The sequence below is a fragment of the Mizuhopecten yessoensis genome, unplaced genomic scaffold (assembly GCF_002113885.1).
Source record: "Mizuhopecten yessoensis strain PY_sf001 unplaced genomic scaffold, ASM211388v2 scaffold1375, whole genome shotgun sequence".
Classification (NCBI taxonomy): domain Eukaryota; kingdom Metazoa; phylum Mollusca; class Bivalvia; order Pectinida; family Pectinidae; genus Mizuhopecten; species Mizuhopecten yessoensis.
The window spans coordinates 370,393-442,481 of record NW_018404015.1 but is presented as its reverse complement, the minus strand read 5'-3'; the positions used below and the strand labels follow the sequence as shown (position 1 = coordinate 442,481).

General features: G+C 37.9%; 1 protein-coding gene across 3 annotated transcripts; it reads right to left on the bottom strand.

The window, feature by feature from the left end:
* Nucleotides 1-14,785: 14,785 nt before the first annotated feature.
* On the bottom strand, nucleotides 14,786-44,186 carry LOC110460425 (monocarboxylate transporter 9-like). Of its 3 annotated transcripts, none has more exons than XM_021513304.1 (7): nucleotides 43,918-44,186; nucleotides 23,800-24,131; nucleotides 22,668-22,811; nucleotides 21,142-21,966; nucleotides 17,373-17,642; nucleotides 16,193-16,318; nucleotides 14,786-15,475 (listed from the first exon to the last, which is right to left on the bottom strand). In XM_021513304.1, exons 2-7 carry the CDS (start codon nucleotides 24,092-24,094, stop codon nucleotides 15,300-15,302), a joined length of 1,836 nt encoding a protein of 611 aa, XP_021368979.1. In that variant the 5' UTR covers nucleotides 24,095-24,131; nucleotides 43,918-44,186; the 3' UTR covers nucleotides 14,786-15,299. The 3 variants fall into 3 exon arrangements, with proteins under 3 accessions (XP_021368979.1, XP_021368994.1, XP_021368989.1); XM_021513319.1 differs by lacking the exon at nucleotides 43,918-44,186 and adding an exon at nucleotides 30,445-30,468; XM_021513314.1 differs by lacking the exon at nucleotides 43,918-44,186 and adding an exon at nucleotides 25,631-25,771.
* Nucleotides 44,187-72,089: the final 27,903 nt, after the last annotated feature.

Here is a 72,089-nt window from a genome sequence, read left to right as displayed (position 1 = left end):
GTTTCTGCACTTAACTAACAACGAGGGGACTACGAAGATCGTAGGTGTTGGTTCATTCGGTATGTTATAAAGTTATAATGTATCTATAAGTGTAAGAGGAAAGAGAGTAGTGTGCTTCCACCGGGGATCAAACGGGTGATCCCTTTCCTCGGGGATGCTCAGATACCACTGAGCTAAAGGGAAATTCCCTCTAGCTCCATTCTACTAGGCGAATGTAAGCCTTACTAAAATTAAAATCTGCCACATAATCATAACTCTGACCATAACCGGCATGTGATATCAAATATAAAAACATGGGTTTTATGTCTGTAAATATAGTGGTGTGTCATTACTTACCTGCTGAAGATTCACTTTACTTACTTCCTTAACCTTAACGCCTTCACTTTCATATAATGCATGGCCTTTAAGCAATACAAATTAAACCATTTCAATGAAATTGTACACATTTATGAAATTCATTAATTCAATTCAAATACATTTATATTTAAAGCTGAAAGAAGTGAGGCTTTCAATTTATTGAAGTTATTGTATGTTTTTATGACTATAATGCTAAAATATTGAAATTGAAAATAACGTAATTTTGGAAGGTGTACTGTTTGGAATATTTTCACTTTTAAACAGATTTCCAACAGAGGCACAAAGTGACTGTTTGTTGCCTATCAACTTTGCCTCTAAGTGACATCTCCTCTGAAACTACTGTGCAGGAGTTATTCCAAATCGTAAGTATATGTGTTGATGTTTTGGCAAAGGCCAGGTATTCATCTGCATGTCCTGAAATAATTGTTTGCTTACCTGGTACAAAATACTATTGTGAGCTATGTAGTATGTAGTGGTGGTTTGTTTGTCATGTGTGAAGTTTGCCACCAAACAACTTCTCCTCCCAAACTAATGAGTAGAATTCAAACAATTATGGATTCTACCATTCTTGGCCGATTGATTATAGAAATTTATACGAATACAAGGGGCTTAATTTCCTGGGCTAAGTAGTGAAGGGAAAGGTTTATAACTTTGTGATTTACATTTGTTATTAATGCATTACTAATTTTATACATGAATGTTTTTTTGACTTTGGTTTACAGGTTAATTAGTGGTAGGTTAATATGTCTACTAATTCACTGCTAAATCAGAGAATAACCAATGGGATGGTTAATTTGATAGTGGCAGATGCACATGGCAATGTCACCAATATCTGGAAGAAACTGTCTGCATTGGCACAAATAGAACAAATTACCATCAACAAATGTTTTTTGGCAATAAAAGCTAAGAAAACAACGAAGGAAATCAAGCGTCTTAAGAATCTGACAGCACTAATTTGAATGAGTTTTTAGAGCAAACGTTTAATTTCTCCAAACCAGTGTCGACATTGAAAACAGTGTCCTCGACATCTTTACAGAAAGCGGTTTGCCATTTCCAAAAAGAGTGCATATATAAGGATATTAAAATAACAAAGCAGCATGCAAAATTATGAGCAATAAACATTGGTCAGAAAAAAAGCAAAAAATCAAAAAGAACCAACAAACAATATGGAAACTAAAAAAACACCTGAAAACTTTGAGGAGGAAACAAACACACAAAACCCCTTTGTGTGATAAGGGCACACAGTGCTCATTCCCAAATTACAATGAACAAGTGCTAAAGGAACAACTCAAAAACTGTGAAGAAGAAGTGTTTCTTCTTCAGGAATCAAAATGTAAGCTTGATAATAAGGACATTCACCAGCAGGGTAACGACATCCAATCAAAAACCTCAACACAAAGGGGAGACCCTTTAATACGAAAACCAGGGCATGCTATTACATTTTCCGTAGCTGCAATGTTGCATGTAATAGTATAGGGAAATTTATAAAGGCAGCTCTTACCATTGCGGACATCCATATTACTGAGATTGAGCTACCCTCTGCATCTCTTGCGAAAACCTTCACATACGAAATGGGATTGGTGAACCATGCACAAATCAGAGGGGAGCTGCATTTCGAAAATTGAAGATGCATCGCGATGCAACAACCAAGAAAGGACGACATTATTATGGTGTTGAATTCTCCACAGGTATGAATTAATGCTATGTATATGTTAAGCACTCCATGGTAGATACTGTATGTACATATGAAATGTCATAAAGATCAACCCAGTATTCCTGCAGATACTGTATAACTACAACAAACTTCAAAGGTCAATATCCAAGATGGTGGCCTGGTGGCCATCTTGTTTAAATGAATACACTGTAATAGTAACAGACACTAATAGACAACTTGATGGAGACTAAATAGGAATGAAATATGATAGAATAATGATTTGAAATGTTTTAGCTCTTTCTCCCCTATTATGGTACCGCTCCTCTAACCCCAGGGGGCCCACACCCACCATTTATAGAAAATGTAATGCCCTTGGCCCAATGATGCTGTCCATGAATAGTAACACTTTTAATAAACAACTTCTTCTTAATAACCAAGAGGCCTACGGTGATGATATTTGGCTAAAAGCAAACTGGATTGAAGGCTTTACTTATATTGAAAGTCACAGGGCGGAAATATATTTAAAACCAATAAACAACTTCTTCTGAATAAACAAGAGGCATATAGTAATGATATTTGGCCACTTACATGCTGGATTGGAACACTATAACACTGTTCAACCTAATGTTGTTGTTCGACATTCAAGGCATCACAGGCGTCATATGTTGAAATGTTTTAATAGGTTCGTATGAATCAAACACTAATATTCTGCCTGTAGCTGTATTTTACTCCACTTTTAAGATTCATGTGTGAAATTAATACCAGGTGAGGGATTCAGCCCCATTGGACCTCTTGTTGTAGTAGATGTAAATTTGCTAAAATTAAAATAAAATAACTATTACTGCCGGAGTAGAAGAAGTCTCTGATGGAAAAGCACAAACATATGTGGAGGCGACTTCAGCAATGTTCAAAACAATTGGTATGCCAAACATTTTGAGTCAAACTACTACCTTTATGACGGACAGAAGTGCCACAGAATCCAAAGAAAACGCATCCTATCCGAACATAACAACAAGGAAATCCAATCATTCAAATGTGCAGTGCATCCTATTATGCAATTTCAGAATGAGTGTGAAAAGGTCATTAAGCCAATGGAGTCGGAATTCAACATTCCTAATTTTATCGGCTTCTGCAACAACTATGAATCGCTTGTTGTTTGTACTTTAAAAGTTGTTTCGAAACTGTTTTTCAAGGATGGTTCAGGGTATCCTCTGCTATCAACAATATTCATGAAAAGTCGGAATATTCCCAAACCTATCATGAACTTTTGGGGAAACCGTTTTAATTTGCTGTTCCACAATGCTCTAGGTTCCTATTTCTTGGCTCCCCTCATTCTTGAATACCTGGAATCTTCAAAAAGCACTTTAAACAGATCTCAACATTTCCTCATACATGCACTCAAAAACAAAGAGCTTTTAAGCATCTGTCATGCATTGGGTGCAATATCCAAAGTTGTCACAGAACCTTACTAGTCTGGTTCAGTTGCTGTTCGCTGCATGTGAAAACCCATCAGCAATGTTTACAAACACTCTGTGGTTACTTCCACAATACCTCTGCCTAAACCTTCTATGCAAGAACAGAGTTTGTTTGGCGAGTGTGATGCAATGTCAGAAAACATTATGCACAGGTTCTCACATGCAATCAAAACAAAGGCAGAACATTTATTTAAGGATTTCCCTGCTGGTGGCAAATTTAACAAAGGCAACACATTCCCACAATATACATGTCCGGCCAACAACATCACAGTAGAAAGACTAATGGCACAAGTAGACAGCACAATCCACAGAGCACCTAGCATAAACACACACAACTTACAACACACCATCATGTTCAACAACAATGACACAGCACAGTGGCTTAGCGACAAGGGGGAGAATAAGTCAGACACTATTATCACACAAGCACAACATGACAAGAAGACATACATGATACAAACAGCACAACACAAAACTGACCTTCAACATAAACATTTGGCCATCATACAGGAACGACAACAAACTATCAAGAAACGCAAAGAGAAGGAAGACGAGACAGCCGTGATAGGAGATTTACAGAACATCGGATTGTGGGACAGCGAGACAGCAATCAATTAAAGTTTAGATAGCATGAAAACAAAGAAAGAGAGGAAACAGGCCATCAGAAAACAATTTGGTATGTTCCGAGAACTGTTTGAAATATTAACAGTCAAGATAAAGGACGTTTAGCATTCAGCAGCAAAGGGAAAACATTCACTGTGGAAACACTAAAGTACAACCTATGTCAAATAATCAACATATACCAAACACCTCATCACAATACCACACACCTCATCACAATATCACACACCTCATCACAATACCGCACACCTCATCACAATACCACACCCCTCATCACAATACCAAACACCTCATCACAATCCCACACACCTCATCACAATCCCACACACCTCATCACAATACCAAACACCTCATCACAATACCACACACACTAAACAGCACATTGGAAAACACATCATTCACACATGGACTGATGGTGGGCAGGATAGCCAGTGGAATGGGAAAGTCCTCAGATATGAGAAGGGACTATTTAAGGTATTCACTCTGGATTCACTCTGCAATTGCACATCCCCTTCCATCACATGATTTGAAGATGGTGGTATTGGATAGGATATAACTACGCATGTGATAGATATCGTCACCACACCCAGGGTCTGGAGGTGATAGGTATGGTCACCACACCCAGCGTCTGGAGGTGATCGGTATGGTCACCACACCCAGGGTCTGGAGGTGATAGGTATCGTCACCACACCCAGGGTCTGGAGGTGATAGGTATGGTCACCACACCCAGGGTCTGGAGGTGATAGGTATGGTCACCACACCAGGGTCTGGAGGTGATAGGTATCGCCTCCACACCCAGGGTCTGGAGGTGATAGATATCGTCCCCACACCCAGGGTCTGGAGGGGATATGTATCGCCACAACACCCAGGATTTATAGGTATGGTTACCACCCCAAGGGTCTGGAGGTGATAGACATCGTCACCACACCCAGGGGCTAAAGGTGATAGGTATGGTCAACATCCAGGGCCTGGAGGGGATAGGTATCGTCACTAAACCCAGGGTCTCGAGGTGACATGCATCGTCACTACACCCAGGGACTCGAGGTGATATGTATCGTCACCACACTCAGGGTCTCGAGGTGATATGTATCGACACTACACCCAGGGTCTTGAGGGGATAGGTATCGTCACCACTCCCAGGGTCTCGAGGTGACATGCATCGTCACTACACCCAGGGACTCGAGGTGATATGTATCGTCACCACACTCAGGGTCTCGAGGTGATAGGTACCGGCTCCACACCCAGGGTCTCGAGGGGATATGCATCGTCACTACACCCAGGGCCTGGAGGTGATATGTATCGCCACAGCACCCAGGATTTGGAGGGGATATGTATCGCCACAACACCCAGGAGTTGGAGGTGATATGTATCGCCACAACACCCCGGATTTGGAGGTGTTATGTATCGCCACAACACCCAGGATTTGGCGGTGATATGTATCGTCACAAACCCAGGGTCTGGAGGTAATAGGTATCGTCACAACACCAGGGTCTGGAGGGGATAGGTATGGTCCCCACACCAGGGTCTGGAGGGGATATGTATCGCCACAACACCCAGGAGTTGGAGGTGATATGTATCGCCACAACACCCCGGATTTGGAGGTGTTATGTATCGCCACAACACCCCGGATTTGGAGGTGTTATGTATCGCCACAACACCCAGGAGTTGGAGGTGATATGTATCGCCACAACACCCAGGATTTGGCGGTGATATGTATCGTCACCACACTCAGGGTCTCGAGGTGATAGGAATCGTCACCACACCCAGCGTCTGGGGGTGATAGGTATGGTTACCACAATAGGTATCGCCTCCACACCCAGAGTCTGGAGGGGATATGTATCGCCACAACCCCCAGGATTTGGAGGTGATATGTATCGCCACAGCACCCAGGATTTGGAGGTGATATGCATCGTCACACACCCAGGGTCAGGAGGTGATAGGTATCGGAGGTGATAGGTATCGTCGCCACACCCAGGGTCTCGAGGCGATAGATATCGTCACCACGCCCAGGGTCTGGAGGTGATTGGTATCGTCACCACACCAAGAGTCTGGAGGTGATATGTATCGCCACAACACCCCGGATTTGGAGGTGTTATGTATCGCCACAACACCCCGGATTTGGAGGTGTTATGTATCGCCACAACACCCAGGATTTATAGGTATGGTTACCACAATAGGTATCGCCTCCACACCCAGGGACTGGAGGTGATATGTATAGTCACCACACCCAGGGTCTCGAGGTGCTATGAATCGTCACTACACCCAGGGCCTGGAGGTGATAGGTATGGTCAACATCCAGGGCCTGGAGGTGATAGGTATGGTCACAACACCCAGGGTCTGGAGGCGATATGTATGGTCACCACACCCAGCGTCTGGGGGTGATAGGTATGGTCAACATCCAGGGCCTGGAGGTGATATGTATCGCCACAGCACCCAGGATTTGGAGGGGATATGTATCGCCACAACACCCAGGATTTATAGGTATGGTTACCACACCAGAGTCTGGAGGTGATATGTATCGCCACAACCCCCAGGATTTGGAGGTGATATGTATCGCCACAACCCCCAGGATTTGGAGGTGATGTGATAGGTATGGTCACTACACCCAGGGTCTGGGGGTGATAGGTATGGTCACTACACCCAGGGTCTCGAGGAGATAGGTATCGTCACCAAACCCAGGGTCTGGAGGTAATAGGTATGGTCACCACACACAGGGTCTGGAGGTGATTGGTATCGCCACACCCAGGGCCTGGAGGTGATAGGGATCGTCACCACACCCAGTGCATGGAGGCGATAGGTATGGTCACCATACCCAGGGTCTCGAGGGGATAGTTATCTTCACCACACCCAGGGTCTCAAGGTGATAGGTATGGTTTCCACACCAGGGTCTGGATGTGATAGGTATGGTCCCCACACCCAGGGTATGAAGGTGATAGGTATGGTTACCACCCCAAGGGTCTGGAGGTGATAAGTATGATCACCACACCAGGGTCTGTAGGTGATAGGTATCGCCTCCACACCCAGAGTCTGGAGGGGATATGTATCGCCACAACACCCCGGATTTGGAGGTGTTATGTATCGCCACAACACCCCGGATTTGGAGGTGTTATGTATCGCCACAACACCCCGGATTTGGAGGTGTTATGTATCGCCACAACACCCAGTATTTGGAGGTGATATGTATCGCCACAGCACCCAGGATTTGGAGGGGATATGTATCGTCACTAAACCCAGGGTCTCGAGGTGATAGGTGCCGTCCCCACACCCAGGGCATGGAGGTGATAGGTATGGTGACCACACCCAGGGTCTGGGGGTGATAGGTATGGTCAACATCCAGGGCCTGGAGGTGATATGTAACGCCACAAAACCCAGGATTTGGAGGTGATGTGATAGGTATGGTCACAACACCCAGGGTCTGGAGGAGATAGGTATGGTCACCATACCCAGGGTCTCGAGGTGACATGCATCGTCACTACACCCACGGTCTCGAGGTGATATGTATCGACACTACACCCAGGGTCTTGAGGTGATAGGTATCGTCCCCACACCCAGGGCATGGAGGTGATAGGTATGGTGACCACACCCAGGGTCTGGGGGTGATAGGTATGGTCAACATCCAGGGCCTGGAGGTGATATGTAACGCCACAAAACCCAGGATTTGGAGGTGATAGGTATGGTCACAACACCCAGGGTCTGGAGATGATAAGTATGGTCACCACACCCAGAGTCTGGAGGGGATATGTATCGCCACAACACCCAGGAGTTGGAGGTGATATGTATCGCCACAGCACCCAGGATTTGGAGGTCATATGTATCGTCACACACCCAGGGTCTGGACGTGATAGGTATCGTCACCACTCCCAGGGTCTCGAGGTGACATGCATCGTCACTACACCCACGGTCTCGAGGTGATATGTATCGTCACTACACCCAGGGTCTGGAGGTGATATGTATCGCCACAACACCCAGGATTTGGAGGTGATATGTATCGTCACACACCCAGGGTCTGGAGGTGATAGGTATCGCCACACCCAGGGTCTGGAGGTGATAGGTATGGTCACCACACCAGGGTCTGGAGGTGTCCTTATTTCTGGTATGCTTCCCACTACGGTGACATCTGGCGCATTTAAGTCGCACAGTAAGAAAATCGGTTTTATTTTCTGATGAAGAGTAAAAATACTGTAAACATACGTAATTAAATTTTAAATAACCAGTTACATTTTGGATGTGATGTGGTAATTTGGATATTTGTATATATCCTTAATTGTATTCACAAATTCACTGGTATCAAATTTCTTGAACAATTATTTTGTAGTGTGTCTACAGTATAACAACAGTCAAACCTTTAAAGGCCAAGCAATGGTTTGTTAATAACCAGATATAAGCCAACAGTAACTGTTAACTGTGGTGACCTTTTCTGGAAACTTAACCGAGGTTTGACTGTATTACATTATTCCAGCACTGGTCTGAAATGAACTATCTTGATATTTCATCAACTTTATGGCATTTGGAAGGTTGACATCAATGCATTGTTATGTAATCCTTTAACTAACATTGTTTTCCCTGAATGTATTGTAAACACTCTTTGTTTACCGATGAATGTGATTGTTGGTATGATCATGGTTTACTTCAATGGAGCTAATTTAAAACCAATGTAAAATACATGAACTACAAAATATATGACTTTACTCAAGTTATTCACTGTCAGCAAGACTGAGGCACTAATTCAATACCCATTCAACATTTATGATTATCACAAGACAAATTGAACATCAATTAAGACTAAGTGTTTTACAGCAGTTCCACAGTTTTAAGGAAAAACATAAATACATGTAATTGCAGCTGAATTTTTATTGTATGATGCAGTTAAATCAATGTGTAGTTTAACTTGTTATTTCTGAATATATTTAATCCTAAATCAGCAGTATGAAGATCAATGTCTGCATGATATATGTTGGTACAAAAAATATGTGATGCAATATCATTTCAGTTAATGTTGTTTGTTATAATGACAGTTTGTCCTCCATGCATATGAGGACCAATGACAACATAACTATAATTAACTAAGAACCACAGGCAGCAGTGACTATCCCTTTATGGTATCTGATACTGTAGGCTCCTTGTTTTATACAGTAAATTTCGGTAATTATAGTATTTCTGAATATGACCTTTGATGATGTCTGTTGGAAATGATGTAACTTGGAGCTGATAAGAACATCTTTGTAACCTCAATCTTTATACTGAACAGGTTCAGTACTGGCCTATTGGTGAACCGTGGAATGGCGATGACAGTGATGACAATGTGTCCCTGGTGACCTTGGAAGAGGTTCTGAGTGACCACAAGGAAGGCACTCTAACAGTTTCATCAAAGGTATAATGGATGCAGCATGAGCCATGGACTATTACATGTGTACAAGTTAATGCGACAATTGTAAAGAGAAAAATGAAACACATTTCATTATTAATACAAAGACTATAAAAAAATAAAGGCTAGAGATATAATTATCTATTTAGTTGTATACCATCAATGACTACATTCAGTCACATAGGCCTAAGTAATACAGTTTTTGTATTTTTATTTACCAAATTGTTTGAATATGAAATGGAGAATTAATAATTATTTCAGATACCTCTAACTACATACATATCATTTAAGGAAGCTAAATCAACATACACAACTGGAAGGTAAGTTATTTATGTTTTTTTTTGTTTTAATTTGAACACTTGTAAATGTTTTATTATCAATTTCCATGTCAATAATATAAATTAAATTTACACTATATTCCATTTAGACAATATATAGTAAAGATATTTACATTATCATTGGTGTTTGATAATTTATAAGATAGTAAACAAATTAGAAATATAATTCGTCAGTAAGTGGCTAATAAATTTAATATGTATCATATAAAGGTTATAATGAGTTTTCAGAAATTAACTATACTTTACTTGAGGATGGCAATATTGTAAGGGTTGTCTCCCTTGCTGTGATTTTACTTCAGTACTAAATATTGATTACTTCCCTTGAGTGTCAATTTCCAGTTGACCACAGAAAATATAAATTATTCATAGCATACAATTATGCAGGGACTAATGCAAACCTAGCTTACTGTTCACTTAAGTGACCCTTGAAGTATTCAAAACACCAGTTTTCATTGGTGAAAGAATTACTTTATATTTTTAGTTGACCTGTCAGGTGACCTGGTAACTAACTCCAACATAATTCTCGAAGGGCAAAATTCATCTAACTGTAGAGTGTCACAGCCTAGTCAAAAGCCAGGATACCAATCACTGCCGACTTGGGCTAATACAATTCTGGATAAACTGAAAGGTCTCGGAGGAAAAATAAACTACATTAACAAGAACATTGAGTGACTACAGATCGTTGAGAATAACTGTGTTGTTTCGGAGTCTGAAACACGTAACATAAGTGGTTATGTTGCTGCTTTAAATGATGAGATCAAGGCCCTGCTCACCAGGATCACTAATGTTGAGTCGTCATATACGAGAGTCGGGGATCGTGTGAGGGTACTGGAGAGGTAGCACATGCAGTATAGGGATGATATAATTGACCTAAAATCAAGGTCAATGCGGGATAACTTAGTTTTGACGGAATACCTGTTGGAGCGAACTAGCGGTGTCGAATCAGCGGTTCGGGAGTTTGTGTTCGCCAAAATCGAAATATCCATTGACCGTGCTCATCGTTTTGGAAAAGAACACAGAGGAAATCCGAGACGTAGTGTGGTGAAATTTACAAGTTACAAGGACAAAGAAGAAGTCCGTTCATGCTCAAAGAATTTGAAAGGCTCAAACTTGTTTGTGTACGAGCAATATCCAAACGAAATATTGGAACAGCGCAGAGTGTTAGTACAGGTTACGGAGAATAAAAGGAGCCAGGATTCGTCAGCGAGAATGAAGTTGGTGTATAACAAACTTTATATCAACGGAGTATTATATAAACCCTTATAGGTGACACACTGGGCAGTGACGTCAGCCATAGTCAAAAGTATAGTGACGCTACTAGGACATCCGCCCGAGCCTCGGCAGCGTCATCTTATCCGACCAATCGACAGTCTCCGACAACGTCATCTGGATCGCCCAATGGACAGCCTCTGCCGACAGCATTTTATGACAAGGAGTGAAATTGTTTTACATTGTTTAGCCTCCGTTATCTTGTGTATAATTAATTTTACTATGTTTAACACATGTATGTTATGACTCCTATAAGCTGTACTGCTTTTGGAATAAACTAAATTGAATTGAATGACATTGCAGACAATTTAATAAGCGTTTCTCGTCTTTTTGCTGATGACACGTCCATGATAAATAGCTCTTTATCGTGTAGATATATTGAATTAATAATGAATAAGGACTTGACTGTTTGCGGGGGTGGGCGCAAAAATAGCTTATCAAATTTAACCCAGAAAAGAATAAAGTGCTATTTTTATCTAACATTGACACTGATTATGTAATTGATCTTGATTTTAATAGTTCCCCTTTGTAATTTGTAGATATGCATAGACATTTAGGCCTTATTTTTTGGCTCTGATGCTAAACAGGGAGATCACACTGAAAGTATTTATAAGTCTGTCTCAAAAAAGGTAAATTCATTAAAACAATTGAAATTTATTTTAAATAAAACAACTTTGTCACAAAAATGCACTAGCTTTATTTTACCCACTTTAGAATACGTATGTGAAGTGTGGAGTGGCTGCTCTACATAGCGACCTTCTTGAAAAACTGCAACAAGAAGCGGCACGCACTGCATCAGGTTTACCTATATATGTAAGTAGAGAACCTTTAAATTTTGAAACGGGTTGGGAAACTCTAAAAGACATAAGAGAACGGAAAAAAACTTGCTGTACAAAATGCACCATAAAATAACGCCTGTGTATCTATACTCATTACTCCCCCCGCTATCTAGAGAACACAACCCGTATGCATTAAGAAATATTGAAAACTATCTAATTCAAAATCACAGACTAGCAGGGTCCCAGTCGTCTTTTAATCCATCTACTATACGTGTATGGAATAATCTTACAGTAGATATAAGAAACCTGCTTTCCGTCTCAAGGTTTAAAAAGCTACCACTTCAGAACATTCTAAACTCCTACATATTCTAACCAAGGAACGAGATACATACATACTACATACAAAGCTGAGACATAATTGTAGTGCGTTAAAAATGATTTATTTAGAGTTAGTCTTGTTTAAAGTCCGGAATGCTTGTGCGGAAACCCATGTGAAAATGCGTTTCACTATTTATTTGACTGTCCTTTATATGTTAATGAAAGAAGCAAAATGTATAATAAACATAGACCTTACACTGTAATTAATTTGGAAGTACATTGTATTACTTTTTGGTAATGAGTCTTCCGAGTTAAATACTAAAACTATAATTGATAAATTGCACCCATAAATATATACCCCCGTAAACGTTTTAAACAATGAATAAAATAAAACACGATTGAATTGACTGAATAGGACCCCCTCTCTATACGTCTGTGTCACTCCCTCTGCCTCTCACATAATCTCTCTCTCTCACTCTTTCTTCACTCTCTCTGTGTCAAGCACTCTTTCAAATATCAAATAACCGAGAGAAATGTATTTTGTTTTTGCAAACCTTTCATCCATTCTTAGTTTAACTTATTCATTTATATATATATATTGATGTATTGTCGCCTTTAAAATGTTTTGTGTAATAACTGTTGAGGAGAGGGCTTTAATAATTTTGTACAAACTTGTGCCCGATCCTATTGCTGTAAAAATAAAAAGCAATAAAATATGTTTAAACTAATCAGCTTCGTATAGCAACTGGGAAAATCGAGTAGAAGGTAAAATGCAATGAACAACTCTAAGAGATATATAGTGTAGTTGACTAGACAATGTTTTATGATTTGAATGGAGATACGTGTTATCTCACTAGAAAATTTAAATCGGCTATACAATAAAAGGGAAGGAACTCGAAAACAGAAAGCAATTAACTTTATCTATTTTACAACAATTATGAAGCAAGTTCTTAAAACTTAAATAAATCACGCCTGTGGGCTAAGTTTATTTTTTCTCGTTTCCCCCCAACAAAAATACTTCCGCTACAGAAACTCGAAAGCTTAACCTCGTGATTATAAAGCTGGGATCTTATCCGCTACACAAACCTGTAATGGTATATGTTGTACTGATGTTTAGAATTTGTAAAATAAAGAGTCATGACGTTCTATAGAAGCCAACAAGCTATGTTTGTATTCATATCAATACATCTAGGAAATTGTTGCCGGAAATCCGTTGTTTAAGTATAATTTAATGGTATTTTTCAGTGATTGGGTAATTGCAGATCATTTTGTAATGAAAAAAAAAGTCTTTATGATTTGTAGAGCCTCGGGAATCCAGCCACCATTAATCCAGCTGTTCCACTAATCCACCTCGTTAATCCGGCTACCATTAGTCCGGCTGTTCCACTATCCCACACCGTTAATCCAGCTTCCACTAATCCAGTTCAACTATTCGACCTTATTAACCTGGCTACCACTAATCCGGTTGTCCCTCTATCCCACCTCGTTAATCCAGGTACCACTAATCCGGCTGTTCTATTATCCTACCTCGTTAATCTAGCTACCACTAATCCGGTTGACCCTCTATCCCACCTCGTTAATCCAGGTACCACTAATCCGGCTGTTCTACTATCCTACCTCGTTAATCTAGCTACCACTAACCCGGTTGTCCATATACTCCATCTCGTTCATCCTCCTACCACTAATTCGATCGTTCCACCATCCAGCCACCACTAATTCGATCGTTCAATTATATAGCATCGTTAATCCCTATAATCTAATAATTTGTAGAGCCTCGTTAATCATCCTACCACTTATTCGGCTGTTCCACTATCCCACCTCCTCGTTAATCCAGCTGCACGTATCCGGTTTTCTCGTTAACCAGACTCGTTCATCATGCCATTACTTATCCGGTTGTTCAATTATCCGGCTGTCCCATTATCTAGTCTTGTTATTCCGTCCAGTACTAATCCGTTTGGCCCTCTAATAAAATATCAATAGTCCGGATATCTCGTACCCCATCAATGTTAAGATGACACATTTAACTTGATACCATTTACCGTCAAAAAAATCACAGATGAACACGGGACCTACCAAATGACGATTCGGCAATTTACCAATGTAAAGCTATCCACGAATTGTAAATGGGAAGAATCAAAATGAGAGATGAATACCATGCAAAATAGAAGTCATCCTTAGCAAGAAAGAAACCTACTTTTCTCTTGTTCTACCTTCTATACAATAGGGAGAATATTCGGTGAAAAAACCCGCAGATAAAATCATGTGGAACTCTTCTTCGCGGACCTTCACTGGTGTAAATTTGTTTAACGCAGATGTACCCTTAAGGTTTGTATAGCTATTAAGTCTCGCTTTTCTATGTAAAAAATAAATTGCATTTGTACAAATAAAGAAATATAGTTTCTATTCACTTGATATCGTTCATTTCGTCAATAGCTAATGGTCATTCTTCTCACATATTTTTCTACACGATGCGATGGCTATTTCACGTTCAGACGTAGTCACGTTCAACCAGACTCTTGTTGTCTGCGCATGCTACGCCGAACAGAGAATTACAAGTGATCAAGCGTCTGGTTGAACGAGACTAGTTCAGACAGAACATACTCTCTGGGAGTATCGCTTCGTCTTGTTTATTGATTCAGCTATTGTGTGAATACTTGTTGAAATTGCATTCACAATACACAAATAATTTAACAAAGATGTTCTGTTAACTAAATAGTTTATTGTTCATAACTGAAGTGTTCGAACAAAGTGTAGTCATAACAAACATATGTCCTCGAGAGGGTATCAATGACCACGTGATAACAAAGGAATACTGATTATCGGTTAAAATTAAAAATTCAACTTTTGTCTTCAAAGTATCAAACTTGTTATTAAAGTCTTATAGACCGGACACTACAATAACGACGTCATGTATTCATTGATGAATAAACTCATAGATGTTCACTCTTATTGAAAGGACACAGAATTTATTCATATAGCACGTGACAAGCGTGAACCAATGGGAATGTGATCAGATTCTACGTGGACTGTGGTTGTGATTTGTGTAATATTATACTATTATGCCATGGACGGTGTCGGTGAATTATCTCCCCTTAGAATTAAAACGGTTCACGTGTAGTCGTTTCAGTCTATCACAGATTCGTTGGAGGATTCCGGCGCTGTCACGTGGATATCAATATTTCGAGAAGTCGTATTGCGCTTGCGCAGTAAAGGCACGCAAGCCCCTCCGGATACTAGGTACATACAACCAGTCAAGGCAAATGGGTAGACGTAAGATTGTGTCTGGTCGAACAGGAAGCCTGCAGATAGAAAACATCAAGGAGCGGTTGTCAGTACATAATCATGTAGTGATACAATGTAAAGTAGCATGCTTCCTCGGGGATTCATGTCCCACAGCACTGTGGCGTATACATTGTCTACAGTAACCTCCCTTTAACTTCCGTTAGGATATACGAAACTGCCAAAGAGTTGGACAATGACACTTCCGATGACCAGGTAGCTCATGATCAGTTCGTTGGAGCGATAGTAACACAGTCTGAAGTCCAGGGTTCGAATCTCCATCTAGCCCCGCTGAATGTTACACTCTAAACACTGTTACTATAGTCATGCCTGGGGGAAGTTTCCAATTCGCAATTACAGATTTTGACAGTGGTACGGGGATCTTCAAGCTCTATAAATCAATGGACATGGATTTCATAATCTACCTCGGCTTAGGATTCTGTATCATCCCGACCTCGGCTTACACCTCGGTTGGGATTTTGTTTCAGAATCTTAGCCCTCGACTGAAATAACCCGATCTCGCTCACTTACAGGTAATATATTTTATTGGCCATTCACTTATTCATAAAATGTTTAAAGGGAAATTTAAAGCAGACGTGAAGCTGGAAGGCAACCGTAATCATATATGCAATAAAAAAAACCTGCCACATCAGGAAATGAAGCGCGTTATTGTTTTACTTAGGTAAGGGAAATAACTCTTGCTTGTCAGGACACACTCTATATATCACGTGACCTACCTGCTAATGGTGGATTGATGATGAAACCGATTCCCTGGAACAAAGCGATCAGTCCAAATGACCGGGTCAGTTTGTCGATCCCCAGATGGTCAGCCAGAACGATTGTCCGGAGAGAGACGGAGGACGCTGAAAGATAGAATGTAAAAAGGATAAATCAGACAAATCAAGAATAATTTGTTGCCACGGAAAAATGCATCAGAACAGGAATATGCCAGTCTGAGATTTCGTATACTTAGTTTTTTTCTGTTTTTGTTTTCCAGTGGTACAGGGATCCTTGAAACCTAACAAACGTAGAATTACTAGAACAGTTAGTGAGGTTATACTTTTAATGCTTTTACACTGAATGGAACAGCGTAAACGTGCACGTGTACGTTTTAATTATATAAACACGTGATGTCGGATACTACAACACAAATATGGTAGATTTGTTCAAATCTTTCTTTTTCAAAAAAAATAACAACCGGTTAAAGTAGTTAATGTATCAATGTGAAAGGTAACGACGGTTTCGTTTCCTAAAAGTATTATAAACTTACATGCAAATCCTTGCTATAACAAAAACTTTCAAACATATTGCTCCCTGCAACCCAACCCTCGATACCCCAGGGGTTACACTTCCTTTAGCTCTCTGCAACCCGACCCTCGATACCCCATGGGTTACGCTTACTTTCGCTCTCTGCAACCAAACCCTCGATACCCCAGGGGTAAAGCTTACTTTCGCTCTCTGCAACCCAACCCTCGATACTCCAGGGGTTACGCTTACTTTCGCTCTCTGCAACCCAATCTTCGATACCCCAGGGGTTACGCTTACTTTCGCTCTCTGCAACCCAACCCTCGATACTCCAGGAGTTACGCTCACTTTCGCTCTCTGCAACCCTGGAATATGTCATAGCAAAATTGAAGGCACGAAGATAGTTGTTTGATTGGTCTCGGGTAAAATAAACCCTAGGCTGATACCTGTCCTTCGAAGAATACAAATGAGCGACATCCGACTCAAAGCCTGTCAATTTTTACCGTCACGGGGCCCCGATGTTCATCATATGATTGAACTAGTCTTTTTGTCCCATCAACAAGATGGTGCACACTGAGCCTTCAATTTTTCTATGACATATTCTATAGGTGCAGAGAGCGAAAGTGGACATAACCCCTAGAGTATCGAGTATACCGTCGGCGTATAACTTACCCATACAGAAGCCAAATAGCCCAGCGCATATCGCAAAGAGGTAGAAACTATTGCAGAAAGGCAACAGGAAGTTGACAACTGCCGCCACGAATAGTGCGCATGCGTAAATGTGGATACTTTTCACGTGGAGACAGTCAGTGATAAAACCGGAAACAAGTCTCCCGATGATGTTAGTGATACCAACAATGGAAATCAAAAAGGCGCATTGGCTTCTGGGAAGTCCTTTCGAAAAAGCCATATCCGGGAGGTAGGTAAGGGAGACAATTTGAGCTGGAAAAAATCGACATTGACATTACTTTCGAATATATGAACGCTTAACCACGGAATTAGATTAGATGTTATATAAGTCCTTAGCTTAACTAAGTCTAAACAATTGATTTGTTAATAAAAATAATACAATCTATAAACACTTACGTTACAGAGATAGAAATCGGAAATTTGGACAAGAAACATGACAATTTATACAACATGTACCAAATAAACTACAACTAGTCTGCAGATATTTTCGAATCATGATTTCTTGAGCAAAGTTTCAAATTAGGATCAGTAAGACAAAGATTTCAGCTTGGAGGTATAGCCTACGCCGATCCGTCTGATATTTGTTGATGGTATTTTTCAATAAAATGGATTCGACGCATGGAAACATAAAACAAGGAAACTCACGTGCTGCATCAGTAGTGAAACATGTTTTTGAAAATTACTTGTTTGACCAATTCTAAATCTTAGTCTGAAATCGGACTTTTGCAGGTTAAGAACGATGGAAATAACCGACTAGGATTTGACCCCTGGTCATCTCATCACAACTGTCGCACTGACGAACTAAATCACCTATCAAACCAACAAGAATTATATCCAAAATAACAAAAATACTGTCGGTACGAAAAAGATCTGTGGGATTATTAATAAAATTTTATAATTCTATCTAGTTATGTAATAAATATTCAACATATATATTCAAACGATCAATACCAAACTTTGGGAGTTATCGTGTCCATTTAAAAAAAGCAACACCTCGATAAAATAAGAAAATTTGATGAACGCCTGACTTAGATATATGCAATTAAATATTTACATAATCACTGTTTTCAACAAATTTGACACCATGAATTTTTGCGTTATTGGTTCAATTAAAACATTGAAAACCTGGAAATTTGTTTACGATATTTTAATGAATTTTAAAACACTACGTTAAATGACTTAAAACTGGTGATGATAATAATGAAAAAAAAAGGAAATTAATCAGAAAGGCAACGTTTACGTGAGATTGAATACATGACAGAAAATCAAAACACAAACGTGTTGTACTAAAGTTAGGACAAATGGATGAAGGCAGATGAATTTTAAATTAAGGCTATCGTTATAAATAGAATCGCGTGCAGGTTTCCCGAATACTGAGCCATTCATGATCAGTTGTAGATAATAATAAACATAGTAAACGCAATACTTATTAAAAAAAACCTAAAAAAAACCCTATTATTATTCTTCTTGTTTCCTTATTTAAGAAAATTTTATAAACAGAATAATGCAGTTACAATGATTGAGTCGGGCGCTACAAATATATCATTTTTAGAATTAAGGACGGGTTCCCGCTGTTCCATTTGTACGGTAAAAGGACTGGTATACTTTCAAATTCAGGGATTTTAATGGGTTACCTTACGTCCAAGTAAACAATAAATACCAACGTGGTATATTCTCACTAAATGTTTTACTGTTTTTGTTGAAAGGGCTTACAAAATAAACATAACAATTATTTGACTTAATACGACTCCTTGTAATAGACCCAGATTAAATGCGAAACATTTTTTTTATTATTCCAGCACTTGCTTTCAAAATTTTCTCACATCAGTGGTAGTTACAGAAAGATAAAAATAACGTTATATCAAAAAATAAATATCAACGCTTTTAAGTCTTTTAAATCACCGAAAACACATAGGAACCTTTTTTTTACTGAAAATAAAGTTGAAACATAAATACATATCTAGGCGTAATTGTTCATATAAAATAAATGATTTGTAAAGAAATACACAATAGATACATTCTACAGTGTTTACAAACAATATCTGATCATTTTAAAAAGTCAAATGTAAATATCTGAGTTATCTCCCCTACTTGATGTATGGTCCCTACATTCCATACCCCGTTAATTTACGTGGCTGGAGAACGATAAGATCACGTGACCCTGGTTTCTCGCTTTTGCGTCTTTCCAGTTACCAAGCAACAGCTGAAATGAAAATTGCGACTGTGCAAAACTATATGTTATCAAACTAAAATATAAAATTCCAAGTGCCCAGCTGATTCGGTGTGGTCACAAAAATTCGGGAACATTCTCAGAAAAATGGATATCAAGCAAATCAAGCGATAAACCATCCTCGAAATGCAGGGGTTCCGAAACGCTCACTAACTCTCTCTACATCCCTGGAATATATAATAGCAACACTGTAGACCAATTAAACAGCTATGTTCGTGCCTTTAATTTTGCTATGACATGACATGCAGAGAGCGTAAGTGAGCGAAACCCCTGGATATCGAGGATGGCGATAAACTGGCTCAGTGTTCTATCTGTATTACTACCTGAGCTGGTTTTCCCTTTACTGTAGAACATGATGTTTACATATATTTGACAAATAAGAATTTGAATTAATTGGAAACAAGGTTAGTTACAGCTACGGAACAGTAAATTTTGTCGGCAAATACCCAAATGTCGTTGGCAACACAATATGAAATGGCGTTTAGTATAATCTGCATTTAGTAATTGTTCTCGCTGTTTTAGTCCCGTAGTTTATTTGTTTGGGGTTTAGCGTCTTCATATCAAAGGTCATATGAGGATGGTACCACAGTAGACACTGCCGATAATAGAAATATTGTTGAATACGAAAATTGACACGTATTGCAATAGGTATAATAAACTTTATTTATTTTACAATAATTATGAAACAAGTTATTCAACTTATATTAATCACTCTTGTTGGCCCGGATGTTAGCGCGCGGGGGGTGTCTTTGTGTGGGAGGAAACCGGAGTACCCGGAGAAAACCAACGTTGTCGGGCAGGTGACCCACTACATTTTCACGTCCGATCGGAGAATCGAACCCCGGCCGCCTTTGTGTAAGGCAAGTGCGCTATCCACTGCACCACCGACCACCCTTTGCAATAGGTACAGCAGATAATTGTTTTGTTCATTGATAGAAGACATAGAAGAAACCGCCCTAGAGTACTGTACTACTGCACTGTAACGTAAAAATTATCACCGAGGCGCGTTCGTATCAATCTTTTTTACTAAAACGTGAGGCAAGAAAGCTCACACATCTCGAATTGTAGGCTGATTTTTTTGAGTATTTCTCTCTGAATTGAACTAATTTCGGAATTGATATTTATATATGCGGTCATTTCAGAACAGTTTGTATACCCCCCAATGTAAAATTTTAAAATTTAAAGGGTATTTCTCCTTATTTTTTTTATTTTTATTTTTTTATTATTTTTCATATAACCTTTGTTTTTGAAATATCGGATAGTTTTTTTCAATGAAATACATATACTTGCTAACTTACGACATTTGGAAACGAACCGTAAATGAAAACAGGACTTTCTTTCTGAAAGATATTGGCATTGTTATGGTATACAGTCAAGCAACGATACTAGATGTACAATGGTTACGACTGAGTAAACAAAGGGTGAATTAATACTGATATAGAAAATAGCGGACAAAAAAAAATTAGATAACCGAATATATTCCTGCGTTTTAAGATTTAACATCAATGATATCAATCTTACCCGTCCACGTTGTCATACAAATCATTAACAGTAGGAATGTGGGATCCTTCAGCAGTTCCAAGCAGAAAACATCATTTTTGTCGATTCCGAAACAAGGTCGCAGTGACCTAGTTTCATCGTCGTCTTTGGTCAGCGTCACCATTGCAGATTTAAAATCTCGCGCAGATTGAACTTCCGGTATATGTTGAATACTTCCACTATAGAATACATCTTTTCTTTTCATCGGTTTCAGCAGTCGTAGGTTTATTATTTGAGCTGACGTCATAGGTGGCGTGACGTCACCGTGTCGCCGTGTTAAGTCAATTGCGCTTGTAAATTGACGTGATTTTCGTTGGAGATTTTCGTCGGTTGGAATGATGATGTCAGAATTCCTGCTAAGAACTAACGTATCAAGTTTATCTAAGCCTAATGGTACGCTGCATATAGTGTATTCTTTCGTTTCTGGTCCGTCCTTACCGATATAATCACTACTCAACCTACACTTCCGGTCCAAGATGTTTTCAATGACATCTGGGTAATCTGATAACTCCCTAGATGGCGTTTTATATTTACAGTAGTCTTTCCTGGGAGAATTTACTCTGTTTCTTGGTAACAAAGGCCGAAATATCATCCCACAAACAAGCACGTGTAATAAAATTCCCGCCAAAATGAGAACGGTACCTCTCCATCCATATGTGGAAAGTAGGGCGTCTGTCAGATAAGCGTAGGCAAACGTTCCCAAACCGGAACCGCTAGTTGCGATTCCTGTCGCCAGGGCGCGCTTCCTATCGAAGTAAAGTCCAACAACAATAATGGCAGGAAAAAACATCATACAAAAACCGATACCTGAAAGAAGAAATAAAATATATTTATAAAATAGTTAAATCGATGATCATGTTCTCTATATGGAGGATCTTACATGATTGTCCATGGACACGAATATAAGATTCTATTCATCAAATTACATTCATAATTTGAAGAAAAAAACTACAAACAACATTCTGTGTTATCAGCTGACTCTATAAAAGTGAAAACCAAAGTACTCCGAGCATAGCATTGTCGTTCACGTATTGAAAGTAGTTCTAGTTTTATTTTTAATATTCAATTATTTTAAATGCATTGAAAATAATAATGACAATATAAACATTTATAATTCATTTAAATAACAGTAAATGCGATATATTTAATAAAAGCAGTGCTTATAGTGGCGGAGGGATATGTTCCAACGATTTTGACCAATCGCAGCACCTTTAGGTTTTATTACACGTATTTATGGTATGGCCGTATGACATAGTAAAGTCAGTTATGTGATACTTAGATGTATTGTTCTTCGTTTTCTTGGATTTGTTATCTTAATACCACAAATACAATCAAGCTCTGATGACGTTACTTAAAAAACCCTTTTGATTAACTGTATTTTATAGTTAATGAAATATGCCAAAAATAGTTTTCCATTCTTGAAATACATATTCTAATATGCATAAACGTAGCGGTCAAAACACAAATCAAAAATGCCCCCGTCAAACTTATTATGACGTCATACGTACCACCTATGACGCCGTAGGTGATTATTAGAAGTTCGATGTTTGGGGAGAAAATGGAAATGATGAAACCAATTGAGGCGACGAAAGCTCCCATAATCGTCACGGCTCTGATCGATAGTTTCCGTAACAGCAGGCTCACGAGCGGTCCTGTGACGTCACACACAAAAAGCAAAATAAGATAATGGCAAGCATTGAACTACCTTTAGTTAGCATTCAAAGTCATGCTGGGTTTTTTTTTAAGTTAAAGTCGGCATATATAATTACCATGATACACAAAGCAGTTCAATATATTTATCTTTATATTGTATGTGGGAAAGCCAATAGGTTTTCAAATCTGCCATTATGACGTCATAATAATGATGACGTTAACGAGAAGACATCATTATGGTATTTAAAATTTGTTATCATTGTCAGTAAATGCCTCAAGTACCTTTATCGGAAAGGCCAAGCATGGTGGGAATATGGCCATGCTTTGTTGCTGTAGTTGCTAATAGTTACATGTGAAGTTTGTTAAAATGTTTATGGCTGATTGTGATAAAACTTATGACGCACTTTCTGCTGAGTCGTCCAAAAATTAAGTAAATAAGATAAATAAAAACAGAGATATTCGAAATAAATAGCACTATTGTCAACAACATCCTGTCCTATACGTTATTTATCCGTACACTGTGTATAACTCTATAGATGACTTGCACAATATCAAGTTTAGATTTTGTTATATTCTTGGACGACTCGGCAACATCGTGAGACGATGTAAACATTGTGAAAACAAGTTTGATCTCTGGTTCATAATCTCAAAAACTGAATTGAAGAAACCGTTGTTTAAATGAATTCCTGTTGTATGTGTTTTACTTCTCAAATATTGAACGGTATTAGAAACACAGTATCTTTAAGGTTCTAAATTCAAAATTTTAAGTCAAATTCAATTATTACAAATTTTAGAAAACTTAAATTTCTTAACCTTATTTTGGACATACCTAAATAGTTCAGTATCTTTGTCTACGGCGACCTTTCTGAGTCCAAATAGTAGTGAATGTAAATCAATTTGAACATTGAAATTTATAACAACAATATTTTGGACAGGCATATTTTTTTTACAATGTTACCATTACCAGGAGATAACCCATATACCTACCCATCATCATACTCATTCCTACAAGAGCCGACCCGACCCAGGAAGTCTTTGATTTTGTTTCGCCGAAAAACTCTAACAGATCAATCAGCAGCACTCCAAAAGAAAACATAGTCCCATCAAGTACAAAGTTAGTAATGAAACTTCCGAAACAGACCACCCAGCCCCAGCCTCCATCTGGCGCAAGCATTTCCGCTTCAGGTAGTGAGTCGGAACCGGAACCGGAACCGGAAGACGACATCCCTGATACCCCAGAATCGTCTGCATTGTTGATTACTTTCTCTTTTTCCTGTTCCATTTTAGTGATTTTGGTTTAGATAATCTTTCACCATTTCCTGAAAAAAGTGGGATGTTACCTGGTCAATTACGATAACTTATTTTGCTATTTGTGCATAGGAGACTGAAATACAAAATCCTTTAATCCAAACATCAACTTTTGAAGAATGTTCACTGAAATTCTAACCCCTATTTGTGTAATCGAAATTGCTATAAAAGTCTGAACTGATAATTGGGGGATGTAACAAGATTAGGAAGCATGTTGCAAGTTCATCCTCAGTTCAAGCTTTTTTGTGAAGGGACCAATGGTGCGCAACAATTTTAACTCATTAGGTCAGGTTTCAGAATGTATTTCATAAGTTTTCACTGTCAACTATTGATTTGTGTTTTTTTGGGGTTTTTTTCGAAATGAAAACAAACAATATCTTAAAGTAAGAGTTGTAAGTACAATGGAAAAATAATTGTGCTCCATTCTGTCTTGTGTTACAAATCTTACAAAGACGAAATTGCCGATAATTGCCGATAATATTTTTTCAGATATTTATGAAAATATAAGGAAAGACAACTCTGTTTAGAGATTTATCTCTGAGTGGAGAGAACGGAGTGTTGAGATCCGGTCAATGTTCGTCGTCGAAATTAGAAATAAGCTTCTTATTAAATCCGAGATTATAAGTCGTAATAACGAGATCCCGAATCGTCATTGTGATTAAGCTATCTTACGAGATTCCAAATCATTATGATAACGTAATTTGGATTCATCTATCTAGACTATTAGGAATGTCTTGGAAGTCGTAATTACGAGATTCCAAGTTGTTATGAGCATTATCCATCTTGTAACAATTCGGTCCATGCCAAATGCCATTAGCAGGCTTCCGTATACTATCAAAGCGATACGATCCCTTGTAGTACATGCATATCCAATCTTATCGATTTTTTGTTTGATACGTTTAGGACTTACATACATTACTGATGATTGATTTCATTTGGACCCGTATTTCATTTAGTACATCATCATACACAATTATAGTGCTACTAGAATGACTGGAAGCTTTAATATGTACATGTATAATGACGGAGCGTAAATCTCGCTTTGTTTGGAACCGTAAACTATGAAATGTCTCCTGGACCAGGAGTACTTATATCTCAATGCTCCCTAGATACGTATCTTATCCACACATCATAAATCAGTGATATTTTAATAATTATTAAAGTTGAAAGAAATACATTTCCTATTATTCAAAATAATCTATTCAAGATAGTAAGCATTCACTCATTTGTTCGTTCGTTTAATTCATGGGTTCGTTCATTTATTCATTCATTTATCATTCTTTCGTTCATTTATCATTCATTTATCGTTCATTTGTTCGTTCGTTCGATTGTTCGTTTTCATTCATTCATTTACATGTGTACTTATCTACCAGTTGAATCGCAAAAACATGTTTTTGCTTTTCAATGTTATGGTAGCGCGATCATTCACCCTTTCGTTTATTTAACCAGTCAACCGTCTGTCGATTTAAGATCGTGTTATATATACTTACATCTATAAAGACATACTTACATCTACATAGCAATTCTTTGTCCACACAGTCAAGCCTGAAACATCCCCAGTATTAAATTGGACCTAAATACCCGCAAAACAGCTAGGTGACAGGAACACACACTCCTATAAAGTCGAGTTACACACATATCCAAAACCCGGCTACATTATTAAACGAGAGTTTGCTTTCTGTAAAATCATACACCGCATACATTCATGTATCTATTGGTATGTATGTCGTGTTCAAACAGGTAAACTGATCGATAATTATATTCACGTGATGTTGTGGGTGGAGAAATGTGTTTATTGATCTGAAATCAATCAACCGTTTATGTTTTTTCTCATCAAAATGAAATGATTAATTGATAACTGGTGTTTTCATTTCTAAGTAGCTTTTTTAGTGTGAAGTTACTGACAATGGTAATGGATTCGCATGGATGGTATTCAGGTACTTTATTGACCGTATTCAGAAAAGGTATCGTGTACTTTTGATAAAAGTCATTACCTGCCAGATGCCGGCTGAGGGAACGGATTATTAAATAATAATAATAATATACAACATTTATATAGCGCCCTATATAATTTGTAAAATTACTCTAAACCGCTTTACAACATATGGATAATAGTAATGGTTATAATTGTGAAAACGAAAAACATACCAAAGGCTTGCAATCACTTTTATACATTTAAGCAAGCAATGTGCACATAGTTGAACAAAAAAAGGGTGGTATTTACATAACGTCTTTGCAAAGATTCTAAAATGCAGACGTGAAGAGGTGAGTTTTGATGTCCCTCTTGAACTTTGCCAGGGTATTGGACTTTTTAATTGCAGATGGTAGGCTATTCCACAACGAAGCCGAAACCCTTCCAAAGCATCTGTTTCCGTAGGTGACAGTACGAGATTTTGGGACACACATCAAAGATTCTGACTCCGACCGCAGTGATCGTGACGGCTGATACAGTNATTTTGTACTGCGACCTGTATCGTACAGGTAACCAGTGCAACGAATAAAGCGCAGGTGTGATGTGCTCTCTCTTTCGAGTACGAGTTACTAGCCGTGCTGCAGTGTTCTGGACCCTCTGCAGACGACTAGTTAGTTTGTCAGATATACCACAGAGCAGGGCGTTACCATAATCCAACCGAGAGGTAACAAGTGAATGCACCAAAATCTTGCATGCATCTGCAGTTAAAAACTGCCGAATACAGCCGATGTTCCTGATCTGGTAGTAACAGGATTTTGCAATTCATGCCTCAATTTATTATTCGAATATTTTTGTTCGCCGATTAGGTCTTATTAGTATTTTATACTTGTGATGTAGAAAATTTCAAATCAATTTATAATAAATGCTTGCAAGGGATACAACTCTAACGAAATTAAAATATATGCAAAGCAGAGTGACGCAACCCTTTAACCAGTTAAACACACCACTTGTTTACCTCGACTACAGGAGATTAAATAGAATCTTCCCCTTCATTGAAGTCGTGACATAGAAATCTCCAACCCGAGGGTTGATTTATTTGGTTGTCCTCTCCGAAACTCTGCCGAGTGTTAGACAAACAAATAATCACCCGAGAGTGGGAGATTTCTCTATTTCACCCTCAAGGTAGGGGATGATAATTTTCCCCCGTCCTACTATTTCAGTCACAGCTCCACCAACAGTAGTCATGATTGAATGTTCGCCATTCTCCTTTTATGACGTCACAATTTAGCGCGTGCTATTCTGCACTCCCTAGGGGGTGACAAGCTGAAAGTTTTCCAAATGTTCCACAGTCGAACTCTTAACACAAATAATATTTTCTCAATATCAAATTCTGAAAACAAGAGCTCCTTAAAAAGAATAATAAAAGATATCGGATATTTCGACCAGTCTGCATTTCTTGGTCATGATTTAAACTTGTGGTTACATTAACTAACAGACTGTGGGCACAATATCTATGCAACAAGGGAAAACCCGGATATCAAGGGGCCCGAAAACATTAAATACAGATGTTATGTCCCTAGATGGAAAAAAATACGTCTATAGCACTAACTTATCAGGGTTAATTAAAACGAACCCGGTGAAACTACCATCATACTTACGTGTGTTGATAATACTCAATGTTTACGATTTAATATAAAATAATTTCATCATCATTAAATAAATGTTAAATTCATAGTAAAATCAGGCTCTGGAGTTAAACAGAGTTGAATTTTAACGTTTCGCTAGATTAGATTTTATGAGAAAATATTTTGCCACTTTTCATTTTGTTGGTGTCATGATTTGAAATACACACAGGAATGTAAAGTTAGTTTATGAAGTATTGTCAGCTTAAACAAATATCAGGTTTTATATCACTTATACAAATTTTACCTTGATACAACAACGAAAAGCCTACAAGGCTTTCTCTTCTCACCATATAGAGCAAGATATATGTTAAACACGATCAACAAATATTTATTATCAGTTTGTTTTAATGCAAGTCGGTTTTATAAAGTTTGTTCAAGAAACCGAAACCATTTTATATTGATATAAATGGTTTGTAAGGTAGGCAATCTCGTGGTGGATAATGTATTCTAACGAGTGTATGGCTGAGTGGCGCAATAGATAGCACACTTGCCTTTCACCATGGTGGCTGGGGTCGATTCCTCGATCGGACGTGAAAAGGTATGGGGCAATTCCCAGACCACGAAGGTTTTCTCCGGGTACTCTGGTTTCTACCCAAATTAAGACCACTAGCGCGCTAACATCCGGGCCAACAATAACGATTAATGTACGTTTGTATTTCACATGCTTTGAGAACCGACAGAAATACGACACGTTACTTACTTTATTTGTTGGAGGTCTATCTTATATTAGTAAATGTCTTTATATCATACTAGCGAAAATCGTTTAAACATGGAGTGTTTCCCATACATACAGTATGTCATGCTATAATCGTTTTGATTATATTTTTATAAGTTTAACCAAATCTGAAGGCTGGTTTGGTGGCGCAACGGACAGCGCACTCGTCTTTCGTCAACGCGGCCGTGGTTCGATTCCTTGATCGGACGAGAAAAAGGATGGGGTTAACTGCCCGACCATGTGGGTTTTCTCCAGGTACTCGTGTTTGCTCTCAAATTAAAACGCCCTGCGCGCTTCCATCAACAGGAGTGATTAATATAAATACAACAAACGTGTTTCTCAATTGTTGTAGAAAAACTAGTTTCTATCATAATGAGAGTCACATACTGTTGACAACTCGCTACGGTTTTATGGTACTTCGGATTACTGCTATCAGAAAGTCAAAAACTCCAGCTAAATTCAAGAAGGATATAAAGACCCACCTTTTTACCTCTGCATTTTCGGCTCGTTTGCGCAGACGTCATGTACACTTCATCCCATATACCATGTATCTATATATGTATATGCAAATGACTTAGCTCAGCGATAGAGCGTCCGACTAGGAACCTAGGGATCGCGGGTTCGATCCCCATTGGAAGCACACTATTCTCTTTCCTGTTACAAATGGTGTCCATGACCCTCCCTGTTGTGACAGGGAGTTAGAACCTTGGTTGTAATGTTCGAGGCCGAACACATTTTAAAAAAAGGGGAGTAGTGTGGCAGATTTTAATTGTACGTAGGATCAATGTCGCCTTCTAGTTTCGAGCTAGAGGGAATTTACAGTGGTAGATTGTCCGACAAGTTCGAACCCGCGATCCCCGGTGGGAGCACACTATTCCCTTTCCTGTTTCAGTAGCTTATAACGTGAAAGTCTGTTACTGAACCCAAAATATGTAAAATTTGAATGGATTTGCTGTTTACTTTTGCCAAAAATATGAAAGCTAATTTATTTTAAAAGAAAAAATAATCTATGTCATGTGATTTACATACATATACATATGGCGCAAAAATTGGGTACACAACCGGTTACTGCACTGCTAGTCACACATACACAGAACATACACGGAGCGTATCTATCACTGATGCTTCCGAATGAATTCACCAGTCCGAATATCCGCCATCGCGTGAATTACCTATTTAAATGGCATTGTAGGACGATAAGATTGTGAATTCTGAAAGAATTTGAATTTTTTGTTACGAGCAACATTTATTAAAAAAATGTTAGGTTAGTAAGCATATTGAAACGGAGGGAGGTCTTTATAAAATGTTCTGCCGGCAGGTAACAATTAGACACATTTACATGATTGCTTGTAAAATAGAAGTAGATTTATGTGAAGAATCTCCGACGAAGAAGAGTTCTGATTTCAGACTTTGATGCACAAGGAACCTATTCACCCCTACTGGTCATGCTACATTGCATGTGTTATGTTGGTTCAATAACACGAATAATATGTAAATGTTATTGACTTTATATAATGGCTCAACCCGTATTATTCGCATTGAGAAATATATTTAAAATAACATGCTTGTAAATTGATCAGGAACATATCTTTTAGAGCATGTAAATACATAAAAAAAATGATGAGACTGTCTGTCTCCTTTAAAAGCAATAAAACTTCACAAAAATTGCTTGTAAAATAAAATTCATTTTTTTATGAAGATAGATAGTCTCTAAGCTCTGATTTTTTTTCCTACGAAAAAGAGTTCATATTTCAGACTTAAATATTCAAGGAACATATTTATCCCCTACCGGTCATGCTATGTGTTATGTTGATAATTGTCTGCAATATCACTTCAATAGCACGAATAATATTTATTATGTAAATATTATTGACTTCACCGTATAATTTGCTTTTAAGAAAAATATATTTAAAATAACATACATGTATATTGATCAGGATAATATCTTTTAGAGACTAAAAAAGATGAGATTGTCTACTTTTAAAAAATGTTAAAACTTCACAAACACTTACCCAAGGACAGGTAATGAAAACAAGTTTTTTTAATCCGCTCCGTGAATCTTCAGAATGCCACGGTTGTGTCACAGATACACGGTATAAATAACGATCTTTCACGGGAATTGTATATATAGGGCGGGGTGCGCTGGACTTCCCTACTTACTTTTACTTTAAAGCGACGTTGTCTCACATTAAAAGTAAATTTTCACCTCATTTTCTTTTCTTTTTACAAAATCCCTATTAAATCCTAATTAATACGAATAAACGGAATAATTCGTTTATGTCGATTTTTATACATTTTGCATCCCTTTATAAAAGCTTGTCTGATTGGATGATATTAATCACATGACGGGGTAGTAAAACATCATGTAGACCTCAAGCGCTCGCGTCTCTTCGATCATATTTCACTTATTTGGAACCTCTCGGGAAAAATCTGACAGAGCCACTACAAACGAGTCCCGAACGTCTGTAGCAAACGACAGCAATGGCGTGTCGACCTAATCATCTTTTCCGTTCGACTATTTTTTATTTCGGCATCATAAAAATGCATTGCCTTTGAGATAGGGGAAAACGAGTCTTTGATTCTCCTCGATCCCTCGTGAAACATGATTTATCTCGGAGAAACGACAGGTTTCATCTACCTCAATCAATTATGCCTGGATGTAAACTACATGTATTTGATGTATCTGGCACACGATTCATCTTTTTAAGGGTCCCCGCATCACTACCTAATAATTTAATTGAGTATTGAAATAAGTTTACGCCATTATTATGAAAATTGTTAAAACGTTTCAGAAAAGAACAACACATATGAAGTTTTATTACAAACAAATTCTATTTATGACATAAACAGAATCAACAACAATTTTCTGAGGGTATCCAGACAAGGATTCAAATCCTGAACCCTCCTTAAGTGTCACTCAAACTGAATGTGCTGCAGACAGTCCACTTTGTCAACGGCAGATCTCTTTCCCAGTTACGCAACAACTGTAGCTAAAAGAAAATTAAGGGGAGATAATTGTAAGTACAAAAAACTACAGGAATGTCTAGGGTTTTTCCCTGCAGCGGGACAGGGATCCTCAAACTATATTTTGTTTGTGTTTGAGTCGCTTTAACCTAACAACGCGTGCCAATGCCAGGTTACACTAAACCCAGAACCAGTGATTCTCAAAGCCCTGTCAGCTTAATATCAAAATAACGCAATATTTGTTTTATTTGCTTTTCATAATTTAATATACAATATAGAGAAATTCGAAACTTAAACATATGTTAATTAAAAATCGCAATGGTCCCCCATTGACAAGATTTTTATCGAATTTGTTTAGACATTTCTAAAAACTTATCCCATTTTGATACATTGAGTCGACGTCTCTTCAGACTAATCATGCTTTCACACGGTAATTGTCGATTTTGGAAAAAAAACATTCGCATATCAGATATTTCAACAGTTGAGTCCAATGAAAACTATAAAGAGTAAATTACAAAATATACCTGTTTATATAATAATAATATAAAAAGTAAGTTTAAATTTCGTTAAGTTAACCAATCTTTTAGGAAATGGAACAAATTAATCGATTTTCTTCTTAAAATATTTTAAAACAGTTTAACATTGTCGTGTTGGTTACCATTAGTTGAAATGTAATATTTTTTTCAAAAGTCAATATTGTTTACATTTATGTATCACATTCAACGGAGGGGGTGTCAATCCATCCGCCCGTATGCACTTTATAAATAGCTATCCACCCAACCGACGCCCCTGGTGAACTCCTGTGGAAACTGTATCACAAGGGGATGGCATTTTCACACGGAAACGCACTCAGCCAAATGTTCTGTTAAATTAATTCTTTGTTAAAAAGGCATCTTCACGTGTATTCGCAAGTCTGGTTTCGTGTTATGCCGTGCGAAATGCTATGTAAATATGTCATTTGTATCATCGTATATCATAAGATTTTTTACTTAATGTTTTTTAAGAGAGTATCAAATAAACATATTGCCTTTATCGCATCTGATTTTTAAATTTCCAAAAAACACGTTTCTGAATCTGGGTCGTTGTCCTAGCGTCTAAGTGTTGTCTTTTAAATGTAAAAGTAGTTTTTTTAATTCAAATTCCATATTCTGTTCTCCGTTTCCCACAATGTCTTACTCAAACTTTTTCTCGTCATAAATTACTTGACAAAACTATTTTGTACGGTATGTTTTATCAGCCATCGGCAATGTAGACCTCCTTATATCGGCATTGTAGACATCTTTATATGGCCAATGTAGACCTCCTTATATGGGAATTGTAGACATCTTTATATGGACAATGTAGACCTCCTTATATTGGAATTGTAGACATCTTTATATGGCCAATGCAGACCTTCTTATATCGGCATTGTAGACATTTTTATATGGCCAATGTAGACCTCCTTATATTGGAATTGTAGACATCTGTATATGGCCAATGCAGACCTCCTTATATCGGCATTGTAGACATCTTTATATGGCAAATGTAGACCTCCTTATAAGGGAATTGTAGACATCTTTATATGGCAAATGTAGACCTCCTTATATTGTAATTGTAGACATCTTGATATGGCAAATGTAGACCTCCTTATATGGGAATTGTAGACATCTTTATATGGCCAATGTAAACCTCCTTATATGGGAATCGTAGACATCCTTATATGGCCAATGTAGACCTCCTTATATTGTAATTGTAGACATCTTTATATGGCCAATGTAGACCTCCTTATAAGAAAATTGTAGACATCTTTATATGACCAATGTATACCTCCTTATATGGGAATCGCAGACATCCTTATATGGCCAATGTAGACCTCGTTATATGGGAATCGCAGACATCTTTATATGGCCAATGTAGACCTCCTTATATGGTAATTGTAGACATCTTTAAATGACCAATGTATACCTCCTTATATGGGAATCGCAGACATCTTTATATGGCCAATGTAGACCTCGTTATATGGGAATTGTAGACATCGTTATATGGCCAATGCAGACCTCCTTATATGGGAATTATAGACATCTTTATATGGCCAATGTAGACCTCCTTATATGGGATTCGTAGACATCCTTATATGGCCAATGTAGACCTCCTTATATGGGAATTGTAGACATCTTTATATGGCCAATGTAGACCTCGTTATATGGGAATTGTAGACATCTTTATATGGCCAATGTAGCCCTCCTTTTATGGTAATTGTAGACATCTTTATATGGCCAATGCAGACCTCCTTATATGGGAATTATAGACATCTTTATATGGCCAATGTAGACCTCCTTATATGGGAATCGTAGACATCCTTATATGGCCAATGTAGACCTCCTTATATGGGAATTGTAGACATCTTTATATGGCCAATGCAGACCTCCTTATATGGGAATTATAGACATCTTTATATGGCCAATGTAGCCCTCCTTTTATGGGAATTGTAGACATCTTTATATGGCCAATGTAGCCCTCCTTATATGAGAATTGTAGACATCTTTATATGGCCAATGTAGACCTCCTTATATGAGAATTGTAGACATCTTTATATGGCCAATGTAGACCTCCTTACATGGGAATTGTAGACATCTTTATATGGCCAATGTAGACCTCCTTATATGGGAATTATAGACATCTTTAGATGGCCAATGTAGACCTCCATATATGGGAATTGTAGACATCTTTATATGGCCAATGTAGACCTCGTAATATGGGAATTGTAGACATCTTTATATGGCCAATATAGACCTCCTTAGATTGGAATTGTCAACCTTTTTATATGGACAATATAGACCTCCTTATATGGGCAATGTAGACACTTTTATATAGGTAATTTAGAATTATTTATATGGGTATTGTAGACCTCTTTATATCGGCATTGTAGAGACCATTGTATGGACAAATACCTCCTTATACGGGTTATACGGACCTCCTTATATGGATAATGTAATAATAATAATAATAATAATAATAATAATAATATACAACATTAAATTACTTTAAAGCGCTTTACAACATATGTAACCTCGTTATAGGGTAATATAGACTACTTTGTATGGGCAATGTATACCTCCCTATATGGGCAATTCAGAATTATTTTATGGGCAATGTAGACATCCCTATATGGTTAATGTATAATCCTTATATGGGAAATGAAGTCTGTTTTATATGGGTAATGTAGACCTCTTTACATCGGCATTGTAGACCCCCTTGAATGGAAAAAATAGACACCCTTATACGGGTTATACAGACCTCCTTACATGGGTAATGTTACCTCGTTATAGGGTATGCCTCATTATGCCTCTCTGTATGGGTACATATTATATCGACAATGACCTCTTTATATGGGTAATGTAACCTCGTTATAGGGTATGCCTCATTATGCCTCTCTGTATGGGTATATATTATATCGACAATGACCTCTTTATATGGGTAATGTAACCTCGTTATAGGATATTCCTCGTTATGCCTCTCTGTATGGGTATATATTATATCGACAATATAGACCTCCTTACTGGTTTAATTTTGATCACAACGTTTTTAATAGTTCACAATAGATAAATGGGTTTTTTTCCGACATGTGACCGCTCTAAACATAACATAAGCACACTAAATAGAATATATGAACTTTGGCGAAATGAATAACTTTATTATAACTATAGGGCAAATGTATACAACTATGAACTTAAAATCGAATATGTATGAACGTTTAATTGTGAGTCTAGAGCAGAGGAGCTCCATCGGCTCCTGTATACTATAAACTAGCTTCAATTTAACTTGATCGTGTAAACGTCCTCTCTACAAAGGCTATAAAAGATCAACGAGAACATTTTACGGGAATTGAATAAATTATAAACACTTAAAATGTCACGTCAATAAAAAGCGGAGGAATGGGTGTGGGATGTAGGAGGGTGGGATTGGATGAGGGCGTTGTGAATGAGGGGGCATGAGATGAGAAAGGGACCAGTCAAATTTATCACATATATAACTTTCTATTGAGTTTCGAACCACTTCAGAAATAGTTAGGTTTTGATATAAACATATGTATAGCTGTTATACGAATATCGTCCCAAAACAGCACTGCAGTATCTATTTCACCAGGATACCGAAACAAATTGTATCAGGGCTTTTGCCTCAGTTGCATGTATGATAAAAAGAAAAGTAAAACATGGGTGATAGTATCTGCGGTCGTTAAGTTACGAAGATCTTTTCTTAAGGATCCCTGTCCCACTTAACTGCGGTTTTCGAATAAACAATGTATGGAGTAACATCCCCTTAAATTCGTTTTGGCTATACATTGTTACTGTACTAACTCAGTCGGTTAGAGGCACAGTAGAAAACAATCTAAGGTCCAGGGTTCGAATCCCAGTCTAGCACCGGTGAGTTTTCGCACTAACTAATATTTCGTTGATTATGTTTTGTGAAATTCATCATTATTTTTTTTCTTAAATTTCCCCACAAAGTATGATTTTCTTTTCAGAAACGTTTGATCAAAGCTATTGTCCTGACAGAAAATGAGATAAAACAGATTCCAAAGATAAGTATTATTGGCAGTGATACGGGGATCCTTAATAATTTGTGTCACGGGGGGTGGGGGCGGGGGTTAATACTGTCTGTAACGCGTAATACCATTTATTGTAATTTAAAGTAGCTGCTTCTAACATGTTTTGCCGTCTGATTTAGCAATAAAAGTGTCAGCGGTTGTAACTGTCCTGTTCCTAGCGTTTCTAATTTTAGATTTGTTTATATCGTTGATATTCATTGTTTAAGTCAGTGTGTTCCTTTCATGCATCTTTTCCGACAACGGTCTTCATTCGTGGTCTGTTATTAATACTCGTCTGCTGCATATTACGAGAATCCAGTCTGTTTTAGAAATAAAGAAAATCAGACTCACAACATCGCTTTTGTTATAGAATTATCACTAGGTCATGCGAAAAGGAAAGACCACTTTGAAACTCTTGTTTATAGATGTATATTTACATTTGCCTCCGCGCCGTCCCATTACAACAGTGGTAGAGGGCAAGTGTAATTGTATAGGCTATAATTACAGCTGCTCGACTATAATTACAACTGCCTGTTTCAGGTGTAGGAATATGTAAACAAACAAAATGGCCGCCTGAAATGTATTTTGAGGCAGGGCAAATGGTTTTTGTAGGAATATGTCTTAAAAAAGAAAAATATGTAAATATAAAAAAAATACATGGTTGTCTGGATGTAATTATTGTTGATATAATAACAAGTGGCCTCTACCATAAAACCCTAGCGGGTTTTATGGGATTTGCCAGAAGCCACTTGTAATTATATCAACAATAATTACATCCAGACAACCAGTTTTTGTTTAAATAAAGTCAATCAAAGTAAATACCCACTGCATTTACAACATCAGGTTACAATAGATAATTTATGCTTTAACGAACTACTCTCATTAAAACACTGCCAGAATAAATTTCAGCCTTAATGTTATGACTTACCGCGGGAACTCAGAGTCCACCATCCTGTTACGTAATAAATTCACTAGAAATCCAGGACGGCAATAAATGTAGAAGCTACTGCATTTTGTAACTCAATTCCACAACATTTGATTAAAAATAAAACGTATCGCTAACTGAAACAGAATCAGTATGGCAGATGGAACAGCTGTTGTCCTATAGTCATAGATAAATATAGTCCGAATTATTCTGACGTTTTATCGACTTTTTTTTATATCGGTCTGTCGTCGATTAACGGCAGACCGATATGAAAAAAGTCGATAAAACGTCAGCATAATTCGGACTAAGATAAATATAACAATCGTGGCGGCGAGTGCCCCCTTGTAACCCCTCCTCCTAGAACCCCTTCAGGCTACGGCCTAGGTGTTGACCCTTAGGGGGGTGGTGTGTGTGTGGGGGTGGGGTGGGGTGGGGGTGGGGGGTTAGACGTTTGGCAAAACCACTCAAAGTTCTGATGTTTTTCCCCGTATAGTTTATATATCTTAGCCATCGTTTTATGACCGACCAATCAACGTTTAAAAATAAAGCCTCGTCTGAAATTTGAAAACATCGGCTTAGCATTTGTAGATACAATGTATGACGGTTTGGATACATTAACTATTTTTGTTGATGTTCATATATATCGATCCTAATACAACAAAAATAACCAGACCATGTAATGACATGAACTTTTGAATTTATAATAAGAAAAATCGATTGATCAGATGGATAAAAACACCGATAAGCTACTTTTGGAATAATTTACCGTTTAATTAATGTATGTGAATGAATCATTTTAGGTCGGCTTTGAAGCTCACCAGTGCAAGATACAGATCGAACGATGGACAGTGAGGTCATCTACAAGACCATTTTATCACATTATGTACTGTTATCCAGTGCATATATCCATGTCATATATTTTTGCGTATTAAACCAAGTAATATGACCTATCAGCACTGTGATTGGTTGTAAGTTTCAATTGTTTCAATTGTGACGTCACGCCTAGGACAAGTATATGACGTCACAGACTTACGCACTGGCGTCAAAATGGTTGCATTTTACATTTCAAAGTTGCATGAAAATTGTCGTTTTACACGAAAAAGTGCCTAAATCTTGATTATGCAATAAAAAGGATCTTACACTCGTTTTCATTTCATATGAAATTTATTAACCTCGTCACGAATTATTCATTTTAGCTCGCCAGAGGATCGCTAAATTTTGAAAAAGTCTTAGACTCGTTTCATAAATCTCATTTGAAATGGAAACTCATATAAGATCCTATATATACACAACATAATAATATTATTAATATCAAGTTCTAATGGTGTTTCAGTGAGATGGCACTATAAAGTCGGCATCAGCTCAGCGCTATGACAAGGAGGCATACTTACACACTTGCACGCTCACACAACACACACACGTCCTTTAGTGGCCTTAGCTGCTAATAAGACGTTAAACGAAATAAAACCAAACCAAACCATAACCACGTTCTAATGGTAATTGGGACCGTTATAGAAGTCCCCAACCTACTCCGTAGTGTACATTGCTATAAAAATCATAAAAAGAAGGGGACCGCTGGCATCACCTTGGCGTACACCTAAAAATATGTAATCATTCATAGGTTACGGCTATAATTTAATTCTGTTTCATAAAAGTTCCACAAACAATGGACTTCTTTTCAGATATTATTTATCAAAGCTATTGTCATGCCGGTGAAAAGTTCCAAATAGACAGTTTCAGTAAAAAAAAATGGGAAACACAGGCACAGGGATCCTTAAAAATTGAAAGAAAACAAATAAGGCGGATATGCATACGGTATCTTTCTGTACACTGCTTTTAAGCTGAAATTTTAATCTCAGGATCCGGTCGGCTGATTAAAGCAAGACACTTCTCTGACGTGTTGTCTTACCTGTTCTGGGACGTGTTTGTTTTGAAGTGTTTATTTATATCTTGTTTACAAACTAGTGACAGGTAGAGCGTGCAATTAATTCGGCGAAACAAATGTGTTTCTGTCTGTAATAAGACCATAACACTCTGACATAAGATTCCCATTTAACAAAAAAATAGGTAACATTTTCGCTAAATATAAACAAAAAGTACAGGATGTGCGCGGCTTGTAGGTGAAATGGACAAGAGACAGACGTAGCGTGACAAATGTCTGCACGCGCTAAATAACAGCCTAATTTAAATAATTGCATCATCTAGGTCACCTCGCTGTACTCAGTTCTTTATTACCTTGAAGCTTACGGTAAACATGAACGCACAAACAAAGTATGTTACCGAGAATTTACTCGGAATTAAAATCTTAGGCCGGAGCAAACGCCATTTATAATCTTTTTCCGGAATTTTTCTTACTCATGTTATAAATGTCTTCATAAAATACCTACATATGTTAATTAACATCTGAAATTTTCAAAAAAATCGTTTTACACACAACGCTAAACAGAAAAACCCCACATCAGGACTTTATAGTTTGACTTATTCACAATAAGTACTTGTTTGTACTTCAAAACATTAAAACATTTCCTTCTTCGTACATAACGGTTTCGCATCGTAGAACTTTATAGCGGGCACTCTCGGCCGAGCAGTGCGAGCCGTTATGGCAACACATGGTGTACGTAAAGTACGGGAAAATTAGTGTGAATTGATTCTATGCTAGATGAAGGCTTCAAAAACGTCCGTCTTTCCGGTAGAACAGGGTCGCAAAAACGGCAACATGCGTTTCTCTGTGACTGCATTCATTGTTTGCACCTCCGGCAGATTTCTATGTCCAGTTACAATTCTAAAGTTTTTTACAAATTTATGTTACCGATGAAATCCTTCGAGCCTACATTTGATATTTGCATTTTTCTCGAACTGAAAATTGTTTCCATAAAGTATTTGCGCTTGGTTATTTGTCATTAGCTTCAAAATAGCTCCAATTGATACTGATAAGTCCGTATATATATACCAGCCAAATGTATTTTGAAAATTGAAAAAAAGCCGAATTGACGTTCACAACATGTTGTGACGCAACTATGACGTCACTGTTAACACGCGTCATTGTAGTGTTGGCAATACATCCACTGAAGCCAACTCGAATTTTCTGCATTATCTAGAATATTTTGATTTTGTTTATTCTAATCTATACAGTTCAGTGCACATTTTTGTTTTATATGTAGCTACATTGTAGGCAGGGACACCTAATTGATATCTTTGATGTAGTGTACGTATTTCTTGCATTTATGCTACTTTTGAAAAGTTCTTCTGAAGTCATTTTAACACTATTATCAAAAAGAGACAAGGAAGTTTTCTTTCTGATTTTTCTTCTGAATTTTCATCTCTACGGCGACTGATTGAGGACATCAACAGACTATTTATTCTCGTTATAACGACTTAGCCATAGAGACAATATCTTGTCATAACGACTTAGCCATAGAGACAATATCTTGTCATAACGACTTAGCCATGGAGACAGTATCTCGTTATAACGACTTAGCCATAGAGAAAGTATCTTGTCATAACGACTTAGCCATGGAGACAGTATCTCGTTATAACGACTTAGCCATAGAGAAAGCATCTCGTTATAACGACTTAGCCATAGAAACAGTATCTCGTTATAACGACTTAGCCATAGAAACAGTATCTCGTTATAACGACTTAGCCATAGAGAAAGTATCTCGTTATAAACATTTATCATGTTTCCCTCATATTAATTAACTACTCTATGGAAAGTCAGCCTGCAGTTACTTGACAGTAGCTGCAGTCTGCATTATCTGCTCACATGACCATGCTTTGCATGACGTCAGTTATTGCAACCATTCCCACCGATACACCGATAGCCGCCATCTTGTTGTCGTTTGGTTCCTGCAAGTCACATTTTGACGGGTTTTGCAGACAATGAAGACATCCAGCAGATGAAGGTACGTCCTTACCCTTTGTATAAGAATGCTCTGCACATACATGTGTATAATTACATTTAACTTCATTTAACAGTTGTCGCCTAGTTACATTTTTAAATGGCGACCGTTGTTTGGAAAGTTTTCGGTCCGATAATGGCCGACTGCGGCTGTTCCAAGAATTTGACCTGTAAGGTTTTGCGGGAGCAGAAAATATAAATTAGGCTCATCCGACTAATTAATAAAATACAGGTCGTATGAGGATATGTAGCTATAACGATTGAACGTCTATATTGCAATCTGACAGACGTTCCATCCTTACTCTCATTGGAAGTTTGTAGTGGAATGTACAATGATAAACCTGTAGCTGTCCAGTATTGTGTTTGATAATGGACAGCTGCTGGCCTGATAATGGACAGCTGCTGGCCTGATAATGGACAGCTGTTGGCCTGATAACGGACAGCTGCTGGGCTGATAATGAACAGCTGTTGGCCTGATAACGGACAGCTGCTGGCCTGATAATGGACAGCTGCTGGCCTGATAACGGACAGCTGCTGGGCTGATAATGGACAGCTGTTGGCCTCATAATGGACAGCTGTTGGCCTGATAATGGACAGCTGTTGGCCTGATAACGGACAGCTGCTGGCCTGATAAGGGACAGCTGCTGGCCTGATAATGGCCAGCTGCTGGCCTGATAATGGATAGCTGCTGGCCTGATAATGGATAGCTGCTGGCCTGATAATGGATAGCTGCTGGCCTGATAATGGACAGTTGTTGGCCTGATAATGAACAGCTGTTGGTTTGATAACGGACAGCTGCTGGCCTGATAATGGACAGCTGCTGGCCTGATAATGGACAGTTACAGGTAACAAAAGCAATTTTAAACACCAGCAAGTTTTAGAAGAAAATCCACGATTTATTCACAACATAGGGCGTTACTATATGAATGTTAATTTAATTATATTAAAATTTAACAATAAAATATAATCCATTGAAACACACATCAGCTTGCCCATATCATTTTTTAATTTTCTTGAAAAGAAAACTATTTGAGAATAAAATAATCCAACAGAATGCCTTAAAACTGACTTGAAGAGGGAATACGATAATCCAATAATTCTTTAAAAATATGAATATTGACGGAATAGAAAAACACAAATCTTGATTCAGGAACAATTTAACAGATCTTCACACACATTGATCCATAATTTGAGGTAGAATTAATCCATTAGACCTTCCTGATGTTTCACGAATATAACGGTTATTTCCTGGAAGTGAGATCATTTAACTGCCACCAGTGTTGGTTAAGGAGATATTGGAATTGATTTACCCTCTGCGTCAGGATTTGTTTATGTTTTTATCATAATGCTGCAATTAATTTAAGTGCTATTTTAGTTAACTTTCACTTTTGTTCTCTGTTCAATGTGTTGTGTTAATCAAGATGTCTTTCGTACAAATCTTCCAAAATGATTTTGAAAGTGATATCGTCATCTCCTGAGGATCGCATATTCCTGCTTCAAATGAGCAGGCTTGATTGACGGGTACCCAGGATTCACTGTATCAGTATTTGGACATGACAATTACGTGCAATCAATCAATCAATCGATGGATTAATTAATCAATCAAACAATCAACAAAGCGATAAAATAATAAATTTTAGCTGTTGAAAAGACGAAAATGTATGCATGATATTCATGACCATATAACGAATATCTCCTCCGCCGGAAGTACAGGGGAAGTTCCGGAAAAGTCAGAGGATATTCAGACTGACTACATGTATAAACTAATCGTATAGTTAAGAATCTGTGAGCATTACATTTCAGCATAGTTAACGAAAAGCAAACATTAAGTGCCTAGCTGGCCAATCAGGGGGTTCCCTCCTTCCTGCCTCAGCTGTGTCATGCCTCAGTACAGTTACTAAGTATTATATTCAAATGTAGTATGTTTGTATATATTATGAATGAGAAAACCTCAAAATGTATGAATAAATAGATTAAAGGAGTGAATGAGCGTAAACAAAGAAAGAATTAATGGCGATAATAAATGTATGAATGAACGTAAACACGGAATAAATGTAAAAGGAAGAATGTAATGAAAAGAAATGAAAAAATGATTAAACGTCTGAATGAAAGAAAGAATGAATGAATGAGAGCCCTCTTGCACGAGGACATTTTTTGTAAGGATATTGAATATATTGCCCCAACCCTGGCAGTATCCTTAACATGGTGTGGGGCAATACAAAAAACAACAACAACATTTAAGTGTTTCGAGAGTTACCAAACGTGCGGAAAAAACCTATCCGGAGAAAAACATCTACCAGAGAAGATTTTAAATCTCGGCTGTCATCATGTATAAGGAGGGACATCCGGTCGGATATACATAAGCTCCAGGAATTGTCGTCGCGGTTACCTTTCTTCTTTTTAACTCCGTAATTGGGGCGAATTTATTTGTACACCATTAGAGCGAACAACAGTCAATAAATAAACACAGGTATAACATGTGAGAGGCGAGATCAACACTGGGTACAAGCCCTACCAGCTAAGTGGGGATGATGGACAGGGAGAACAATTCCCTGTAGACAATTAAAAATGGAAATACAAATATCTTCAAATTACATGACTGAAGGGCCAAACTAATAATTGGAACGGTTACCGGTCGGATAATGGAAAACCGGATTATCGGAAAATATTGAATCTGGTGGATATTTCTAGAGAATGATATTATGTTACTCAATATAAATATAAATCAATCATCAGTTGTTGGATGTCTTCTGTATCCTGTATTTGTAGCACCTGTTTGGGTAGAGCAATTTCGGTTTACCAGGAGTGGGGGAATGGGGAAATGGTGCAGTGGGATGGAGCGGGGGTCTATATGACCGATTTAGCGACATTCTGGTGTAATATGGCTATATCTACAATACGAGAATATTGTTGATACCTTCCAAATCAATAACATCAAACATAGATATACTTATTATATACATATACCACATACGCATACACATTATATACATACATACACCCACACACATAGAACAATTCGCAGCAATGTTTACCATTGAAAGATGTGAATTGTTTATGTAACATGTTAATTTCACACGGCTACCTAGTATATTTCAAAGTGTAATGGACAATATAAAAGGCGCACCTACCTGAACAGCATCATTTAAGCACTGTATGAAAGTTCTTAGCTGGTGTTTACGTTTTCTTCAATCAGTCTCGGTCTGTTAGATCGCCATCCTCCATTGGCCTGCAGCAATGGCTATATTTTACCTCACAGCGGTCTGGTATTGGTGTCAGATAGATATACGTGGTATCTGTGATACGGATATGATATTTATAGAGAGGGGAGGTTTGTATTTGTACTGAGTAACACGTTAATGTATGGTTAGTACATATACTATGGCCCCATGTCAACACGACATAATATTCAATTAAGTGTGTGTGTTTCTCCGTATGTGAATACCGTATACGGTAGCCTTCTATTACAATAAAATGATGGTATTTGGTTTGGTTTGTGTTTTTATTTTGCTTAACGTCCTATTAACAGCTTTATTAATTTAAAGACGTACCTCAATGTGTGTAATGTATGCGTGTGTATGTGTGCTGGTGGCAGGGTATGTTGGGGTATTTGCCTCCTTGCGATAGCGCGGATCTGACGCCGACTTCAGGGTGCTACCTCACTAAAACACTTGTAATATAGGAAATAGGAATTCCAACTTGACAAAGGCGAGTCTAACAATTGCCTTTGTCCAGTTGGCATTCAATCGAATGTCAACTGAAATCAGTTCAGTGCTTAAATAATGCTCGTTCATTTCGTTATAAGGTCGGATAAAGAGACTCGTTTAAGTGAAAAATAATGTCTAGAGTTCAGAGATATCACCAGTCGGTCACCGCCATTTCATCAGACGATTCAAACACGGCTGGAACTTAAACAGCGAGACTGAAGTGTCTTATGGTGTACGAATGGCTCAATATTAAGTTTACGGATGAAAGCATTCATATATTTTCTTCAGAAAAGGATTTGAATAAAAACGAGAAGATTTTTGTGTTCATTATATTATTTGAATCGCTGTCTCCTTTTCAATTTTATTGGTTAAATAAAAGAAACAGTGTGTGGGGCTTATCGCGGAGTGATCTTACCTGGCTCTTACCTAAACAGTGATAGTCAATAGGGGGTGTCACTACATTATTAGTTTCTCAAGATTTCTTTCCCTTTTTTTTTTTTAAATTGGATGGAGCAATGTCGGAATGAATGCTAGCATCGGCATCGGTAACATGTACATAACAACTAGATGTATAATGAAATACGCAATTTAACGTACCGTATTACACGTATTTAACCTACATTCGTTGATGTATTATGAAGTACGCTATTTAACGTACCGTATTACATGTATTTAACCTACATTCGTTGATGTATCATAAAGTACGATATCTTATGACCGTATCACACGTATTTAACCTACATTCGTTGATGTATTATAAAGTACGCTATTTAACGTACCGTACTGCATGTATTTAACCTAGATTCGTTGATGTATTATGAAGTACGATATTTAACGTACCGTATTACATCTATTTAACCTACATTCGTTGATGTATTATAAAGTACGCTATTTAACGTACCGTACTGCATGTATTTAACCTAGATTCGTTGATGTATTATGAAGTACGCTATTTAACGTACCGTATTGCATGTATTTAACCTAGATTCGTTGATGTATTATGAAGTACGCTATTTAACGTACCGTTTTACACGTATTTTACCAACATTCGTTGCTGAGTTTTGACCTAATTAACAACTGCACTGCACTCTAAAATAACGGTGTCGTATTCCTTTGATCATAAACCTACATTCATAACAGGATTTTGACCTAATTAACAGTTAAAGTACTCCAATGTACAATGTAATAAACTAACAATGGCTAATGTATGTTGACCTGATTAACGAGAACGCCAGTAACGGTACCGTATTCCTCTGATCATTAGCCTTAATTCCTTACAGGATTTTGACCTCATTAATAGTTTCTGTATTGTTCTTGTCATCAACTTATATTAATGTACAATGGTTACTCTATGTTGAACTATCTAATAAGAACGCTAGTAACGGCCCTGCCTTCCTCTGGTCATAAACCGTTACAGTGGTTCACCCAATCACCGAGTAGTATTTACTCTAATAACGGTACCGTATTCCTCTGATCATGGTAGAGATCCCTGTCCCACTACACTGCCGTTGTTTTATTCACAGTAACCTCCCCTTAACTTCTGTTTGGATATGTTTGTTTTTGTTTTATTTTGTTTAACGTCCTTTTAACAACTAAGGTCATTTAAGGCCGTGCCTCCATGTGTCTTGTGTATGCGTGCAAGTGTGCATGTGTGCCGGGTATGTTGTTGTATTTGCCTCCTTGTAATAGCTCGGATCTGATGCCGACTTTATAGTGCTATCTCACTTAAACACAATGCCGAAGGCACCCAGCACAGCATTCGGCCCGGTCACAATATACTGACAACGGGTGAACCAGTTGTTGCCATTACCATCAAAAACATTTAAGGATCCCCGTACCACTGCCAAAATACATAACTTAGTATATAATATAAACTTCATTTATTTTACAACAATTATGAAACAGCTTATTCTGACTTATATTCATCACTCTTGTTGGCCCGGTTGTCAGGTTGTGGGCATCTTAGTGGGAGGAAACCGAAATACCCGGAGAAAACCCACGTGGTCAGACAGGTTATCACATACTATTCCACGTCCGATGGGGGAATCGAACCCCGGCCGCCATGGTGAAAGGCGAGCGGCTTTCGACTACTCCACCCTACCACCCACTAAATACAGGAATGCGTTTTTCCATCTTGACTATTACCTATTATTAGATAACCTTAGCTGTTTATAGGACGTTAAACTTTATAAAACCAAACCCAACCTCGGTTCCGAAACATTTTTGTAGCACCTGTTTATGTGTGATATACCTGACAGATAATCTGCGATGGTGTCCGTTAGTCTTTTAGACAGCATCCAGAATTGAAATAATGTTAATAATAAGCTAATACATTTCATGGAAGTGTCGCGTAAATCACGCATCTATTGTCTATTTTTGACTAAATATCCTTACAATTACATACATTACTGATATATTTCCATTAATAGAAACTGAAAGTATGTAGTGATGATCAATTTGCTTGAAATTGATACAGAAGTCTCATTCTACAATACAATATCAAAATGAAGACAAATCACTCATCCGTGTCCATTTGTCCATGTATATTTATACAAGTACATGTACCTCAGTCTCGTTCAACCAGGCTCTTATTGTCTGCGCAAGTTACGCCGAACAGAGGTGATCAAACGTCTGGTTGACCGAGACTCATACCTATGTTGTTGTTGTTTTTTTAGAGAGATTATTGCAGTAAAATAAATCTGCAAATTCAACATCGAATAAAGAATGTTCTCTTTTGACTTTAAGTCTAAACAATCTCGAATTCGTAAACTCAACTCTGTGAGACTCACTGCTGTATAGATATACATATTGTGTAGTATCAGGTAGGACTGAGAACGAGACTGGAACACGGTAGGGACCTAATAATCAGGAAACAGTGTATTTAGATCGTGTGACATCGAGGAAATATTAGAAAATTAGAAATTATAGACATTTATAGGTTATGGAAAAAAATTGCCCGTTTAAAAGCACCTTAATGAAATGCCCCTTTCTCGTGCGTTTTCGACAGCGTGGTCGGCTTATAATGGTGATGAGTAATTGTCGGGTGTCGAATTAAGACCTCCTAAATATCTTAAATTTGCTTCCTGGATATCAGAAAAGCATTATATCTCTAATTCTCATGACCCCTATAGGTAAGGGGTCAACTCGAACTCGAGTAATTGTCGGGTGTCGAATTAAGACCTCCTAAATATCTTAAATTTGCTTTCTGGATGTAGTTCTCATGACCCCTGTAGGCAAGGGGTCAACTGGAACTCGAGGTACGCTCTCACCTTGCTTACTGACGTATCATTAGGTATATGACATGTTATTATTTTCACCTGAATATTATCTGACACAATTTTTTAAAGTAAATTTTCTTTATTCCATGGAATGTGCTTAAATTTAACCATTGACTTCACGTTTATAAATAGATAGCTAAAAATGACAATTTAACTTCTGATCACGTGACTTAGGAGTGTTTATATATAATTATGAAGCGTCATGACTGCCTTGTATGACGAGATGCGTAGTTCTGTTTTGGTGTTTAGATATATCATGAGTTATTTTAGATTGATACCCAGCAACGATAATATGTTGTATGTACAGTACTGTACGATGTATAAGTTTGCATCTACATCTGTAATGTGTACAGTAGTATTTTCACCATGAATGTTTGTAAAATGTATCATATACATGTGACCTTTTCGTCCACACATAGTACGGCTGAGCGTAAAATAAAACTCTCGAAAAATCTTGAAAACCGTTTCTTTGATAGATATCTATTTATCACTGATACATACTCGGACAGTTCAACTTTGGGGAAAATGGGGATTTCAATTTAGGATACTTTGGTGGACGATCGCTGGAGTATGGTGGCTTATATATGACATCTCGTCTTTTCGCTTTGTGGGGTTTTCGTCTTTTCGTTATTTAGCTTTGGCTCTTTGACGTTTTGGCGTTATTTCGTTATTTCGCTTTGGCTGGTTTTCGTCTTTTCGTTATTTCGTTATATCGCTTGGCGTTATTTCGCGGGCGACGAAGCGAAAAGACGAAATGTCATATCTAATAAGCCACCATACTGGATCGAAGTAAGTTATATTTTAGTAAGATACAGAACAACTTGTACATGTAAATCTCAACCTGATATTAAGAGATTAAATTCCCATATCATACTGCAAAAGTGACAATTTTCGTGGGCAGAAATGTTCGCGTTGTGACAGTTAAAACTGATCAAGGTGTGGACATTTTCGCGTTGGCAAAAGTTCCAAAATCTATATGTTCTATCTATTTATAACGTATTAAATTTATAAATAAATACTTGCGTGTGTATATTTTTACGATAATTTACTCAACGCGAAAATCGCTAGATTTTGATACCTCGAAAAATTCCACTTTTACATAAAATAATGATATGACCACCTGATATAGCGAAATAAACACACCAGAAATGGCTTGATATAACTTTAAAAAATGCATAAAACGTCTGTGACGTGCAATGTGTGTCGATATTCTAGCAATCAAGACATATGCTAATTAAAATGATACACGTGACATATATTGCAAATCGATATGTACAACAGCTTGCACACAAAAAATATGTATTCAAGTACTTAAACTACAGTGATGTGGATAACAAAATGAATGCGTTTACATTATTTATTATTGCTAGCATCCCGTATGGACACATGGTACAACGTCCCCCCCCCCCCCACCTTGATCGACCTGTTTTTTAAATGCTTTGAAATAGTTTATTGAAATACATAACATTTATTCCGGTTCCGATGTTTGTGGGCGAACGCGATAAATGTGAGTACAGTCACAGGAACCTGACAATTTGTTACAGCTACATTTGGACCAAAACTAAGGTGTTCAGAGAAATTTTACACGTTTTAGGGGTTTAAATCAACTTGTGGTCAAACTGCCAACCCTAATAATGACGCATACTATCATCATTAGGGGTGAAATTTCTATGACCATCTTAGTTTAGGTCCAAATGTAGCTGTAACAAATTGTCTGGTCCCTATGAGTACAATTTCAACATCTCTTATCCATCTTATTGACATTCCCACCTTAAAATGTACGAGCGTGTACTAATGTGCATTGTTAGCAATACCTTTCCAGATTCTGAACTACGTGATTATTAGTGATGTCGATTGTGCAAATAATATTTACTTGAAATTATATATCACATGTGTTGAATCTGAAATTGAATGTGTGTGTATATTATTTTGTATTAGAAGTCCTTCACTCTGGGATTCCAAAATGGTCCATGCCATCCATGTGTTTAAAACTTGAAAAATGATTAATCTCATTATAAAATGTCATTTGATAAAACAACTGTGGACTTCAGTTTCGGTCTATCCCTGATTTACGACTAGCTCCATTGGTAGTGCATCCGTCTAAAACTCGGCAGATCCCGGGTTCGAATCCCAGTCCGGCTGAGTATTTGAATCTCTCCTGTTACACTTTGAAGACATGTATGATCTCACTGAACCGTGAAATAAGCGTAGCATATCTCCATCCAGAAAACCTTATTTAGTGGCATATACGCTATATAGAAAGTAATATAGACGAAGAGTAAGCAAAGCTGAATGCGGAAGCGGAATAGACATAGTCATGTATAGATATAGTCATATAGTCATGTATGGTGATTTATTGAAATGAAACTAAAAAAGCATTAATATGACAGTTACCATTTATTTTGCAGGATGAGCTTAATGATATCGCGGCAGTTTGGAACTCACCTCATACATGTATCAGACCATCGCGAAATGATCGAAGAGTACCAAGTGGTCGTCCAAATCTGATGGCTTATACTCGTAATCATCTGGGGTTCATTTGAAAAGCTATGTCCAGTAACAGACGAAGAAACAGATCTGTGTGCAGATGAAGTAACATTTCGATCCGTAATCCATGTGATAAAGACATTTATGCAATGAGTATAGATATTATGAGAAGAGGGCAAAAGGATCCAGCAAAAGATGTCCTCTCGGCAAATGCCATTTTTTTTTACATCCAAGACTGGAAATTGCCATGTTGTTGTCATGAAAATGTACACTTCGGTCAGCTAGAATACATGTATTGCCATAATTATCATTGTGAAGGCACGGTATGATTTCAGATAAGATACGGTCCCTTTTAATTATTTTCAGCTCGCATGTATGGCCGGCAAACTTAACTTTCACAGGAGCAAGTTTTTATAATAACCATGACAAAACACCCTTCATATTAATACAGTTCGATACTTTTTATGCATGTACGTATTTTATGCCAAGATATTGACAAGAACCAAGGACTTGTTTTTAATTATTCACAAATAAATCCTTAATAGTATGGTTATACGTTTTAGTTTTAATTGTTTTTTGAGCATACGCAGCATATTTTATATAGCTCTTTATTAGTGAAAAAAACTATCCATATGTATCTTAACATAGTCAAACTCAGGTTGTGTCTATTGCACAAACAATGATCGAAATTGCCCATGTATCTCCTTAAATATTGTCTTTTTGGGATCATTGCTGGTGTCATTACACACCGTTATAACAAATAATTTTGCAAATTCTATGGAAGCAAAACGATTATTTCCGAATGGCTGATTTTCTCACAAATCATCACAATGAATGCGACATCGTGTTGTTACCAGGTATATCTTTTCCCCTTTCCTCAAAAACAAATACACTATTTTTACAATATTGAGGAGTGGACTCCATTAAGCTGTTGTAACTTGTTGTCCGATCCATTTGTATATTTGTACAATAAAATATGTTTAAAATAAAAAAAATAAGTAAATCGATAAGACAAGATCACCAATCGATACCACATCTGTCATGCGTATGGTTGCGTTGATTTTAGTTTGAAACCTATAGGCTGACTAGATTGTTATTCCATAGAAAATGAGGAATGCAGTCCATATAGTAAAATTTTCTGATACGAATTTGATTGGACATTTCGTATAACACTTCATAGTCCAAATGTCTAACTATCCCTATATGTAGTAGAGTACACTAGCTAAACTCATCAAATACAGAATAAATTCTTAATGTACATGGATTCGTAAATATCAAAAATATCCCACAATTTACTTAGGTCCATTTTACACAGAAATCACAATGCTATTCAAAATTGTTGATATATTAACACTTCCATACATTTTATACTGGTAATTTATGAAAATAATATTGTAGTTTCTATAATGTATGGGTTTATTTTCTGGCATTTACATTATTCGGTTTTGAACAGATATTATGGATATCCAAGTTAATCTAATTTGATTGAATCATTTAGCGAAAAACGTATTATCTTTTTCGTACAAAGCTTGTCAAGTGAAAGTATAGAATTAAGACGAACCAATGCCACCAGTTGCACTGAATTAGTATTACTATGTGAAACGTGAACTGAGTTATATATATACTGTTGATTGTGTTTGGTTTCTGGTTTGGTTTATAGTATTCTTTAACGTCCTATCAACAGCTATGGTCATTTATGGACGGCCTCCCCTGGGTGCAAGATGCATGCGTGTAGTGTGCGATATGCTCGTGTTTGTATCCTTGTGATAGCGTGGAACTGATGCCGACTTTAAAGTGCTACCTCACTGAAACATACTGCCGAAGACACCCAGCACGACACCACACCCGGTTACATTAAACTGACAACGGGCGAACCAGTCGTCCCACTCCTAAACTGCTGAGCGTTAAGCAGGAGTAGAAACTCTCGACCAGGGGACAGAACCCAAGGCCTTCCTCACAGGGGCGAACACTCAGCTGAAGGCCAAAAGTGAAGCATTGTCAAGGGACAAATTAGGAAGAAAAAAGTTGTTTAGAAAGAAGAGAAAAATCCCAAATTTAGTCGCCTCTTACGATCATGCAATGGGGGAAGCAGGTACATTTTTTACGCTCTACCTGCAGGGACTGTTGATTCTATTCTATCATAAACATAAAAAGTAAAACATAGTCAATGGGAATAGAAAAAGGAAACAAATCACTTTCCTTAATTAAGATATTTCCTTAAATGAAAATCGCCAAGGAATTCCATAGATTTAGTTTTTCTGAAAAATGTGTTTCATGTTAACTTAACAAAGGAGATATTTAAATTTAAGGAACGTTCATGAAACCGGGGCCCTGCTGATAATGTAATCATTTGATTAGCTTAAGGTGTCTCGTTCGGTTCCAAATGTATCTTGAAATCTCATGAGACAGAACGTATTACCCAAACATTGTGCCCATAAAAAACATGTCAGTGCAATGATTTCTCTAGTTAGATTAGGTTTGAAGGAATTTTATGACTGCAAGTACTGAAGCTATCTTTACTGTTTCACCACAACAGGGAAAATATCTTCTGTATAAGACGTTCTGAAATTGTCGAGTATTTTTTAGGTTTTTGTTTTAAGCGATACAGGGACAGAGATAAAAAAAAATCATATTTCGATTTATGAAAAGAAAATACAGGTATGGATAGCATAAAACTTGCTAACTCAACTACACAAGTTGTTAATTAAGGTAAATTCAACACTTCTGAAACTCTGTATCAGACCTATACACGTAATCCATTTATATTTCAATTTCGACTCAAGTTAGACTCAACGTAATTACCAAATGTTACCTGTTTCAACATCGTCTGTGCGTATGCATACATATTTTCAGATTTTGCTAAGGGAGATAACTATTTGCAGAAGCAAAACAAAAAATTGTTTGAGCAACCAAAAACAATCAATCAGCAAAATATTATCAGATGTTGCTAGCGGTAGAGACAAGTCATGACTGCCCTAGAAATTATCCCTCCAACTATCCATTCTGCCTCCCAAGGTACAAATCGAAAACAACGTGGATCACACATCCATGTGGTAACGTCAAATATGAAATGCAGTCAAACAGCCAACTGCCATGTCAAATTGTTTCGTCCTTTCAAGTCACGCCTTGTTTCCTATCTAATTGAACATTCAATTACTGCAGCTTCGAATTCAAGAAGATATAAAACCTCGAAATTTAGCGACTCTCATGATCAACTTCGAGCTAGTAAAAAGATGGCTATAATAGACTCGCGGCTGAGCTTGCGCACCGCGTCTAGACATTATTCTTCCGCGATGACGCGTAAGAAAATGTAATGCCTAAACGTTTGAATTCATTAACAAAAAAATGAAACATGACATTTGAAATATGTTTTTGTGTTTTGTTTCTTCACAATTAGGCTAAATTGAACTATCAGCGTACACCATCATGCTGTATGATAGTCCTTCAATGAAGGACTATATTCTGTTACAAAACGTCAATACGTAGACAATACATAGATACATACCTGACAATGGCTTCAAAGGGCATATTTTGGCAAGTTTAGTGGCATATAAGAGCGCTACAAGTTTCTGCTTTTGATAACCGGAAGTGTACAAGCCTTACCGCTGAAGCGGGTCGGGAACACCTCCTGACTTTTGACCCCATACAAATCCGCCATCACATATTTTCAAACTTTAAAATATATGTAGATTTCATTCAATTAAAAAATGTCATTATAGAAATAATTCAGAGGCATTGTATTGAAACACTTGCCGATTGTGGCTAATAAGACCATGTGTTCCGGAAGGGTAAGCGTCTTCTGCTTCATCGGTGAAACCCACCATGTAAATCTAAGTCGAAACGAAGTAATGTCACGTCCTTACGAGAACCTGATTAGTGACAACAAACCACAAGGCATTCTAATGAGTATACAAAACATCATTTGCGACATATACAATTGTAAACACCGTAGATGGGGGAGCAGAGATGTTGCTATCGAGAAAGGGAAAGTTAACGATAGGAAAGTGAAATCCGTCCACTTATCATACAGCTTAGTAGTTGGCCGTCCCTTTTGGTCATGTTGCAAGTGACGATTGAGAAAAGCGGCTGAAGTTGAAGAGTATGTGGTATCCTTGATTTCAAGCACTTGAGGGTATATCGAAACGATGTGGTCAATGGATTTCTTGTTATTCATATACAGTTAATCGTCGATATATATCTGAATGTGAAATTAAAGAGTTTTTTGTCATGTCACTAGTATCATCTAATCAGACACGTGGTTATAAAGATGAGGTACAATACTATGATAAGTTCACGATGACCTTAACTCTGTGTAAAATGTCAATACATCACAAAACGTTTACAACATTTTGCCTGGGCTGTACATTTGTTACCAGATATTTTGAGTGCATTGCAATTTATTCACAGACAAATATTTGGGGGAGATCGGTGATGTGATATGTCGAGGTCCGAAATATGGACTTGGTTAAAAAGCTAGGTGTCTGTGAGATTTCTGAAATATTGCCTGAACCTTTCCCGGGGTCTAATGACTAGAGTGAGTGGCATTGATCGGGGGCAGATTTGCACCAATACTTAGGAAGCAAACGTTACGGGGCTGAATAGGATCGTGCTGATTCCCCTCCCTTATAATATCGATGTATCGCAATCTGCATTCACCATATGGTCAAAGGTAACCAGTGTTGAAAAATATCTCAAAAAACTTGACAGAGACTACTTATAGAGTGGAAGTTGAGGTGAGAAACCCTTTACAATATTTAGTGTCAGTCATGTACATGTGCATCCATTCTATCAAAACTTTGACGAGATTTGTGTCAACAATGTCAATATGGGCGGGGCAGTTTTCCCTAACCGACCCAATTTCTCCAAATGTCAAGGATAATTTATGGACAAAAGGAGGGGGTAAATTGCTGTCTGTTTTCATAGCGTCACTGCGTTTTATAATAAGTTTCATAAGATGTAAACAACACGGAGGGAAACGATACAATAATGCACAGTTTGTGAAATATACTAACACACTTACTATAGAGTATCAGCCAATGAGGAGGGGCGATGAGTTACACGTGCAGACGAATTCAAATGAGAAATGGCAAACCAAAGTGCTCTCGTTTATAAAATTACCAACTGTATGCAATAAATAACACTAAATGTTTTGACATTTTGGTGCTAATCAATAACAAATAAAGGATCAATAACTTCTTTGAGTAGATCTTCATAGCTTCCTTGTTAGTTATGTCAAGTTCGCGATACTTACGTTATGTAGGCTTCCCGTTGATCGGTAGGAATTGGGAAAGAACTAATGAGAACAGAAAAATATTTTGATTCATAAAAAGGGAAAGATAAATTGAGCAAAGATATTTCAGTCGCGTTTCACACACTTTCTCCCTCACTGGAAATGTGAAATGAGGGAGCTCTCCCTCATTGGAGGTTTCAGAGGTTGACAACTATACATAGTTGTAGCGCTGTGCTATGATTACCATTCATAGCATACCACAAAGACGGAGGTAATAAACCGACCGGATATTATCCGGATATTTACATCCGTGTGAAATACTAGTGAATAATGAGTAAGGGAAATAACTCGGGTAAGGATATCTCCTGTCAACACTGAACATTTCCGATCTATCTGACGTGGTCAGGGGGACACTTGGCTATGTAATATTTTATGGTGATTTCATAATTCGGGGGATATGCATGAACCTAGGTACCATGGGGTTGTCCGGTAAGAGTATTAGAGGATGCAGATAATCACAGTAGGATTTTATAGCAGGCATATCGTCTGTCTACATTAAGGACTCGCACAACTAAATAAGACAATCAGCAAGTGTATACAGATATTTAACTTTGGAAAAATGTATAGCTTTAGTAGGTTTTAATATGTGGATTTAATATGTGGATTTATATGGGAACAAAAGTCTCTGGATGTTCCCGTCCCACTTCACCGGTTTGAATTGAAGACTTCCGGTTGTCAAAAGCAGAAGCATGTAGCGCCCCTATTTGCCATCAAATGCCGTTTGAAGCTTTTGTAAAGTATGCACCTATTTATCTAGACAGTTATCACTAGTGTTGAAGTTCAAGTGGTAAAGATTTCAGATATAAGCTCAAAAACATAGTAATAACATATAGTAAATAATTTAGTTTGTTTGTGTTTTACGTCCTATACACAGCTATGATCAGTTAATGACGTGCCAGGTTTTGATGTGGAGGAAAGCCGGACTTCTCGGAGAAAAACCATCGTCCTACGGCCAGTATCTGGCGAATGCCCCACATAGGTTTCGAACACGCGATAGGTCATTCCCATCCGGAACACCTCTCCATCAGGCTTTTTTTTGATTGGACAATACATCCGTTTATAGATACGGTATTTACAGGTTTTAGATGTCACAGGTTCTCATTAAAAAGAAAATGTGATGTAGCTGCAACCATGGTTTTACCGGAATTCATATATTAAAAGTTTACATAGAAATATATACAGTGGGAACTTGTTACAGGTCTGGGGTTTTGTCAAGTGGTAAATATTATGCTGGCCCATCGGAAGAATCTTGAACGTGTCCTGCCGAGCCGCCGTCATGAAAAGGCCGATCTGACACACGTTCACGACAGTAAGTATGGAGCCAGCCTGTATAAAGCTGTTAAATAAGGCGACACCTTTACAAAATTAAAAAAAACTCCTACATGTAACACTTAAAATCCTAAGCATAAAAGGTGTAGAAAATTAAAAAAAGCAACGAGATGAAATTACATACTTCAGTTAAAAAATAAAATGCACTGTTAAAAGTGTGATGCAATTTATTTACAATTGAAAGGACTCATGTCGGTTAAAGGCAGATACATAATTGCTGAATTGAAAATATTAACAGCAATTTCCATAATTTATACACTCACTTACGTCATGGTACGTCTCTTGTCAAAATCGTAAATAATGATAATATTATTAGCTCACCTGGCCCGAAGTGCCATGTAAGCTTATGCCGTACTGCGGCGTTCGTCGTCCGTCGTCCGTATGTCTGTCGTCCGTCAACTATTTCTTTTGAACGACTTCGTCTGAAGAACTGGAGGACCTGGGGTCATGATATTTGGCCAGTAGATACCTGGGATGGGGTGCTATAAAGTTTCTTCATTGAAATGACATTTACCTAGGTCACATGGGTCAAATATGTTACAAACTTCAAACAACAATATTCTTAGAACCATTTATACTAAAGTCATGATACTTAAATATGTTCTGTAGACAAGCAGTGCGAATCTTTTTTCTTTCTTACAGTAATGAGGTCAAATATCAACTTTAAGAGCTAGCCGGAGTTAAAGATCAACGTGGGTTAAAAGCGGTAAAATTAAAATTTCAAATTTCAAACAACAATATCTTAAGAAGAGATGTAAAAATGTCTTGTGTTTTTGTTGCCAAATGGTCTGAAGTTACCTATATGTCAGTTTCATGTGACAAAAGAAACATGTGAGCGATACAGGCCCTCTAGGCCTCTTGTTGTACATTTCTATTTGGACGAATAATGAGTTAGAATACAAAAACGAACTTTGCCTGTAAGCTAGTCAACACGCCGATATGCTCGATTCAAGCGGGATATCAACTAAACGAACTAAATGCATTCAGTCAGCTATTTAATGTTAAAATGAAGCTCAGATATTTGTAAGTCTGTTATAAAAAGACTGTGTTCTGTGACGGAATCTCAAGCATGATTGCGAAAAATCAATGTCAAGGTCGTTTTATTAGCAAAATTCTCCAAGTAGGTTTCCAGCCTAATATCACGACTTTGAGCTTTAGGGTTCTGCAGAAGAATTGTTTTGAAGTTGCTGACATATTTGACCCCTATGATATGAAAAAACGTAAGTGGAAGTTGTTTTTGTTCGCGAAATTTGTTGAGATCTATCACAAGAAGCTATCAGTTCAATTTTTTAACTCTAGACTTTCTCGTTCTTTAAAAGAAGTCTTTTAAACGTATATTTGACGGAAAACGGACGACGGGCAAACGATGGTTGCAACGATAAGACAAGACAAGAACAAACATGAAATGATGTAAATTAAAAAAATGCTCAAGGTCTAATCCTAAAATTACCTTTACAAGCTTAATAAACTTTAAAAATCCTGAGGTAATTATATATAGGTCTACTACGTAATAGTCAAATTACTCAACCGTGACGTCGTCATTACCAAACTGTCAACATCTTAATACAATGCATAATAACTACATGCAAACATGACGTATGGAAATTGCATTAATTGCGCCGCAGGTTTCTTTCATGACATTGTAATTCAAAACAAAGACACTTATCAAGAAGACCTTTACTTGGCAATAATATAAACAACATGTTATCATCGCAATACACGAAAACAAATCCGGCTGTTCGTGTAGCTGGATTACGGCAGTTTGTATGTATTTTAAGGATTAACCTTTTATTTTGTTTGGTTGATTAGATAATCAATCCAATGGAGCACGAGGTAAATTGTGTAAGCTCGAAGCGTTTACGAACAATTTACCGACTGCTCCATTGGATTTATTATCTCATCAACTAAACAAAATTACAGGTTAATCCTTATATTTACAATATTTTCTTTTAACAATAACACCATTAAAAGAGTCGGATACAAGCATTAAATTAATCTTGTGTAATCTGCGTTCAAAATTATTTTGAACTCATGTTAATCCATGCGAAACAGCCATTCGCATAAGCCGTCGACATACAGCTAAACTCCGCCCACTTTATCCGTGACAACAAATGAAAAAAGTTCCTCTATTTTAATATTTTTTATTCACATAAAATATCGATATTTTACTTCATACAATATCTTCATAATTGTATTACAAATGTAGTAGGTAATGGAAAAAATAATTTTACATTTGTATGAAATTAAGGTACTGGGGCAAAATACTTAGTAGAAAATACTAAGGAGGAAGAGCGCATGCGCGAAGGAAGAAGTCGCGTTTCTGCTCAACATCATTTACTATGGTTAAGGAACATTTTGAATTTTAAATTTCCCACATTTAGTCAGTTTTAGTTAAATTGACTCGAATTTTTCCTCGTGTAATGGTAACAACAGGGTAAGTACCGGTTACCAACCCCAAACACCACCACCTTTCAACTCACTCATGATCCAACATGGCCGCCGCCGTGTTGTTGATGACATTATTCATTTGTGTTTTCCTACGTGTGTATGCCCCAGCGACACCCCGGATTGTCGATGACTTTACAAGTTCATCCTTCATAGCCCCGAGGAACTCTTGTCTACGTAGACCACCATATACAGTATCGGTAATCAGAACTGAAAATCGGTCTGTGTGCATTCTAGTGTTGATTCTATCGGGTGATATTGAAACCACCGCTGATGTTTAGAAATGTGTACTCCAGATTACGACTTGTTATGTCAACGTTCAAACGTTCAATGGCTATGTTGTATATGTGACAGTATAAATGGTAGCTCATTTACATTTCCCAGTTATAAAACAGAATCCAACTCCTACGCACCGATTCAAGACTCAAACATTACACTTGACTCTATACGATCAACGGTATTCAGTCCCCGTAAGACTAGTAGCCCCCAACCTAACGCCTCACATACTTCGAAAGGTTCTTGGCCACCAGACTCAACACGTTTGTCTTCCACTTATGCTCATCATAGGAAAAGAAACCTGCGTATCCTCAACATAAATTGCAGGAGTGTAATTGACAAGAAATCGGAACTATCAGGAGCCCTGGAATACTTGAAACCCGACATTGTTTGCGGCACGGAATCCTGGCTTCGAGGAGTGAAACCGGGTAAAAATCCTACGCAGAATTATATCAGGTCCAGTGAGGTATTCCCTATTGAGTACAAGGTATATCGAAATGACCGTGGTCCCATGGAGGAGGTGTTTTCATTTTGGTTCATGAAGATCTGGTATCGGTGGCACAGCCTGAAATTTGTGACAAATTGTGAACTGGAGTGTGTTAAACTTAAACTGGAAGGAAGTAGAGAACTATTCGTTGGATGTTTCTACATGGCCCATCGTAACTATGGCGAATTAAAGGAACTAGATACATCACTGCATATGATCACAGCAACCAAACATAGACATGTTATGCTCTGTGACGATTTCAACTGCCCCGATATTGACTGGCCATCCCTCTCAGTTACCAACTCCACAGATAGATCTATACAGCAGGACTTGATTGACACCTGAGTCCAACATCAGCTCGCCCAGATGCAGGAAACGTCCACACGAGAAGGCAACACACTTGATCTCGTATTCACGTCAAATCCATCCCTGGTGAAGGGTTCAACAACGGTGCCTGGAATCTCGGATCATGACATCGTAGTAGTTGACAGTGACACCAGACCTCACTACAACAGACAGATACCGAGAAAGGTACTTAAATTTCGAAGAGCCAATTGGGATGACATGCGTGACGGATGCCGTACCATCTCCGAGAGAATGGCCTCTCTGTATGAGTAGGGAAAAGGACACAGAACAGCTTTGGAACTCCTTTAAACTATCCCTACAGCGCCTCATCGAAATATTCATCCCCTCGAAAACATCCAGTCGTAAGAATTCCCCACTTTGGCTGAATAGACGACTAAGGAGTATGCTCAGACGAAGGCACGACTACATCGCCAGGCCCGTAGAACAGGCATCTGGTCCAACTTTCGCCAACATCAGAAGGAGTGTAAGAGGGCATTTCGTCGAGCCGAGTGGTCTTACGTCAATGAGGTTATCCAAAAGGATCTAGACAGCAACAACACGAAGCCTTTCTGGAGGTATGTCAAAAGCAAGAAGTAGGAAAACAGTGGAGTCTCGCCATTACTAATCAAAGGTCAGCTACTCAGTGATGGAAAATCCAGGAAGCACTCATCAACTAGTTTAGCTCTGTTTTCACCCGTGATGGAGACCCTTATTTACCACCAGTACGCATCCATATCGACAATGACACCAGGACTTGGAGATCAGCGAGGCAGCAGTACTGAAGTTGCTACTCAATATACAAACATCGAAAGCCCCTGGACCTGATGGACTTCCGAATGTGGTATTAAAGGAGTGCGCACCTCAACTGGCACCTGGCGTCTCTATGATATTCCTGAGCTCGCTGGACTCGGGAATACTCCCCCAAGACTGACTGAATGCGAACGTCGCCCCTGTGTTCAAGAAGGGAGATCGTCATGCACCAGTGAACTACCGTCCTGTATCGTTGACCTCTGTTTTCAGCAAGATCCTCGAACACATAGTCTGTCATCATTTGCTAAACCACTTTGACCAGCACGCAATCCTGTCACCTCTCAACCATTGATCCCGTGCTGGTTATTCATGTGAAATCCAGCTTGCTGTTACCATACACGACCTTGTTTCCAACATTGACAAAGGATCACAGACTGACAACGCCATATTGAACTTCTTCAAGTCATTCTATACGGTTCCCCATAGGAGGTTGCTGCATAAGCTGGACTCGTACGGCGTACGTGGAAATCTACATCGATGGATCAGGTCATTTCTCTGCCAAAGGCACATGAATATACTAGTGGAATGTGAATCCTCAAGAGAAGTCCATGTTGCCTCCGGAGTACCCTAGGGAACAGTCCTAGCCCCTCTATTTTTTTTTTGTGCCACATCAACGGCTTGCCTGATGACGTCAAGTCTCAAGTAGGCCTAATCGCAGATGACTGCCTGCTATACAGGATCATACGCAACCACCAGGACCACATCACCCTCCAGTAAGACCTCAAAATCAAAAACCTTGAGTTTTGGGCCGAACAATGGGACATGCAATTCAACGCCAGCAAGTGTTATATCCTAACAATCAAGCAGAAGTCATCTTAGTACTACCAATTGAACAACATTATCCTCAAAAGAGTTCCGACTAGCCCTACCTTGGCATCACAATCTCGTCTGATCTCCGATGGGGAACCCACATCGACAATATCTGCAAAAAAAACCTAGTTCTATCCTAGGCTTTATTAGGCGGGACCTCTACCACTGCCCAGCCACCTGTCTATAACTACCACCGGTCTATAACTATCACCTGTCTTCAACTACCAACTGTCTATAACTAAAACCTGTCTATAACTACAACCTGTCTATATAATTATCAACTATATATAACTACAAAGTGTCTATAGCTACCACCTGTCTAAAACGACCACCTGTATATAACTACCACCTATCTATAAGTATCACCTGTCTATAACTACAACCTGTCTATAATTACAACCTGTCTATATAACTACCACCTGTCTATAACTACTTCCTGTCTATAACTACCATCTGTCTATCACTACCAACTGTCTATAACTACCAACTGTCTATAATTACTCTTTGTCTATAACTGCCACCTATCTATAACTGTCCTGTCTATAACTACCATCTTTCTATCACTACCAATTGTCTATAGCTACCAACTGTCTATAATTACCACCTGTCTATAACTACTACCTGTCTATAACTGTCCTGTCTATAACTACTATCTGTCTATCACTACCAACTGTCTATAACTACCAACTGTCTATAATTACCAACTGTCTATATCTGTCCTGTCTATAACTACCATCTGTCTATCACTACCAACTGTCTATTACTACCAATTGTCTATAATTACCACCTGTCTATAACTACTACCTGTCTATAACTACCATCTGTCTATAACTGTCCTGTCTATCACTACCAACTGTCTATAACTACCAATTGTCTATAATTACCACCTGTCTATAACTACTACCTGTCTATAATTACTACCTGTCTATAACTGTCCTGTCTATAACTACCATCTGTCTATCACTACCAACGGTCTATAACTACCAACTGTCTATAATTAGCACCTACCATCTGCTGTCCTGTCTATACCTACCATCTGTCTATCACTACCAACTGTCTATAACTACCGAGTGTCTATAATTTCCACCTGTCTATATCTACTACCTGTCAATAATTACTACCTGTCTATAACTGTCATGTCTATAACTACCATCTGTCTATCACTACCAACTGTCTATAACTACCAATTGTCTATAGTTACCACCTGTCTATAACTACTACCTGTCTATAACTACTGCCTGTCTATAACTGTCCTGTCTATAACTAACATCTGTATATAACTAATAACTGTCTATAACTACCAACTGTCTATATTTACCACCTGTCCATAACTACCACCTGTATATAACTATCACCTTTCTGTAACTACAACCTGTCTATAATTACCACTTGTCTATAACTCTATTACAACCACAGTCTATAACTACCACCTATCTATAACTACAACATGTCTATAACTACAACCTGTCTATATAACTATCATCTGTCTATAATTACCACCTGTCCTTAACTACCAGCTGTCTATAACTACAAACTGTCTATAGTAATCACCTGTCTATAACTACCACATGTCTATAACTACAACCTGTCTATCTCTACCACATGTCTATAACTACCACCTGTATATAGCTGTCCTGTCTATAACTACCTTCTGTCCATAACTACCACCTGTCTATAACTTCAACCTGGTAAACCTACCAACTGTCTATAAATGTCCTGTTTATAACTACCATTTGTCTATCACTTATAACTGTCTTTAGCTACCAACTGTCTATAACTACCACCTGTCTATAACTACCACCTGTCTAAAACTACCACCTGTCTATAACTACCAACTGTCTATAACTACCACCTGTCTATAACTACCAACTGTCTATAACTACCACCTTTCTATAACTGTCCTGTCTATAATTACCACCTGTCTATAACTACCACCTGTCTATAACTACCACCTGTCTAAAACTACCACCTGTCTATAAATACCAACTGTCTATAACTATCACCTGTCTATAACTACGACCTGTCTAAAACTACCACCTTTCTATAACTACCACCTGTCTATAATAACCACCTGTCTATAACTACCACCTTTCTATAACAACAACCTGTATATAACTACCACATGTCTAAAACTACCACCTGTCTATAACTACCACCTGTCTAAAACTACCACCTGTCTATAACTACCCCCTGTCTAAAACTACAACCTGTATATAACTACCAACTGTCTATAACTACCACCTGTCTATAACTACCACCTTTCTATAACTGTCCTGTCTATAACTACTAACTGTCTATAACTACCACCTGTCTATAACTACCCCCTGTCTATAACTACCACCTGTCTAAAACTACCACCTGTCTATAACTACCAACTGTCTATAACTAACACCTGTCTATAATTACCACCTTTCTATAACTACCACCTGTCTATAATAACCACCTGTCTATAACTACCACCTTTCTATAACTGTCCTGTATATAATTACCACCTGTCCATAATTACCACCTGTCTATAACTACCAACTGTCTATAACTAACACCTGTCTATAATTACCACCTTTCTATAACTACCACCTGTCTATAATAACCACCTGTCCATAACTACCACCTTTCTATAACAACAACCTGTATATAACTCCCACATGTCTAAAACTACCCCCTGTCTATAACTACCACCTGTCTATAGCTACCAAATGTCTATATCTACCACCTGTCTATAACTACCTCCTGTCTAAAACTACCAAATGGATATAACTTCCACCTGTCTATAACTACCACCAGTCTATAGCTACCTCCTGTCTAAAACTACCACCTGTCTATAACTACCACCTGTCTATAGCTACCTCCTGTCTAAAACTACCACCTGTCTAGAACTACCACCTGTCTATAGCTACCAAATGTCTATAACTACCACCTGTCTATAACTACCACCTGTGTATAACTGTCCTGTCTATAATTACCACCTTTCTATAAATACCACCTGTCTATAACTGTCCTTTCTCTCATAACAACTTAACAACTACCACCCGTTTATAAATAACACTTGGCTATAAATATATTTACAAAAGATCTAAAAACATGACTCTTTGTTATAAACAACGTCTGTTTATAATATAGATATGAGGAGACTATTCATATATTTTTATAGAAAATAACGTAATAGATAAAATAATCAAGCACTTACCCGTGTAGTGTTATGTTAGAATGTGGTCACACACCGGGTATCACTGCACGTCTGCACTAACATGTATATGATATGCAAGGTTTATGGCGGGACTTTTATTTTATTGGATGGCTTGACCAACGAGTCGTGTACAACATTGTATATCTTAAAATCTTCTTCGTACAAGTAACTCCAAGGTCTAAAAATAACATCAACATATTTTGCATTATTTCATTAACTTTTGTTACCGAAAGTCGCATTAAACCCCTAAAACATGTAAAATTACTCTGAACACCTTAGGTTAGGTCCAACTATAGCTGTAACAAATGATCAAATCCCTGTGAATTATAACGGCAGAGCGGCCTGGGCCAAGTAAAGGAATTAAGAAAATCAAATATTTAAGAATTCTGTACGGATGAAAAGATTGAAAATCATCTTGATCAATGTTTGTTTGTTTCTTTTAACAGTTTTGGTCAATACAGGTCGTGACAGGTGTCTGTGACGGAGGAAAGCCGGTTTACCTGGAGGAAAACTACCGACCTGCAGCAGGTACCTGGCTGGTGTCCCATGTGGGCCTCGAACCCGCGACCCAGTGGTGGAGGGCTAGTGATCGTAGACGATGAATTGACAATTTTCAAAATTCCTTTCCTTACGGCATCAATCAGCCACGCTGAACGTTTCTAACGTCATGACGTAGTGTGGAAATGATAAACACAGGTACAACATTGCCTAAGTACTTAACTCGTACAAGTATGTGACAAAACCAATTATCAGAGGAAACAACATATCTCCGAGGAGACTGTTTGTCAGCTAGGATATATCACATTCCTCCTAATTAGTAGTTAAGTGGACAAACATGTGTTTACCGGAGATGTTGACATTGATGTAATAAAACTAAGAAGTTTATCAGCAGAAGTTAATTAAATGTTACATACAGACATTAAAAATCCAAATCTTACTAAAGATATTTTTCAAAGAATTGTTTTTTCGGACAATATGTGTGTATAGCATTGCAACTAAATAACTGTTTCAATGGTTCGTTTTAAAATACTTACCTGTAATATACCTACGTGTACATGTATAAAATGCTACTGTATATGCCAGCTGTGTAAATTCTTCGTTAATGTTGGAAAGACGATTTTGAAATCAATGTGTTGAATTCCCTTAGCAACGAATCCGTTTTTCGTTATAACGACTTGAAGTCCCGTTACAACAAATCGATTTCTCGTTATAACGACTTATTGCGCCGTTACAACTAATCTGTTTCTCGTTATAACGGCTAATTGTCCGGTCACAACGAATCACTATCTCGTTATAACGACTTATTGTGCCGTAACAACGAATCTGTTTCTCGTTATAACGACTAAGTGTTCCTTTATAACGACTCAGTTCCTCGTAATAACAATTTACTGTTCCGTTACAACGATGTGGTTTCTCGTCAAACGACTTATTGTTCCGTTACAACGAATCAGCATCTTGTTATAACGACTCAGTGTTCAATTAAAACTAATCAGTATCTCTTTATAACGTTCGAACATGTTTGAACTGCACATTGGCTGCTGTTTGAGAACATCAATAAATGTATATTTTTCCCATTATAAAGGAATCTCGTTATTTTGGTATCTCATCACTAAGTCACTATAACGAAGTTATTGGTTGTAAAAATTCGGAACTAAGTCGTAACAATGACGAACTTAATTGTTTAAACAGAAAAAGGTCGTAATAAAGAAAATTGGATTCGTTAAAACGTGGCAATAAGTCGTTTTAACGAAATACTGATTCGTAGTAACAGGACTATCAGTCGTTATAACGAGATACTTATTCGTTGTTACGGCGCAATAAGTCGTTATAACGAGATAGCAATTCATTGTAACGGGACAATAAGTCGTTATAACGGGAAACCGATTCGTTGTAAAGGAACACTTACAATGTTGTCGTTATAACGAGCTAGTGATCCGTTGTAACGGGACTATAAGTCGTAATAACGATATACTGATTCGTTGTTACTGGACGATAAGTCGTTATAATGTAATAGAAATTCGTTGTATCGGGACAATAAGCCGGAATTAGGAGATAGTGATTCGTTGTAACGGGATAACAAGTCGTTATAACGAGATAGTGATACGTTGTTACGGGACAATAAGTCGAAATTACGAGACAATGATTAGTTGTAACGGGCCTTAAAGTCGAAATAACGACAAACTGATTTGTTCTAATGAGACAATAAGTCGTTATAACGAGAAACTGATTCGTTGTTACAGGACAATAAGTCGTTATACAAATATACTGATTCGTTGTAACGGAACAATGATTCGTTATAACGAGATACTGATTCGTTGTAACGGAACAATAAGTCATTTGACGAGCAACTGATTCGTTATAACGGAACAATGATTCGTTATAACGAGCAACTGATTCGTTATAACGGAACAATAAGTCGTTATAACGAGATACTGATTGATATTGAACAATTAGTCGTTATAACAAGAAACTGATCATGACTCATTGTAAAGGGACAACAATTCGTTATAACGAGATACTTATTTGTTGTAACGAGACAGTAAGTTGTTATAACGAGGAACTGATTCGTTATATAGGAACACTAGGTCGTTATAACAAGAAACAGATTCGTTGTAACGGCACAATAAAATCGTTATAACAAGAAACAGATTCGTTGTAACGGAACAATAAGTAGAAATAACGAGAAATAGATTTGTTATAACGGGACTTCAAGTCGTTATAACGAAATACGGATTCGTTGTTACGGAACAATAAGTCGTTATAACGAGAAACTGATTAGTTTTAACGAGATAATAAGTTGTTAGAACGATATACTGATCCGTAACGGGACAGTCATCGTAACCCCCATTGAACGAATGTTAACGTGTAAACAAAAGCCATTTTGATACGGCACTGAAGTAGCCGTCGACATTCAATGTGGGCTTAAAACTTTCTTGATCCAAGAGCCGTGGAAGTGGTATTTGCTTGATATGTTTTTGTTGTTTGAATTATCGGATTCATATAAGCGAGAATTAAAAAGAAGCGGTGGTATTTTGTAGTGTGCTTATAAACAGTGACAACTGTGCGTTGAGGGCACATGTGTCAATCAGCTAAAATTTAGCCCGTCAATGTGATGACAAAAATGACACTGACAGGGTTCGAGATAGAATCATTAATGATTCCTAATTCAAGATGGCGTCGAAGATGGCGGGAGGACGGAATACTTCAATGATGCAATTTGCCTTTCGGCCTGTTTTGACAACGTCATCTACATATTTTGTACCTAACGACTTGCATTATAATATGCTATCTTCAAGTTGTATTTTTAACGTATATTGTGTCTCGTAAGTCAGAGTTGGCTGGAAATTTATAACATTTTGTGTTATTTGCTGTGTTTTATGTATGTTTATAAACAGGTGTCACTTTAATGAACTATTTTACTGTTTCTCCTTTACTGCGTTTAACTACATTGATTACACCTTTTCCCGAACCTGATCGCTAAACCTAGGTTAAACGAACCAGATCGTGTATAGATAAATTTGTTATGATCCGACGCTCAGAATGAATTACTACGCGAGGCCACGTGTTATGTTAAACAGGCATCAACCGTGACAAGTTAATGGCGTAGTTTTTGCTATACCAAGTATGGCTGATCTATCTGCCTTGTTTCTTGTATATATTTGGAAAGATTTTTGTTCGGTTAAGACTTTCAAGATAATTTTTTGGGGAATTCATCGCATCATTCGACTCATGTAGTATATGCTGAATGCAGAGTTATGTTGGTTTGGTTTTTGAGTTGTCAACAATTTGTAAGCACGTAGACTGACTATCCACGTAGTGTCGTTCAACCAGACGTTTGAACACTCTGTTCGGCGTAGCATGCGAAGACAACAAGAGTCTGGTTGAACGAGAAGTCCTCCTATCCACGATATAATAATATCAATAATACTTCGAGCTTCCTATATACCGCTTTATCATAACCGATTTCGTAGGTCGTCTCAAAGCGGTTCACAAATTATTATCCGTGGTTATAGGGCCTCGCAACCAGCCAATATCTTTCTCAACTTACAGCCAGAGCTGCCCTTTCGGCGCTAACAGCTAGCATTCAACAATTCTAGCCCTGCCCAACCACGTACTCATTTACAGCTGAGTAGTCTGGAACAAGTGGAGTAAAGTATCTTTCTCAAAGATACAACACAGTGTCGTGACTCGAACCCGCAACCCTTCGGTCACGAGCCCGGCGTCCTATCACTGGACTACCGTGCCTGCTATATACATGCAGGTGTCGCGTATATCATCGAGCTGGAAAGGAGGTTGGGGTTAGGTTGGTGGGTAAGTGGTAGACTGGCGTCTGGCTCTAGCATATTGAATTGTGGCAGGTTTTAGTCGTAAATAGGATTACGGTCGCCTTCTAGCTTCCAGCTAGAGGAAATTTCCCTTTATCTCAGTGGTAGAGCGTCCGACTAGGAACCTGGAGATCGATGGTTCGATCCCCGGTGGAAGCACACTATTCGCTTTCCTGTTACAAATAGTGTCCGTGGCCCTCTCTGTGGTGACAGGAAGTTAGAACCTGGGTTGTGGTGTTCGAGGGCAAACACATCTAAAAAGGGGGGAGTAGTGTGGCAGGTTTCAATTGTAAATAGGATTACGGTCGCAGCTAGAGGGAATTTCCCTTTAGCTCAGTGGTAGACCGTCCGACTAGAGAAGATATATCAGGTAGCTTTGAAAGAAATATTTAAGTGTTATTTTTTTCTCTCAATATTTAGGCTTTTGTCTATTCAGCATTTTTTATGAGCATGCAATTGCGTATACATGTTTAAGCCTACCTACTGTAGTGTACTGTTATACATACGTCAGAAGAAAGGCGACACTTAAGATAGTGTAACCCTTTCATCCCTACGCAGCTCTAGTGGACTCGACTATGTATTTGACCTGGATGAGTCCATTGTGGCCTACAGTGGGGAAAGTGTTATACCACTAGATCTAACGTTACATGTACATCTGTATCTTGTCTGGCTGCTGCATATCCGATTAGAAATATGATAGTGACAAACTTGAATTACCTCCCTTCCAACGTTAAGCTTTGAGCTTTGTTGCGCAGCTACATGTATACATGTACAGTCGAACCCACTGGCATTGAACTCTGATACATTACGGGGTAATTTCTAGGTCACGGTAACGCTGTTACACTGAGACCGGTTATATTGATCACCGGTTATTTTGAAAGGACAACCAGGTCTACTGTACGTTGAAACACTATCATGATGGGTGCACTCTTCCGATTCTCTCTGCAGTGGTCCGCTGCAATGCCGTTTTTTTCCCTAGATACAGTAACCTTCCGTTTGGATATGACCGTAGACAATTTTGGTTATTCACTTCCGTTGAAAAAAAAGATACAGCGATAGCATAACACTCTGAAGTCCAGGGTTCGAATCCCAGTCTAGCCCTGCTGAGTATGTGTACACTTCCAACACTGTTGTTGATTATTACATTTTGTTCAATTATATGCCATCTCTTTTTCATAAAAGTCCCGCAAGGTTTGCACTTTTTTCAAAAATGATTTAACAAGGTTAACGACGTGCTGGATAAAACAGTTTCCAATTACCACTAAGATACAGAGTTTGGCAGTGGTACGGGGATCCTTATAACGCTATATAATGCGAACGCTATTGCAGGTCAGAAAGGGAACATTTTATGATATACGAACGCATTACACATGTAATACGGCCCGCTAAATGATGTGTAAGCTTGCCAAATAATGCTGTGACGTTACGTCAGCAGATGACGCACTTTATTGAAAATAACATTAACGTCATTTTGTATGAGGTTTGACGTAAAAGGTATACGGCTGGATTTGAAAAAAAACGTGTTTTCGTCCTAAAAATTGATATTACTGGCCATATACCAATTATAATGAGGTGAAGATCAGACCAATGGCTTTATAACATGTCCAGCTTCATCATTCCAATATATTCGAAAAGAAGTGTTTAAAAAAGCCAGTCGTACGGGGGAAAACTTCGACACGGAAAAAACAAAATGAATTATTAACAAACTGTTTGGCGGGTGTAAACAAAGGGTGTTGTTACCTGACTCGCTATATAAATGCATATTAATCAATTTCGACTGTTTCCCAGACAATTCACCAAACGAACTATAGCTTATGTGTGTTACCGTAAAACTGTTGACCGGTCACCGTAAAACTGTTGACTGGTCACGTGAAACTGTTGACTGGTCACGTGTTAGGTAATCGAAAGCACCTATAATTACGAGCACCCCGATGAGCAAGCGTTTTTGGTACTGGACTGTTGACAGTCGTCTGTCGGTTAACATCACATTCGACATGGAACTTTTTTCTTTTTCATTGGTCAAGCAACAAAACAGTTGTTTCATGCCTTATCAGTCAACAGTCAAACCCATTTTCCCTCGAAATTAGGACCCACCAGATGAACTGTTTCCCGAGGCCGCAGGCCGAAACAACTGAAACAACTGTTTTGTTGCTTGACCAATAACAAAAAGAAAACGTGGCTAAGAATAACACATGTTAAGTCATGAACAGACATTAATCTCGAAGTTGGGACCCACCAGATGAAATGTTTCCCTCGGCCTGCGGCCTCGGGAAACAGTTCATCTGGTGGGTCCTAACTTCTCGGGAAAATTGTTTTGACTGTTGACTGATAAGGCATGAAACAACTGTATATTGTCCTGAAGGGTAGAAAGATATGCTACTACTACTCTTATTATCTATTTGCAAGGATTACGATACCCTGTTCATTAAACAATATATATACAAAACCAGATGTTTTCATAAGTCACTTAATGTGACGGCTTTAGTCAATTCGATTAAAGATTACTATAAGGTTCAGAAATATATTG

Excerpts from the sequence above, each read along its gene's own strand:
- LOC110460425 (XM_021513304.1), bottom strand. The coding sequence starts at position 24,094 with ATGGAACAGGAAAAAGAGAAAGTAATCAACAATGCAGACGATTCTGGG. Across the intron at positions 21,967-22,667 it reads CACCTACGGCGTCATAGGTG|GTATCGGTTTTTGTATGATG; the intron begins GTACGTATGACG and ends TTCTTCTTTCAG. Across the intron at positions 16,319-17,372 it reads GCTATTTGGCTTCTGTATGG|CGTCCTCCGTCTCTCTCCGG; the intron begins GTAAGTTATACG and ends TCTATCTTTCAG.